The sequence below is a fragment of the Ziziphus jujuba genome, chromosome 4 (assembly GCF_031755915.1).
Source record: "Ziziphus jujuba cultivar Dongzao chromosome 4, ASM3175591v1".
Taxonomy (NCBI): Eukaryota; Viridiplantae; Streptophyta; class Magnoliopsida; order Rosales; family Rhamnaceae; genus Ziziphus; species Ziziphus jujuba.
Genome location: NC_083382.1, coordinates 3,699,336 through 3,771,424, shown reverse-complemented (window position 1 = coordinate 3,771,424; position 72,089 = coordinate 3,699,336). Strand labels below are relative to the sequence as shown.

General features: G+C 32.4%; 5 protein-coding genes, 2 long non-coding RNA genes and 1 pseudogene across 9 annotated transcripts; 1 reads left to right on the top strand and 7 right to left on the bottom strand.

Moving 5' to 3' along the window:
- Positions 1-34,909: 34,909 nt before the first annotated feature.
- On the bottom strand, positions 34,910-37,137 carry LOC107416169 (uncharacterized). 3 transcript variants are annotated; one of them, XR_009638692.1, is made up of 6 exons: positions 36,929-37,137; positions 36,470-36,592; positions 36,236-36,384; positions 35,665-36,086; positions 35,459-35,542; positions 34,910-35,362 (listed from the first exon to the last, which is right to left on the bottom strand). It is a non-coding gene; the product is annotated as an uncharacterized LOC107416169 (long non-coding RNA). The 3 variants fall into 3 exon arrangements; XR_009638693.1 differs by having other exon boundaries at positions 36,268-36,384; XR_009638691.1 differs by having other exon boundaries at positions 35,665-36,384; positions 36,929-37,136.
- A 571-nt stretch (positions 37,138-37,708) lies between these two features.
- Positions 37,709-39,890, bottom strand: LOC107404709 (serine/threonine-protein kinase PCRK1). Its single transcript, XM_048472609.2, has 4 exons — positions 39,519-39,890; positions 38,513-38,773; positions 38,225-38,347; positions 37,709-38,008 (listed from the first exon to the last, which is right to left on the bottom strand). The coding sequence occupies exons 1-4, from the start codon at positions 39,873-39,875 to the stop codon at positions 37,733-37,735; spliced, it is 1,017 nt and encodes a 338-aa protein (XP_048328566.2). The 5' UTR covers positions 39,876-39,890; the 3' UTR covers positions 37,709-37,732.
- A 1,816-nt stretch (positions 39,891-41,706) lies between these two features.
- LOC107416172 (uncharacterized) lies at positions 41,707-44,038 on the top strand. The gene is made up of 4 exons (XR_001581276.4): positions 41,707-41,866; positions 42,287-42,363; positions 42,614-42,720; positions 43,667-44,038. It is a non-coding gene; the product is annotated as an uncharacterized LOC107416172 (long non-coding RNA).
- A 3,383-nt stretch (positions 44,039-47,421) lies between these two features.
- Positions 47,422-51,219, bottom strand: LOC112491348 (FBD-associated F-box protein At1g66320). The gene is made up of 5 exons (XM_025072889.2): positions 49,999-51,219; positions 49,803-49,874; positions 48,275-48,386; positions 47,693-47,925; positions 47,422-47,592 (listed from the first exon to the last, which is right to left on the bottom strand). Exons 1-5 carry the CDS (start codon positions 51,217-51,219, stop codon positions 47,422-47,424), a joined length of 1,809 nt encoding a protein of 602 aa, XP_024928657.1.
- Positions 51,220-55,397: 4,178 nt separating this feature from the next.
- Positions 55,398-56,799, bottom strand: LOC107416165 (putative F-box/FBD/LRR-repeat protein At5g62970). Its single transcript, XM_016024620.2, has 2 exons — positions 55,882-56,799; positions 55,398-55,604 (listed from the first exon to the last, which is right to left on the bottom strand). Exons 1-2 carry the CDS (start codon positions 56,797-56,799, stop codon positions 55,398-55,400), a joined length of 1,125 nt encoding a protein of 374 aa, XP_015880106.2.
- Positions 56,800-58,431: 1,632 nt separating this feature from the next.
- On the bottom strand, positions 58,432-59,545 carry LOC112491189 (probable methyltransferase At1g29790; annotated as a pseudogene).
- Positions 59,546-61,135: 1,590 nt separating this feature from the next.
- LOC107416174 (U-box domain-containing protein 21) lies at positions 61,136-62,720 on the bottom strand. Its single transcript, XM_016024632.4, has one exon. The coding sequence runs from the start codon at positions 62,601-62,603 to the stop codon at positions 61,266-61,268; it is 1,338 nt and encodes a 445-aa protein (XP_015880118.2). The 5' UTR covers positions 62,604-62,720; the 3' UTR covers positions 61,136-61,265.
- A 2,203-nt stretch (positions 62,721-64,923) lies between these two features.
- Positions 64,924-69,109, bottom strand: LOC107416173 (receptor protein kinase TMK1). The gene is made up of 2 exons (XM_016024631.4): positions 66,344-69,109; positions 64,924-65,755 (listed from the first exon to the last, which is right to left on the bottom strand). The coding sequence occupies exons 1-2, from the start codon at positions 68,682-68,684 to the stop codon at positions 65,226-65,228; spliced, it is 2,871 nt and encodes a 956-aa protein (XP_015880117.2). The 5' UTR covers positions 68,685-69,109; the 3' UTR covers positions 64,924-65,225.
- Positions 69,110-72,089: the final 2,980 nt, after the last annotated feature.

Here is a 72,089-nt window from a genome sequence, read left to right as displayed (position 1 = left end):
TTGCACTCTATAATGTATTACTACAATTTCTTTGGTGTCATGTAGAATATAAAAATAATTGTAATAAATTATAAAGTGTTATAAAAAAATTGACATGAAAAATTACTGAAGGGCTTATCGGTAATACCGATGGGTGCCGTCGGTAATTTTTCTAGCAAGCATGTTATTCTCTGGAAAAATTAGCAAGCATATGTTTTTTTGTTCTAAAGTTCATGTTAGTTCCTGAGACTTTATAATGGATTCTGTAAATTAGGGCTAAGGGTTGGCGACCTTCGTCAAACCTATAACTTGAGGTTTTTATATTTAAAGTTAAAACTTTTAATATGCATGGATCTATTAAACTGACAGGGAAATCTAGATAACAGTCAAAATGAACAGGACCATTACATAAACTGGTTTCTCTGACTCCAATGACACCTTCATTAAAGTTTTTAAAACTAGCATCTCTAACACATAGTAGTATAGATGAATTGGTTCCTAATTTTGTAAGAGGTTTGATTCCAATTTGAACTAATCCTATGTGTAGGAAATGGTGACCATCTTGTATATGTTTTTTAATATTATCTTTACTGAGTAGTTGGCAGGTTTCGTGATCTTTGTTGATTGTGTAAACTTGTTCAATTGTTTTAATATGTGATTCACTTTTAAATGAAGATAAAGACCAAGTTTTATGATGATAAATTTCACTAGGTGAAACTGGAGGAATATTCCAGTCGGGATTGATTAATTCATTAGAAGGAAAACTATAATGTTCTTCCTTGATTAGGTCTGGTATTTGATTTCCATTAAGTGATGATCTAGAACTAGTACTTAATCTGGAACTCGTAGAAGAATTAGATCTAAATAATCTATCCATTTTCAAAATTTAATTTTTAAAGCTTTATAAACTTAAATCTACTATTGCACATATCATTTCTTCTTCTTCCTAAACCTCTCAGACCTCTCATGGGATTTATAGTTCAGACTCGGATTTATAGTTCAGCAAGGAATATGAGCGGAAGTAAGAGCAAAGTGTATATGAGCGGAAGTAAATGAAAGTAAATAGAAGAGGGGACAAAGCCAGCCAAGAACAATTAATTAAATGGCTATAAAAGATATTTAAGGCAATAATATAAATGATTATAAAATATATTGAAGGCTGTAGAACCAGTCAAGCAATAATAATGAAATGCAAATGCTTACTTGATTATAGAGGAGTACCACAAATTGGTAGCTCAGTTAATTACATAGCACTCAAAACTAAGCACTCAAATATTTGATTACAAGTTGAATATGGAGAACGGAGAAGAGAAAGAAGGAAATCGAAATCTGCCAAGAAAGAAATTCTTCTAAGCTCTTACTAGCTCTTTGCTAACCCCTTACTTACTCCCCCTTCAATGTGGTGGTGAGGCTCCTTTATATAGACAAAGGAAGGCGTGGTCGAATGATTGCGGTTCCTATTAATGTTGTGATTATGTCAGTAAACAGTGTTGAACAGTGTCTGTGAACAGTATCTGTTTTCGGTGCTTTTTACTGTTCAGGAACAGTTATTGTGAACAGTGATTCTCATGATCTACTTTTATCAGTGGACCACCAAAAGTAATTCTACACTATCAGAGATTCCGAACTCGATTGTGACTCAACCTTCCATCATGTTGGTGAGATTGAGTGCTTCTTCATCTCCAAACTGGTAGGCATCATCTTCGTCGTGATCAAAATCAAAATCTTCTTCTGATTCTTGATTGTCTTCATGACTAACAGTCTTGTGTCGTGCAAGCATCTTTTGGTATGCATCTACAAGGGCTAGATATAATGTTTTATAGTGAAATGAGGTATAAATATTATTCCAGACATGAGAGAAACTGCTGTGGATGTAAATCTTAGTATATTGATTTTCTTTAGCCAAGAAGTATTTTTTAGAAATTCCTTCAAGACCAAGGTTATCTCCATAAATAGTTGATCTCCAATGTTGTAATTGTTTAATGAAGGAGGCAGAACATCTGTGGACTTCATCATCCATTCAGAGGTGATTGTTGGCATGTTTTGATTTTTCAAAGGTAATGACATGCCATGCTGGTTCCCAACCGTGAATCCATTTAGGGGGAGTGGAGGTGATGTGCACAGTAATAGTCCCTTGCTTGAAAGGGTTGTAATGATGGGGTATGAAAAGGCAAGTGACACCCATTTTTAATGTTTCAGGGTAAGCTTGGGCTTGATCTATGTGGGTAAAGATGATGGTACTAATTAGGCCCCAGTCAAATAGCTTTTCCCATGTGATTAGTTGATCTTGAAAGACAAAAGTTTGAAAGGACTCAGAACATAATCCAACTCTATGGACTGCAAAGCCAATCTCATGTGGACATCCCACGTGATAAAGTGAAAGTGTGGCAGGGTCACATTTGCCACATTTTTGTGAGAAGGTACGAGAGCGGCCTCAGCATGTACATACACTCCTCGAGGACAAGTGTCTAGTTTTTCTATAAAGGAGATGAGCATTCTTTGGAGAAAACTATACTCCTCATAAAACTAGATCTTTTTTATTTGCCAAATTTTTGAAATTATTTCACTGGGCAAGCCAACTTGTTGTAACCATTAATTAGGATAGAAAAATATATGGGCATGACACCAGGGTAAGGTGTGAGATTTGGTTTGGACTATTGCATGACAAAGGGCACTACTGTTTTGGGAACTACTAGATCCTTTGTTAGGGTTCGGCCTAGATATAGTGTAGGTTTTTGTTGTTTTCTGGCTAGACGAGTCCAATAATCAAATTCCTTTTAGAGGTGATTAGATTGGACACCTAAGACATCATTCCTTTGCATTGGGATTTGGACTTGGTGTTTTAGACATCGTTTTTCATGCTGAAGTTGATTGACTTGGGCCTTTAAGGGGTGGTCTAAATATGGATTGTGAAGAAGGTCAAATGGGCTCTGTTGTGGGGCAACATGAGCATATTGATTATGTGGATCAACAAGAATAGTGATTGGAGGAATGTTAGGTTGTTGCATCCTATGAGTTGATCTAGAAGTGGAAGGTTGATTAGGATAATTTCTCTGGACAAAACGAAGTGTTTTTGAGAAATCTGGATCCATTCGTACCCAGGGGTGAATAAAAGCTTGTGGGCCTAATTCACGGAAGGTGAATTCTAAGGCTTCGCTTAGACTGTAACAACCTTTATATGGACATGGATTTGACTAGCAATTTCATGGGCCACTTCGAACCAAGTTTTATAAAGGCCAGGGTTTTGACCATTGAATAAGATATAATGGGAAAAATACTTACTATCAGGTTTTTGGGGAATTGATTGTAAATAAAAACAAAGGTTATCTAAGCCAGTTGAAAATTCAAACTGTTCTTCAATACTGTTGAAATGTGTGTTGATTAAAGCTCTTTGTGGAGTATCTAACTCAAATTGAGTTGGGAAATTTCTTTCCTCAACTTTGCCACTCCAAATTGGAATGGAACTATTGTTGATTATCATGTAACCAAGTGGTCGAGATATTCTGTAATGAAAATGATTAGAGAAAAGATATTTTGAAAACGTGAAAAAACATACATATAAGAAATAAAATTTTAATTGTTTGAAAATAGGAAATAATGAGGAATGGAGAGAAAAGAATAGTGGAAGGGAATCAGAGGTAGATGGAAAGAGACAAAAAATAGAATTGGCTCGGATTTGATTAATTATTTTTGAAATTGATTGGTCTTGGAAGAGGTGAATATTATTTGATTGTTGTAAGAAATTGAATGTAACCTTTTCTCCTAAGGGATAACTGATTATGCCATCATTTTCTATGGTGAATGGGTATAACAAAGAGAGAAACGGAATACCTAAGATTACTTGATCTGTCATGTTTCTGACAAGGACAAACGATGTTTTGAAACATATTTTATTATGACAAATATGTGCGTGATTGATTTTGTATTGTAAATCCATTTTAGTTCCATTAGCAGAATTTAATCTTTCTTTAGTTTTAAAGTGCGATCGTTGTGAATTGAAAATCTTTAATGATTATTGTGATCTTTATATGCCATTTTCTAAGTTTGATTTTTTGAATTGAAGCTAAACAATTGTCATGGGAAGATCCTTCTTCCTGTTCGTCAATTTGATTAGGAATAAGTTTTTGAGGTTGTTCTTGAATAAATTGTAATTGGTGTTTGATTAAGTGATTTTCTAATTTTAATTCTTTAATCTCAGACTTGATTGTTATAATTTCCAATTGTAAATCTTGGACAGTTATTTGTTTAGTTTTTTATTTATTAAACGTTTGTAAGGCTTCTGTTAAACAGATTTTTTGAGTATTTTTATTAAGTTGATTTGTTTCCTTGTTATTATCAATTATGATCTTTTTGTATTTTTTCATGTATTCTATCTGTTTATCAGGATTATCTAGTTTGCTAAGTAATTCTAGTATTATATCTTCATCTTCAGTAGAATCAGTTAAGGCATTAATTGATTTATTACAACAAGTATCTAGACAACAGGCATCTAAACATCCTAAAGTAATATTAGTGTTATCTGTGTCGCTAGATAATTCAAAATAATTAGTTGATTCATCAGAACTTAATTTAGTATAAATATTGTTTTCACTGTGTTCACTATCTGTACTGTGAATGCCTGGGACATTGATTAAGTTTTGTTTTTGATCTTCTAAAATTTCTAATCGTTTGATTGTTTGCTTAACTTTACATTCATTAGCAAAGTGACCAAATTTATTACATTTAAAACATTTGATTTTTGTTTTATCTTTTGACTCTTTTTTATGTTTATTTGATTTATAGAATTTTTTAGAATTTGGTTTATTGAATTTATTGGTTTCATAATAAGTTTTATGATTGGAGTATTTATTGTTTCAGAAAGTTTTCCTATTTGATTTTCTTTGATTATATTTCTCCTAGAGGGTACTATCGTGGATAGACCGTATTGTTGACAAAAGTTTCCTAATTCGTATTTAATTTTTCTTTTTTCATTATTTAGTTGATTTGCTATTTTCATATCAGTACACATTTTTAATCCTTCTTTTTTTATTATTGAAACTATATCTCCATATGTTAATGAATCGTAATTTATGTAACACTATTATTTAATCTGTGATAGCTGTGGGGATTCCTATAACATTCGAAATCACTAAGGGTTGGACAATGTAAATTTGTTAATTGACTATGGATTCTTTCTGTGACAGTTGTAGGGATTCCTATAAAATGTCTTATTATTGTGGCTAACAAGGTATTGACACCATATGGGAAACCTTGACCTATTGATTCATTAAATATTGGGAATCCTTCTTCATCTAATTTATTAGCATAAATGATTTCTGATTTAGATTGTTCGGTTAAATGTTTTTCCTACCAGTAGCGTAACGTACCAGTAAAACCTATGACTAATAATTTAACAATTTCAGGTTGAGGACGGTTTTGATTAGTAAAATAACTATTAGAAACCATTGACATGTGATGTAATTTGTTTAATATTTCTTGTTCTTTTAAGCCATCTATATTCCATTCGTATAATTTGTCGGAACTGACAGAGAATTGATTTCTTTGATTAGATTCTTGGAATTCTGGGGGTAAGGGTTTATTATTCCATTGTTTAAAGGTGTTAAATCTTGGTTTTTGATTTTTAAGCCTATAAAGATGATTATCTAATGAAGATTGATTTTATTCTGTATCAGATGAATTTTGATTTTTAATGGTAGCAAGATTGGAAGAGGAGGCTTCATTTTTGGTTGTGGAAGTTTTTAGTTGTAATTCTTTTAAGAGTTGACTGAGTTGATTTGTTTTATTGGGAAGAGTTGGTAGTTTTGTAATATCTGGAAATTTTATAAGGGATTGTGGTATAGTTTCTTCTTTAGATGAATTATCAATTTTGGTTTCTATTTTATCTAGTTATTTACCTACTGTAATAATACTTTGATTTGTATAATTATTTTGTTCAATAACTTTTCTAATTTCATTAATTAAATCTTTACTTTCGTGAGTTAAAACTTTAAATGGTGAGGCTATTACTTGATTATTTAAGTGGGGAATGATTATTTTTTCAACTGGAGGGCGACTAGACAGAACTGTTGATTGATCGGATTTAATCCATTTTTCTTTTGTTAGAGTTTTTAAATCTTTTAATTGATAACAATATTTTTCAAGATAATCAAAAAATCGTTTATCAAATTTAAGTTGTAACATTAATTGTTTCCAACTTTGCCAAATATGTTCTTTCTGTTCTCTAGTGTGTGATTGTCTGTATGTTATTAATTTTTCATGATTTTTATCGGACATCATTTCTTGATTTAATTGTTTCCAATTTGGTTTAAAGGGTTTACTAAGTGTATTTAATTGGTGATCTATGAAATCTAAGGCTGTGGGTGATTGGATTGATTGAATTTCTTCATCACTGTAACGGGGTTGACTAACCTGTCCAGTGTTATGAATCGATTTTAATTTGAGATTTTTTATTTCATTTTCTAACCTTAATTTGTGTAATTGTTGTTCTAATTCTTGTATTTTAATTCTTTGTAAATCTTTTTCAATTTCTTGATCTCTTTTAGACACATTATCAGAAGATATTGTGATACGAACCTAGGATGACCTGCTCCTAAACCAGTATTATATTAGCCCGGATCTTTAATTAAGTTCAAGTTCTAATGGAATGGACCTCAACCCCTAACCAACCTGTGGTTAGAAACCTTGGTATAATGTAGACGCCACAATAGGGGATGGAAAACCTATTGATAAGTCAAGCTAAAACAGCCAATTCTCTAATGGTGTTTTAAGTGTTCTCAAAGAACAAAGAGATAATTAATCTCACATGTATTTTCTTAATCAAATCAAAGTTGTATTATTATTGAAAAATAAGCCTTTAAATAGGCTTTTGAAAGAAACAAAATAAACCCTAAAAACCCTAGGAAAAAGTCGGCCACACAATGAAGAAGTCTACCTTGGCCGAAACTTTCCTTTTCCTAAACTAAATTGGATTAATTAATTCCTTTATTTTGGAATTAGGAATTAATTAATTTACAATGAAAATAATAAAATAATAACTTTCCTAAACTTATTTGTCCAGAAAATAAATAAATAAAAACTAAAAAATAATGGTAGTTTCCTAAAACAAAAAGTAGAATAAAATTAGGAAACTATAATACTAGCTTTTTGACTAAATTGACTTTGACCAATCTTTGACCAAATTGAGCTCCAAATCAGCTTCAATATGCTTTGTAGGATGCCAAATAAGCTTATTGTGAAGTTCCTCACGTTGCCCTTGCTTGGAAGTATGAGAAAAGGCTAATACAGTAAAATACAGTAAAGCCAGCAAGGAATACAGCAAATCCGGCCTTTCCTTCTCCTTGTGCGCAAACCACCTTGTTGGTCAGCTTTGAAGCTGCTTTGGCTGGTTTCTATAACTCATCCTCCATATGAATTGAACCCATAAGGATGGGGTTCCAATTCATACAACCCGGCCTCCTTATTATCACCAAAAACGTCACCCGACCCTGTTTTGGCTTCTATTGCTTGTATGAGTAAAACAGGCCTTGGTTCTTTAGATGTGGCCAACCCCTCTTGACTATGACTTATTCCCTGTATGAAGACAGCAAGATTGTCCTTGAACTTCTTGGCTTGGGCCCTAGTGATCGGTCCCACCTTCATTTGTATTGGGTCAGCACCCCAGCGGGTTGTCGGTCGAGCAGTCTCGGGTGGATTCGCATCATATTGATTCTATGATTAGTTTATTAAAAGATCGTCTTAAGGAGGTTTCTCCTAAGAGTTGATTAGATCTAGGTTGTCTATCAAAGGTGATTCTTACTGACCCATCTTCAAACTGTGAGATAAATTCAGTGTTGGTTAAAATATTTTGAATAGGGCTTAGACTTCGGACATCAGTTAATACCTAATCAGAGGGTAAATGGACATCGGACTATTTGATCATTTTAGAGATTTTGATATTTAAATCTTGGTATTGACTCTGGATTAACATGGTATGACCTTTAGCATTATGTTTTTTTGCTTTAAAGTTCATGTTAGTTCCTGAGACTTTATAATGGATTCTATAAATTAGGGCTAAGGGTTGGCGACCTTCATCAAACCTATAACCTGAGGTTTTTATATTTAAAGTTAATACTTTTAATATGCATGGATCTGTTAAACTGACTGGGAAATCTGGGTAACAGTCAAAATGAATAGGACCAATACATAAACTGGTTTCTATGACTTCAATGACACCTTCATTAAAGTTTTTAAAATTAGCATCTCTAAGACATAGTAGTATAGATGAATTTGTTCCTAATTTTGTAAGAGATTTGATTCCAATTTGAACTAATCCTATGTGTAGAAAATGGTGACCATCTTGTATATGTTTTTTAATATTATTTTTATTGAGTAGTTGGCAGGTTTCGTGATCTTTGTTGATTGTGTAAACTTGTTCAACTGTTTTAATATGTGATTCACTTTTAAATGAAGATAAAGACCAAGTTTTATGATGATAAATTTCACTAGGTGAAACTGGAGGAATTTTCCATTCGGGATTGATTGATTCATTAGAAGGAAAACTATAATGTTCTTCATTGATTATGTCTGGTATTTGATTTCCATTAAGTGATGATCTAGAACTAGTACTTAATCTAGAACTAGTAGAAGAATTAGATCTAAATAATCTATCCATTTTCAAAAATTTAATTTTTAAAGCTTTATACACTTAAATCTACTATTGCACATATCATTTCTTCTTTTTCCTAAACCTCTCAGACCAACATCCTCTCAGACCTCTCCTGGGATTTATAGTTCAAACTCAAATTTACAGTTCAGCAAGGAATAAAAGAAACAATAAGGCAAGAGTAAATTGAAGAAATAAAGATTTGGAAATTAAAGTAGGGAAATGAATAAATTAAGCAGATATAACACTCTATGGGTGCTAAAAGAAGTAGCAGGATACAGATCGAAACACTTATGGCTCTGATACCAACAGGGGGAGAGTGTTAAGAAGAAATGAAGAAGTATAAAGAAGTAAGAGCAGAGTGTATAAAATGAAAGTAAATAGAAGAGGCAGCAAAGCCAACCAAGAACAATTAATTAAATGATATAAAATATATTGAAGGCAGTAGAACCAGCCAAGCAATAATAATGAAATGCAAATGCTTACTTGATTATAGAGGAGTACCACAAATTGGTATCTCGGTTGATTACAAAGCACTCAAAACTAAGCACTCAAATATTTGATTACAAGTTGAATATGGAGAAGGGAGAAGAGAAAGAAGAAAATCGAAATTTGCCAAGAAATTTCTTATAAAAAAATTAATAAATATTACTGATGTTTAGTAAAATTTTTATCAAATTAACTTTAGTGATATTTTTTTTTACCTTTTAATTGTCTTTTAAATATTTAGTGATATAAGTGAAACAGGATAAATTGAATAACGTTGATAGATTCTTTTCATTGATAATATATATTTATATATACTTTGCTATACATTTTGTATGGAATGTATTCATTAGAATATCATATTTACAAGTTAGTAGTTGACTATATAAGAATAAAAAATAATAACATCAAATAATACTAAAGAGTGGTGTTGATAGATAACATTAACCAAATGAAAAAAAATGATGGAATATATTAATACTAAATATCATAAACAACCACATTTAATACAAAATCCTTATAAATATCATATTAACAATTATATGAAAAATTATCAAGAAAATATACCTTTCAATAATTACTTTTTACATTCATATCTCAAAATAGAAATGAGAAAGAAACCAACAATTTTCAACAATCTAATGCGACGTTTGGTATATGGAATAACCATTCTTCTAAAAATAGTAATAGCTACTAATGAGAATAGAAAATGAAAAAAAGAAAGATAATTCCTATTTACATATTTTTTAAAATTATTGACTTAAAATTATTTTGTAAAAAAAGAAGGATAGTTGCCTATTCCTAACGGTGATCGAAGTTGCACGAACGAAACTACCCATGCATGATTTAGAGCTTGCAGCAGTAGTCTTTGCTCTGTAAACCTAGAGGCCCTACTTGTACAGGGCCACGTGCCAGGTCTATACTGACTATAGAAGCCTCAAGCACATCTTCACTCAAAGAGAGTTAAACATAAAGTAGAGGAGGTGGATGGAGCTACTAAAGGACTATGATGGTGTGATTGGCTATTACCCTAGCAAGGCTAATGCAGTAGCTGATGCTTTGAGTATAAAAGCTACTAGGTCCTTTACCCATATATAATCGGTCCAACTTCCTCTCATGGTTGAGTTGAAGAAGATGGGAGTGGTGATGCACATACATCCTTCTGGAATCCTCCTGGCCAACTTTCAGATTCAATTGGTGCTAGTGGATTGCATATTGAAAACCAAAATGAAAGATATTAAGCTGAGGACCATTAAAAAATGAGGTACAAAAGGGTCTTGATCCAGGGTTCTCTATCAAGAAGGATGAAGCCTTTGTGTACAGAGGTAGGTACTGTGTTCATAAAATTCTCGAGCTAAAGTGAGAGATCCTGAAGAAGGCATACAGTTTCATGTATGTGATGCATCCAAGGAGCATCAAGATGTACCAAACACTGATAAAGTACTACTGGTGGATTGGCATGAAAAGGAAAGTCGCAGAGTTTATGTCAAAGTATTTAATTTGCCAACAAGTAAAGGCAAAAGGGCAGAGACCTTTAGGATAACTCCAACGTGGCCTATCTCTATGTGGAAGTGGGAGCACCTCAATATGGACTTTGTGTTTGAACTTTCTCCCATAACGAGAGGTACATTGGTATTTGGGTGATCATCGATCGAGTCATCAAGTCAATGCACTACTTTACTGTGCAAGAGTGCTTCTCCCCAGAGAAGTTAGTCAAGTTATTCATGAAATGTGAAGTGAGTCTATATGGAGTCTATATTACCATCACATCTGATTGAGATCCATGCTTTACTTCAAAACCGTGGTAGAAGTTACCAGATGCCCTTGAAGCGAGGCTCAATTTCAATACCACTTTCCTCCTACAGACTGGCTAACAAGCAGAGTAGACCATACAAACCTTGGAGGATATGCTGAGATCATGCATCATGTAATTCCGAGGAAGTTAGAACGAGCAATTACCACCGGTAGAGTTTAGGTATAATAATAGTTATTAAGTGAGTATCTAGATATCCCCGTATAAGGCTCTATATGGGAAACAATGTCAGAAGCCATTGTGCTAGAGTGAAATGGGTGAGAAGAAGCTCCCTACAACAGACAATGTAGTTGGGTCTGATTACCTGTGGATGATCATGGACAAGGTGAGAGTAATCTAAGAAAGATTAAAGGCTGCTTAAGATCGACAAAAGAGTTACGCCAATGTGTGTAGAAATGATATTGAATTCAAAGTCGATGATTGGGTTTTCTTGAAGCAATCCCTATATAAAGGAGTTGTGCACTTTAGCCTACGAAGAAAGCTAGGTCCTCGATACATCGATCCCTATGAGATAATTGAAAATTTTGGCCTAGTGGGGCTATTAAAGGAGTTAATGCTAGTGCACATTGTGTTTCATGTTTCAATGCTATGAAAGTACACTGTAGATCCATCATACATGCTTGAATTCAAACTAGGAGAAGACTTTTCATATGTGGAGTAGCCAATCTCGATCTAGATCACAAGGTGCGAGTGTTGCTCAATAAGATCATCCCACTAGTTAAAGTTTTTCAGCAGAACCACTTGGTTAAGGAAGCTATATGGGAGCCTAAGGCATAGACACGAGATCAATACCCCTACTTGTTCCAATTATCCATGAAATTTGTTGGATGAAATTTTTGTAAGGGCTATATTATAACACTTCGTCCCAAAGTACACAAAAACTTTTCGTGCGTTGACCAAGTTTAACTGAGGTTGACCAACTTGGATCCACGATTGACTTTTTACTGGGATAGATTTTCACATTGACTGAGGCAACGTAGCGAAGTACGCATCGTTCCGAGTTCGTGGACTAGTAGCACTCTAATTGGGATATTTAGTTATAAAGTTATGGAACTTTAAAGTTAGATAAATTTTTTGAGACTGCATTTATCAGGTACCAATCTTTGTCTGTGTGAGAAACATGTGCACAGTGCCTATTGATACTATGCCACATGTCAAGTCCTTAACCAATCTTGTGAATGCAAAGTGTCACTCATAGGTGGTTTTCTTGGTGCAGAGGAAAGAGAGGAGAGAGAAATCAACCTTACTCCATTCGCTGTGCTCCAACCATCGTCGATGTGTATGCACCGGGTCGTCTTGTCAGCCACCTTGAGATCGATTGGGTGGCCAAGTTTCACGACCAGCAAGTCAACAACGCATCGAGATCGATGAGTTTTCTGATGGTATTGCCCCTTGCTTTGCCAACCATTTTCTCTCAAACCAACCACCCCCTTATCTCACCTCCCACACCACCATGTAACCTACCCTCCAACCTGACCTCCCCACCAATTTTGATGGCTAATGGCCACCTGATGCGCTAGCGCCAGTAGCATTTTCCAATGACAGTGGCTCACTCGATTCCTTGATTTCAACGAGTTTTCGAGCTTTCCAATCAGATTCTAGCCATCACCGGTCCAATCTACGAGGGCTAAAATTTGATCTGTAATCTTCGTGTTATAAGCTTCATTTTGGTATATACTTTGTGTATTTTGGACAAATTTTATGTCTCCCTCTGGCAAATCATGTATGTTATATTTTATTAAAATATTATTTTAATCAGTATTATATTTTGATAATCTTTTAGGCACCCATGTGAACTGTGGGAACAATCTTGTAGAAGATCTCAAGTGATCCATGCATTTCAAGTAAGTGGTCCTTTTTCAAAAATTATTTTTGGACTGTTAAAAATATATACTATATTATTTAAATTTCTGAAAAATATTGTGTTTAAAATTTAAGAAAAATTATTATTTAATATTATTGTGCCAATTTATGTAGATTTAAATATAATTGATGTATAAAATTGGTTTATTGGTTTTATGGTTTTAAAGAAATTATTTGTGTTAAAATTGTTGTTGAATTTATTGCTAAATCTATTATGCATACTAAAATATATTTATGTGTATTTAATTATATGTGAATATTATGTGATTTAAATTAATTTGTCCATAAGCCAATTTTATAATGATTTAAGAAAAAAATAGTCATGTTAATTTATTGTGCATAAAATATATTTGTGTATTTGAATAATTATGAGATTGGATTTATTGTGATAAAAATTGAATTTATAAAATTGATGGATTTATTATGGTTGTTTAAAAGGAAGTATGGAATTTTATGGGTTTAGAAAAGTGTACTAAACCCGATGGTATTTTATCAAATTTTTATATTTATAATATTGTAAATTTTTATAATTTTAGATGCACTATACAGTATTGGTGTTCTATACATTATTAGCATGCATATATGTATAGCCATCTTGTGGGAGTTATAGACAAGAAGGTTGGTAAGTATTTTACACAATAAGCATCAGTCACCCCATGATTGCAGAATGACTGGTTGTTAGCATAGATGCCTTAGGATGCTAAGGTGATCATTTGCAGATTTCTCCCTTTAACCTCCCTGTCAGAATGGTACTTAGGATGCCGAATACTGTCTGAACTACTGGGTAGATTCGTGCTTCTGGTTATTTTCCTGATACATTTTCCAAAACAAAATATTTTAAAATGTATTTTATTTTATTTTTATTATTTATTTCAAATTGGTGTTTTAAGTTAATTAAAATATTACTTTTATTATCTAAGTAATTTATTTAGTCAAAATTCTATATATTAATGTTAATTTTGTTTTTATACTCAATTTTTCTAATACAAAATTTATTTGTTGTTTTATTTTTCCTTAGATAAATTATTCTAGATTTAATAAATGGTTACCAAATTATTTTCAATGTTAATTTTAATTTTAAATTATTTATATTTTATTAAGTTATTTTTTCTTGATTTTTGTTGATATAAAAATGATGGGTTTTGTGAAAATAGTTTTAGAAAGAGAAACTTTTCAAACTGAGTGAAATAGTACGGGTTTTGAGAGAAAATAATAAGTATTTAATTTAGTTATTTATTTACTTATTAATTTATTCAATTATTTATTTAATTATATTTTTATTTATCATTATTTATTTTTATTTTGTAATATTATATTTTATGTAGTAGTTGGATGTCACTCATTGGGGTAATTAGTATTTCATTATTTTTTGTTTTTAAATCTATTCCCCTAGGCCCAGATATTAGTAAGCGTTGACTATCGGGGCGAACTCAACATTTTCTTTCCGTTGCCATGTTCCAAGAAATGCATTCCTTTTCCTTTCTTTCCTATAATTTTTCTTCTATATTTCTCTTTGTATTTGTATTAAATTCTCTACTTGTTATAAACTCTAATATGCTCTAAATATTGTGTTAGATGATTATTATTTATTTAATATTGTGACTGTTCCCTATATTTTTTTGAAGTTCTGCCGTTATGGAAATGTTTGCAGTAAGTAGGAGAAATAAGGTAGTACTATATTAGAGTGTTTTTCTTGTGCAAGTAATTTTGTAGCATGTCCCCTTTAGGGGTGATACTGTCAAACTTTCTGTAGAAATATCCGATAAGAAATTTTGACTGAGTTCTAACATCTTATTCATCCCCTCTATCTACTCCAACACCTCGAAAACTTGCTTTCTCTTGTTTTACTGCTCCTTTTTTATTGATGGGCATTTACACCTTGGTCACCTTTCATCTAAGATTCTTCCATTTTATTTATTCCTTAATTTACTATTGTTTAGGAACAATAACCATGTTAAAACTTCTTGTAATGCATTCCAATGTCATAAATCAAATGAAATTCATTTTTCCTCTTCTACTTAGCAAAGCGATGCTCCTATTTTGTTATTATGCATTGATATGAAGTTGTCTATCATGATGATTTCAAATACTATGCTAGTCCTAGTTTATCATTTTACTAATATGTACGGCTTTTCCCTATTAACTTCAAGTCTAAAGTATGCACAATTTTAAATTTAAGCTTCTTATTGGAAAATCTTTTCAATGCCCAATTATCTCCATTTACTCTAATTGTGGTGGAAAATACATTGGTTTAAAATCTTTTGTTGAATCAACTAATACCAAAACACAACGATGTCACTAAAAGACATCACCAACAACATTGTTAAGATCAACTTATCCTTTATGTCTCATGCCTCCATCCCTTCCAAGTTCTGGACCTATGCATTTCACACTACTGTATACTTAATAAATCGCATGCCCACTTCCATACTTAGCTTTGACTCTCCCTTTCAAAAGTTATTTGGCAAATCACCCAACTATAACGAGCTACATGTTTTTGGCTGGCTTTGTTATCCATAACTCAAACCTTATTCGCACAACAACTTTGAACATAAATCAAAGTCATGTCTTCCTTGGCTACTCATCAAGTTAAAGTGCATATCTCTGCTTTCTCATCTCTAGTAATTGGCTCTATGTCTCTCATCATGTTAAATGTGGAATACTCCGTTCCATTCTCTATCTCTTCACCCCACTCACCCACACCTCCAACCAATGATACTCATCAATGGTTTCTTAGTCACACTTTACCACCACCTCCTGAAATTTCTCTACCCGTATCTACCTATCATATTCCAACTCTCCTATTCTACCTTTTCTGCATTTGAGCCTCACCTGTACAAGCACCATAAGTCTCATTGTCATCCTCCCTACAATCTGCATCTTCCACACCCAACGGTGTCCTAACTCAGCAAAAATTCGTTCCTCTATGCCTACTTCAGTCTTTAGTAGGGACTCTCATTCATTTACTTATTCTTCTCTTGTCTTGCACGAACTAAGCTCTATGCATGATACCTCACCATCTCTTACCACTTTTTTAGTTAATAAACCTTGCTTTCCCCAGCACGCCCCATTCATTCTATGATCACTCTCTATAAAATAACATCACAAAACAAACAAAAACAGAAAAATGTTCTTAGCCACAAATTATTCCTCTATTGACTCAATTGAGCCCTTTACTTTCACACAAGCTCTCAAAGTACCTACTTGGCATACTACTATGTCTGAAGAATTTGATGCCCTGATGCAAATTGGAACTTGGGATTTTGTGCAGCTAAATGCTAATCAAACCTGATCGATTGCAAGTAGATTTACCTAACTAAATGAAGTTTAGATGGCTCTATTACTCACTACAAAGCATAATTGGTTATGTAAGGATTTCATCAACAACTCGATGTCAATAATTCAATCTTGTAATCAAGCATGCTATTATTTGGTGGTTTTATGCCTTGTTATCTTAAATAAGTGGTTCATACATCAACTCGATGTCAATAATGCATTCTTACATGGCACCTTGTGTAATGATTTGTTCATGGCTCAACCTATCGATTTTATTAATCCATCTCTTCAACAGCATATTTCCAAACTTCTAAAAGCACTCTATATCTTGAAACAATCCCCTCGTGCTTGGTATACAAAGCTTAAAATATTTTTGCTTGCCCTTGGATTTCACAACTCTTAAGCCGATCCATCCTTGTTCATTTACTTTCATTGTGGACTAACCATGTATTAATCTATGTTAATAATCTAATTCTTATGGGAAACCTCAATGCACTGATGTTCAAATTTGTTGACAAACTCTTTGACCAAGTTTTTATCAAGGATCTCAGCACTCTTTAACTTTTTCTTGGGTGTTGATGTGCTTCCCATGTATGGTTAACATTTAACAGTTTGTCACTAAAATACAACTTTTTGAAATGTAATGGGTATAAAATGCAAAAATAAAATAAAGAATAAAAGAATAAAAACAAAACAAAAAGTAGAAGCCCCAAAATTAAACTTTGCCCAAACTAAAGGGTAGCCAAGGAAAAAAAAAAAAATAATTATCACACTGTTACTGTCGATCCAATGTAAAGTGTTGTTGGTTTGAACATTAAATTTTCATGATTTATATACTCGGATACCACATGCATGGTACCGAATAATATTTAACCTTCAAGCAAAATAATAATAATAATAATAATAATTCACCTTTCTTTTAAATAGATGAAGATCATAATTTGGTTGGGAGGAGACTGCATCACAACCTTTTGGTTTTGCTACATCCTCTGATTCCATACCACATTCTTTTTCCACCCTACACATGGAAAAACAATATCCTTTGTCTCGAAAAAAGAAAAACGAAAAATAAATTGATGAGCAGTAGAATATAAGTATATATATATATATATATTGATTGTTATGTATCTTATGTTGCCCGTCTAACCTCTAATTATACATAGTTAATGAGCTATTCATCTTGGATTATATATTATTAGATACCAATTAGACAACATAAATCGACTAACATTGCTTCTATATATATATATATATACAAATTAGTTATGGAATTCCTTAAAACAACATATGTTGGGCATTTAATATTCAGTTGCATGTAATAAATAGTAGTTTATTACTGATATAAACCACTACAGTTTCTGTATACATGTAATAGAACAATTACCTATAGAAGGGTTAAGACCTCTAAGTCAAAGCTCCCTATGTCCTTGAGTGAGCGAACAGCACTCAAAAAAGAAGTGAGTCAAGCAGTCTGGCTCTGGGTATTCAGGCAGCTCAAACATTCTTTTGAGCTTTGTCCGATATATGAATGATATTAAGCACAGAAACCAGAAGAACCACGTGATTAACATGTACAACAGTGCGTTGGTCACATATCCTTTTTAGAATTAATTATTCCAAGAAATTGTTATGAAAAGTTTATTCCGTGCTAATATAATCTTAGTTGGAAAGCAACGAAAAAATTAAAGGGTTAACTATATTTTAGTATTCTCTAAATTGGAAAAGTTGCATTTTGGCTTAAAATGTTCTAATTCAACTTTCGTGTTTCAATTTATAGCATTTTCGTCCTATTAGATTTTTTTTTTATTAAATGTGATTAAAATATTTATCTTATTTAGTCAATATTAAATACATTTGTTGTACTTTAGACCATCTAATTTTAATTTATTGCAATTTAAACCCTTTATTTTAAAAAATATTACCTTTTAATATTCATAAAAAAAATTAAAAATTAAAAATCCAATTGGACCAAAATGAAACTAATTGAAAATTAAAGGCTTAACTTTGAATGTTTTAAATTTAAATGTTGAAAATGCAACTTCTCTAAATTATAGGAAACTATAGAGCATTTGACCTAGAATTATAGCATAGGCTGGTTCCATGTATAGTATTTGACAAAATTTTTTGATAAAATCATTTTGTTTTGGCCATTAAACAGATAACATTATATAAATTATGGATTTACCTATTTATAACTTCTTATTTATGCTCCATTGAATTCAGGTGTGACTATTTAAGGAGCAAAATAATTTGACAAATATTTTAGTATATAAAACTAACTTACTTTTTTTTTTTTTTTTTTGGCTAAAAAAAACTAACTTATTTAGTTTTATGTTACATCAATATCTAACATCATAAAACCAACTTACTTTATAATATTAGATATTGATGTAACATAAAACTAAATAAGGATACATATTTTGATACAGTTATTTGGTATCTCTAGTATTATTCAAATAAATAAATACATTACATTTTCAATTTTTTTAAAGAAAAATCTAGTCATATGTATATATCATGTGAGAATTTAATTGGCTTTAATTAAAGGTTTTACTTTTCCTTATAAGATTTTTAGAATTAAAAAACAAAAATAAAAAATGACTGCTAATAAAGGTGAACTCGGCAGTCCACTAAATCATTACTATATATATATATATATATATATGTATATATAGAGGGCTGTCCGGCTCACCTTATAGTGATATTATTGAGGCACAAAACTAAAAAGGGGTTAAAAAAAAATGTATAAATTTTCTAAAAGACATTAATAGGAAATAAACAATCCAAAGTAAAAAAAAAATAATATTAATAACTTTTTTTTTTTAAAAGATTTTAATACTATCTTGGTTAAATAGGAATGGGGACAGATGAGCCATTTGTTGCATTTGTTTTGGTCCAATTAATCAAGATTTTTAAGCCAATGATGGTTAATGTTAATGACTTCGTCCCACATGGATCTAATTTTGCATTTTGGATTGTTTAATTTTAATTTATTGCAATTTTGCTTCAACGATTCAAATTTTAAAACCTTCTAATTTGTTTATTTGCCCTTTAATGCCAATCACGGGCAATGGATGAAATCGTTAATCACCAATTGTGTAAAAGAAAAATTTATGGGACCAAAATGCAATGAATTAAAACTCAAAGAAATCTAAACTGAAGCGTTTTAAAATTATTTCTCTAGCATCACTGTGATATTTATTCTTGATCAAGACAGTTTTTTTTTGTTTCCCCTCTTTTATTGAGAGTAAACAATTAATGAAAAAGTTAACAACTTGAAATTCTTGCAGCAAGTCCATTACATATACATTCAAAAGAAAAATAGGGATGCTTGACATTATATATATAGGTCAAGATAATTCGTTTCTTTTCAAATGAAGACTGGAAGCATTAGGATGTGAGAGATTCAAACTCTTGACATTTTTCGGAGAAAGTAATGAATAATTTGATGGTAATTTTCAATGAGCATTTGTCCTAAAACGATTTTTGATTGTTTAATGTGAAAAGACAAAGCCACCAATTAATAATTTTGTGTTTGAATCTCTTATATTTGAAATTAAAAGGAAAACAATTATAAAAAATATATTTATAAAATTCAAAATAATGCTCGAGACCAATAAAAGGGTCAAGGCTTCTGTGTTTAGCAGATAAAATGGATGACCAATTAGGTGCAGGGCTCTCTACCAGCCCATACCTACTCCTTAGCTTTTTGCGCTATTATGCGAGGCACCCCAATCGGGAACGCAATCAAGTAGTACAACGGTCCATTGTTCCCACAGGCTGCCTCACAAGTACACCAAAACAATTTTTTTTTTTTTTTTTTTTTGTGGTTGAAATAAAATTTTACATATTACATCACAAAAAAAAAAGGAATATTTGTTAATTTACTTACAAGTGTTTTGGTTGTGTACAGTCTCTACAATTTGGCCAAACGTTAAGCAGAGGAAGCAAGTAGTTATTACACCGGTTAGGTGGCAAATACAAATAAAATCAGTAATTAAAATAAATTAAAAAAAAATCTCTATGCTAACTTGTGAACTTCTTTAAAGTTTGAAAAAAAAAAATATTGACGAAATTTTTAGAAAAAATGTTAATCCAATAGAAAATGACCCTTTAATACCTAATTAACACCCTTGATTACAACTATATTTCGTTTTATTAGTCTTAGCAAACAATAAAAGTTTATTTCATCCATATATATATATACACAGCTTAGATATATAAATACCTCTAATTGAAGCAAACACCGTGTGGGGGAGGTCAAAATTCAAACTTGAAATTATTGCATGAAAAAACAACAAATTTGTCATTAAATTGTCCTAACACATGCATTAATATATATATATATATATATGTATATATGTATAAATCAATATATATAACTCATGTAATACCTATTATATATTTCGTTTAAAAAAATAAATAATCTGCCAAGCATCTTACGCATAGATTCTCAAAAAAATAAAAAATAAAAAAATGAAAAACGAAACAAAAAAACTATTTTCCATATGGTTAAGGAGATGATTCATTCATATCCTAAAAAAGATGCCACTATATAAACAATATCATAATTTTAAATTACTATATTGTAAGGAAACACAAAAAAAAAAAAAAAAAAGGTTATCAAGCAGAGAAAATAGTTTAAGAAAATATGTAACATATAATTAATTTATTGGGAATAAATAGAGAATAATATAAATCACCATTTATAGTATTTCAAAAAAATAAAAAAAAATAAATAAATCACCATTCATAGGATTATCCATGCAATCAAATAGCTCAGAACCCCACCTCTCGGTTGGAACTTGATCTGCAATAGAACAGGAATACCTGTGCTGCATAACCTGCTTGATCACCATTTTTATGTGGATAAAACTGTGGATTGTGAACGTGAGCATTTTGGTCATAAGCAGGAGGAGGCCGAGTATGGGAAGGGTAAGCTGGTGAAAAGTGATACATTTTGAGCACCATAATTATGATATTGTAGTGGTGGTGGTGGAATAGGGTAATGGGCCCTCTGTGTTGGATAGGCCTGGTTACGCTGGGGTGATAGTGGTAGTGGTGGGCTTTATGTCGAGAATGGTGCCGTTAGAGGGATCCCATTTGGGTACATGAAATTGGTATGTGGTAGTGGCGGTGGCCCTTGTCGTTGTGAAAGTTTTTGATTTGAGATTTTTTTTTTTTTTTTTTAAATTTACAGTTGAAGTATGAGATTTACAAAAAAACCTAAAAAGTATATATAGTATATGATAAACATAAATTATTAAGAAAAAGATGAAGAAATAACATAACATTTTAGTTATATGATATGGGATGATATGGGAGTTCTATGTATATTGAAAACTTCTTGCAAAGTACAATGAGAGACATAAGATCATAATTATGCTACAGGTTGTCAAATTCCAGTTAGATTTTTAATAATTATAATTTAAGTGACAATTATTAGAGACAATTTTATTGACATAATTTTGTTGTAACTTACCTACGTATGCATGTAGTGTGGAAAATTTTACCCAATTATATTCGGATATAACTAGATTATCCCTATTTATAATATATGCACATAAAATCATTTTATGTGCAATTTAAGTAATGATATAAAAAATAAAAAATAAAAACAAATTAAACTGTTAACAAACAACAAAAATATATACTTGTACTTTCAAAATTACCAAAGGCCCATCGGTAATACCGATGGCACCTATCGGTAATTTTTCCAGAGAACAACATGATAATACCGATGGCACCTATTGGTAATTTTTCTAGAGAACAACATGCTTGCTAGAAAAATTACTAACGGCACCCATCGGTGTTACCGATAACCCCTTGGGTAATTTTGCATGTCAATTTTTTTATAACACTTTATAATTTACTACAATTATTTTTATATTCTACATGATACCAAATAAATTGTATTAATACATTATAGAGTGCAACTTAAGTAATCATAAAAAAAAAAAAAAAAAAAATCCATTAACAAACAAAAAAGAATATTTGTATTTTCAAAACTATCAATGGCCCATCGATAATACCAATGGCACCTGTCGGTAATTTTTCCAGAGATTAACATGGTTGCTGGAAAAATTACTGACAGCATTCATCGATATTACCGATATGCCCTTCGATAATTTTTCATGCCAATTCTTTTTTTTTTTTTTTTTTATGTAACACTCCATATTTTATTACAATTATTTTTATATTTTGCATGACACCAAAGAAATTGTGCTAATACATTATTAAGTGCAACTTAGGTAATCATAAAAAACATAAGAAAAAAAGGAAATAAATTAATCTGTTAACAAACAAGAAAGAATATTTTTATTTTCAAAATTACCAACGGTTCATTGGTAATACCGATGGCACCTATCAGTAATTTTTCCAAAAATTAACATACTTGTTGGAAAAACTACTGACGAAGCCCATCGGTTTTGCCAACAGTCCATTCGGTAATTTTTTATGTTAATTTTTTACACCAACAATCCATATGCTTCCAAAATTTGAACTCTTTGATATTGACAAGTTGCCATGAAATGCTATATTTACTATCTTCCCAAATAGCCAAAAACATGCCACAACTTAGTTCATTAACAATAAGAAAATGCAAAAGAATGGAAGAGATAATACGGGTTGTGGCGTATTCAATTATACCAAGGTTTCTAGTCATAAGTTGATTAGGGGTTGAGGTTTCACCATTAAAATCTGAACTTAATCGTGATCTCGACTAATATAATACGGGTTTAAGAGCAGGTTATCCTAGATTCGTATCAATCAATGCCCTTCTCAGATGACCCATCTCAAACTCACCATTCTTTTCTTTTTTTGGAATGTGAGAGAGGGAGAGAGAAAATGTGAAAGCTCTTCAACCTTTAAACTATCGACCGTGTTCTTCTTCAAACCAAAAATGACAATGGGGTGTATATATGGCCTCTGTTAGGCTTTATGTTGGAGGGGAACTTGTAGGTTAAAGGGTATTGATGGAATAATCAAAAAATGATGGGTAGACAAAAAAAAATTAAAAGGAGAAGAGTAGTTTTTATTACAACCTTTAAATCAGGGGTACTGGGCCGCCAAATTCCCCCCCTTTTTTTTTTCTTCTAAAGAAGACATTAATAGATTCATAACCAAAGAAAAGAAAATACATCCATCGGCTTGAAAAATAGGACTAAGCCACACAAGGCTATCCTCAAGCCAAGTCTCCAAAGAAATTAAATTCACAGCACATTATTTCTATAAATACAAAAATCTGTTATATGTTTCGCATTGGTCTTTCATTGGAAAGAATTGCATTCATCTAACACATACACATAGAGAGGAAAAATATTGGTTTTGAGAGGGTTATAAAGTATATGCTAAATTTCTAACCATAGATAATTTTATCTTGGTTAATAGGTTTTCACAGAACTTCAAGCACAAGAGAATTTCTATTTTTAGAATACTGCAATCTGTAAAGTCTCAAACAACTTACCATTTCTTATCATCTCCATTAAGCCATCAGATTCTAACAGTTGACCAAATGGTAGTCAAAAGTTGCACCATTCAAGAAATGATTCTTTCTTTCCCTATTGATGACAAACCACCTTTTGTACCAATAAAAACTTGGTAACAAAACCCTTATTCTCAATGGGCCTTAGATATTTGCCACTATTATATAAATCTTCTTGTATTCGTCTTTTTCTCTGGTCACCATAACAAAAGGCTTAAACTTGTTCAACTTGATGTCATCCTTCTTATTTTAAAGAATAGTAGTTAACTCCTTCAAAATACATATAAACTTCTTCATGTAATGAGGTTTGATCCAATATTGTCAAAAAGGACATAAAGCTCCTCACAATGGTAATAGATACTCCTTATCAAAATCCTTATCACGGTCCAAGAGATCAATATCATAAGTGGAAAGTTTCACAATCAGCTCATTTACATCACTAACTTCATCATATATAATAGAGTTGAACAAATCCAAATAGTGGTGTTTTTCAATTTATCAAAATTAATCAATTTTCTACTAATCTCAAAGAGCTTACGAACAATATTTATAGAACATAATATATAAAATATAGAATCATGCATATGATTATCCATGGCCATTACATAGCACTTATATAAGTGCTTGAGGCCCTTATGCAACATTTAATCTCGGTATTATTATAAATATATGGTATCTCCGGTGCTCCAATTTCTCAAGTCATATCTAGCTTTATGAGAATCAAATATTATTAGAATCTTTTGCCATTTATGATAATTAGTCTGCTTAATTCTATCATGGCATTCATAGACAGAGTATTAGGGATGCTTCCAACAATGAAATAGCAAATAACAAAAAATGCAATACATCACAAGGACTATGCAAATGCTATCTTTGTAATCCCCTTTAATCATATCAAAATATATAATACCGCTAGGGTCCTCGTAGCACAATGTATACCCATACACGGGCCAGGGACAGTCAATTAAATTACCACAATCAAATGTATTGAACTAAATCGCCGACAGAGTAACTTAGAGACTATGAGTTATGGTATTTTATCAACTTTCACTGCTAATTCCAAGCATCTACCAAGTAATTAAACCACAAGGTAGCCTGATCACCTGTATGAGCTTTAATTCAAAAGTGGGAGAGAATATGAATTACATTAGAAATTTCATGAAATAGGCAAGAGAAGATTTACGACAGGTATATACTTAGTATCCTATCTACTATGCCAACAACAAGTTGACACCCATAAATTAAACAAAATTAAACCTCACTATAGGTGAGTACATAAAATTAAATTTACTATGTCAACTTCTATTACATTGGCAATTTTATGTTATGGACAAATTAAATATCACGATAGATGAATACTTAAAATTTCATACCACTATACCAACTAGGCACTAAACCTTATGACCATTCATGGTGTAGATATACAAAATCTTGCAACAGACAAGCATTTAGTCAATCCTCACCACTATGTCAAACATAGCACAAACTTTTTCACTGGGCAATTTAACTGAAAATTATTTAATTTTGGACCTTGGGCTTTTAACTAAATTAAATAGAAAAATTGAGACTGAAGGAAACTTTCCATAAACAAATAAATAACATAAAGTTTAAGATTGAATTAAATAAATAAATAAATTTTTTAAGATAAATTTCCACAAAATAAAAAAAAATAAAGAAGTACATAAAACCATATATAAGATAAATAAGAAAAATAAATAAGGTTTTTTTTTTAATTCGGCTTTTGATATCAGCACACGACACATCGTTGTTGATGCTGACATTAGTAGATAGCATCAAACGACCTATCATTCGGGTCTTTCCCTTTCTTCAATCAGGTCGGTTTTGACTCATTTTCCAGGCATGCATGTCGTGGACCCATATGGTTGACCAGCCAAATACTCCACATTCTAGCCACCGTTTTCAGTGATTCTTATGTCTTCCAATTTGTATAGACATCAATGACGTAACTCCGATGTCAAACCGACCTGTAACTGCCAATAAGCCAATGCCCAAACAGATTAATTCGTCAACCAAGAATTTAGTTGTGTTGCCTTTTTTTTTTTTTTTTAAAGGTTTTAAGGCAAATTAAAGTCTCTCAAACACTACATTCAAGTCAAAATACAATTTCCAACTTAGTGTAGGTTATAAATTAAAGTCAAATTGTGCACAAAAAACTTTTTCCAAAATTTTGCAATAATACGATATAAACTATATTACACTGGAGCCCGATATTGCATAAGTGTTGCAAAAATTTCACAATTTTTGCGCAAATAAATAATATGTATATATTTCTTTTAATTAAAGGACTCCAGAAAGATTGAAAGAAATCAATCAATAAAATTCAAAATTTAATTTCGATCAAACCATTATCGATTACTATGCAGAAATAGAATCTCAATACTTCCACAATACAAAACACAAAAATACACATAAAGATACAGTTAATGAATTTGTATATCAAAATTCTGATATCAATTGTTAGTGCTACCCAATATAAACAATTAAACATATATTAGTTGCAGTATTATAAACCCAGGATAGATACATAATTACAAAACTATAATTAATTTAATTACTAACATTTTATACGTAGCAATTGAATCATGAATAAAATAAATTCTTTAATCTACAAAACAAAAAACAAGGTGACAGAAGCGGTGCCTAATGGACGAACTGCTCTCTAATCTTTCTCCTTTAGATTTTCACCTAACAAGCATCGTAGACGCTTCAAAATTCTAATCTCAATTGTATAAATCGTATCATTCTCACCGATAATTTATTCCCAATATATATATGTCAGGACCCGTCCAGAATTCCTTCCCCGAAATCCTAGACAAGCCCTGATCCCAGGGAAACCCTACCGAACCCTCCAACGGAAAATCCGGCAGAGCCTCCCCTAAGGGATTTACTTACCACAAATTACCTGCACTGAGAACACACTTCTAAAAACATCCCCTTATTCCTCCCACGATACTACAAATTGATTTCACAAATTGCAGTACTTCAAAAACAACAACAGCAGCAACCCAGTGCATAAACAACAACTACACGTCCAATACAGTATACAGAGCATTATACAATTAACTGTGGAATTTATAAAATGACAGATAAGGAAACAATACAAGATGGAGAGGAAAAAGGGAAGAAAAACTTCTTGAACCTTCGGCAACGAACTGAGACGTTGGGCTCACCCCGAACAATCAACGTCTCCAACCTGGACCTAGGGGAACGGAATTTAAGAGTGTGAGATGCTAATCATCTCAGTGAGTGACCCTATCTACTATACAATATAATACCACGGTAATACAGTAGATAGATAATAATTAACTGGAAAATAATAATTTCTCTCAAAACTCTTACAAGTCTCTCAGTTGGAAAAGTTCCCCTTTTAAAACATTTTCACAAAACCCGATGTACGTACTCCCCGAAAACCAAGACATCAAATAATTTAATAACAACAAACAAATAAATAAATACCCCAAATATAAATAAAATGTAATAAATTATAATAAATAATTTTTGAACACCTTTGGGTTTTTAAACTTTATTTGCAATTTACACCGACGCACCACACCATATACCGGTGATGCCCTCCGATACCCAGCGTCCTGAGCACCGACTGGCGGGGGGTTAAAGAGAGAAACCTGCAACGGTCACTTCGGCGTCCCGACAGTACCGCTGCTAAAACCATCAACCCGGCCAAGGAGGGGGGCGGCTGTGCACAACAATAACCTTGCCTGCCCACGGTCCAATGGCAACTCACGGGTGAAGTAATAACCGTGCGCTAAACCACATAATAACCGCGCACTACCACGTGTCCATACACCATAAACCAGAACACCAATACTGTATGAGTGCGTCTAAAAATAAACATTAATAACCAACCGTACCGTTTTCCAAAATTACCGTGGGAAGTATACCAAATTTTCACAAAACACCATCCCACATATTTTTATTTAATAACCCGGTACGAAACATTGATAACCAACAAACCACAATTTTCTCGAAGTACGAGATGCAACCATAAAAATACCATGGGCATAATTTATAAAATTTAAACCAATATTTTCGCAAAATATTTAACCCAATTATGCCTGAAAAATCAATACTGAAAACCACGTACAAATACTACCGAAATACACTTTGCTCATGCATAAATAATAAATTAAACCACAATAAAATAATAATCGGGAATTTCTAATGACCCCAAAATTTCATTTAGCACCATTGGATAAATATATATATAAAATAATATTTTTCCCGATTATATTTAAAATACGCCACATGAGCACAATTTCAGATACCAAATTAATACCACATAAATACAATTAATTACCCCAAAAATATTTTTAAAGGTGAGTCACTCACCTGGAGCACGCAATTAACCCATGATCCACCACGGGATCAATTCTACGACTCACCGGTGCTCCTAGAACAAAATTCACAGACAGTCAAATAAATTAATATTTTATTCGGGTAAATAATACCCGGTACCCGGGGGGTCAAACACAAACTTTAACCAAAATAGGCGAATGATATACCGAATCGAAGCTCGTGGGACGAGGATCACCAATCCGGTCTCCATCTACCCCAATTCCGCCGGAGGTGGCCGGAATTTGGTCGGGAAGCTTCGGCCGGTTTTGATCTTGAGGGATCTTTTAAACGGTGGGGATTTTGGGCAAACTAACCCCGGAAATGGACGCAGAGGGGTCGAAAATAGTGGCATAGAGGTATGGGACGGGCTGGGTTGGTCAGAAACGGCGAGAATCGCCGGAAAAATTTCACCTCACCGCCGCGACTTCGCCGGCCCGATCTGGGCGCGTCCGGCGGCGGCTGGCCGGGAAATTTGGTGGCCGAGGTCGCGAGGTGGCGGGCTTCCTTGGTGGCTGGCGCGTGTAGCATTCTGGGGATTGAAATCCGGCGAAACACCGGTCAAACAGGGAGAGGGAGAGAGTCAAAGGAGAGAGAAAGGGAGAAAAAATTTTCTGCATTTTTGTTTTGACGGGCTCGGGGAAGAAGAAGGGAAAAAAGAAAAGAAAAGGAAAAGAAAAAAAAGAAAAAAAAAACAGGTGTTTTCCCACGTGGGGAAAAGAAGAAAAAGAAAAGAAAAAGAAAAGAAAATAAAATAAAATATATAAAAATAATTAAATAATAATATTATTATTTAAAATAATAATAAAAATAATTTGATTTTAAACATGGTTGACATGTGGCTTCTCAACATGGTGACACATGGTCACGTTCAGTAAGTCACACGTGGCACATCGTTATGCGTGTAAAAATAATATTAAAATAATACGGTATTTGAAAAACTTTACAAGTCCATAACTTTTAAACCACATGTCCAAATAGGTCGTGCCGCTAGTCTACGGACTCGTACCGACGAGCACTTCACAACCATGCATGAGTCAAAGCTCAACCTTGCATGAATAAAAAGTTAACTCCGGCACCCCTTGGACAGTTTGGACCTCAACTTGTTTTGCTCATAACTTTCAAACCGTAGTTCCGTTTTCAACGTGCTACCAGTCTATGAACTCGTGCCAATGTGTACTTCGTAACGGTACCTCAGTCAACCTAGAATTCCAACCGGGTCAAAAAGTCAACTTTTGACCCCTTCGGTCAACCTCGGTCAACGTGCAAAAATTTCCGACATAGTTCGGGACGGGGTGTTATATATATATATATATATATACACACAAAATAATTAATTAAATAATAATAGTAATAATAATAATATCATATAATACAATAATAAAATAAGGAATTAGTCTATTGAGCTTTTAGAGAGAATAGGTCCTTCAATCCAATTGGTCAATTGAATTATTACAGAGAGTGTATGCCTAAAGACTCTATTGAAAAAGTTAATAAATAAGTCAGTCCCATTACTAATACAAATAAGCTCTATCAATGAGTTATATGATTATGGTTAGTTCACACAAAATATTTAACATAAGCCAAATTGTAAAACTAACCGACCAAAATCCAATGGCGATCCATGAACAAACTCCAGATCAGAGTAATTCCATCACAAATGATAACAAAATTAAAGAAAAAATTAAAAATGAAAAAGCTTTTCGTATTGTCAATTTTCAAGATGAAGTTCTTCATTGTCACAATCAAAAAGAAAATAAACAATGAGTGGTAAAAGGGTGCAAATGACAGCCAAAACACAAAGATAGATTAAATGCCCAACTTATAAAAGCTTTTTCTTGCTCAGCTTTTAGACAATGCAAGCAGACAAATCTTCGAGATTATCACTTCCACTTTCTTTCTCTATAACTTTTAACAGTTTCTCTCTCACAATATTTATAATTATAGTTATAGCTGTGGGTATATATATATATATCTATATATATATATATATATATATTTATTGATAACCATGTCCTTCCGACCAGGAGGCAGTTTTCTCTTTCAAAGCATTAGAAAGAAAAATGGTAAAGGATGAGAGGAGGAGGTGAGGACACGTACGCGAAGCTGGTATTTTAATGGACGTGTGTGGAATGCATGAAAAATGGAGTTGGGGTGACCGGGTAACGTTGTCAATGGATGGAAAGTTACCGATTAGTACCAATTACGTTATGCATTACATGCAAGATCTACTGAAATAACTAAACTGCCATCATTTTCTTTACAGAATTACTGAACTTTCAATGCCATCACTGTCCCACCCCAGCTTCACTGTTTAAAATCCCAGACTAATGTATCCCATTTACAAAAAGCATCAACAAACACCATATTAGGACTGAGTCCTATCCTAACCTGGCAAATATTATATAACAAACACAGCCTTGGGTCTCATGTGGGACCCACCTTGATTTGATCTCTAATATGCAATCAATTCACGAGCTTTCTTTGTGGGGGACCTATAGTACTTGTACTATCCAATGTTCGCAATGATCTTTCATCTTCTATGGATTAGGCATTTGTTTATACATTTAACAGAAAAACATAATTTTGTTACACAAAAAAATAGATAAACATAATTTGGGTGCTATCAAAAACATAATCGTTGATTACAAAATCAACAACTAGCGAGGCTGTTACACATATTGCAAAATCCAATTTCAATATTTTGTGAAAACATTGTCGAATTGTTGGTAAATTTGAGAAAAATAATAAAAAAAGAGGTGTTATCAAACACTTGACACACAAATAAAAAAAACTAGAAAACCATGGGAACCAAAAAAAGAATGGTCAGATCACTGTTATTATTTTTCCTTTATTGGTGGCATGGACCAGTGTTTTTTTTATAATTTTTGGTAGCAAAAACAATAGTTAGCTGTCATTGTATACGGCATTTTTCTTATGTGACTAATGGCTCTATTTGCAAAAGGCGATACCCCTTCAGTAGCAAAATTAATTTCCAATCCAAATGTGGAAATCTTCACATCTATCCTAATCTCACTATGAAGATTTTAAGGTTATATCTAAATAATTTGGTGCGTGTGTAAGGTCTTTTAGTTATGACATACTCACAAGTAGCAAAAATTTTATATGTATCTTTGAGTAATTGGTCTTTCTACCATTAATGATCGTAATGCATCTTTTCTCTAAAATAATTTGATGGACAAGGATTAGCGAAGGCAATTCATGTTGGTAGGTTATATCCGCTTATTAATCATATCAAAAGTATTCAACCCAAGTATGACTCGTTTAATAAACAAATAATCTGACACGATTCATGAAATCCATTTATTAAATGAGTCAACATTCATTTATACAAAATTAATCCGTTTACACAAAATTTACCCAATTAAATAAATTAATTTGTTTAAATTAATTAATTCATATGAAATAAAAATAAATTTAGTAATTAATTAACCTTAAATTAAAATATATATGTAAATTCATATAATTATAGTTTCAAATTTATACTAATATGACAAATGATATGATAATATAGCAATCTTATATAACAGTTAGGAGATATATATATATATATATATATGTATATACATAATAAACCTAACAATATTTTTCTAAAATTAATATAGAAAAAACTTTATTTATATTCATATTTTTAACTTTCTACATCTTCAAAACTCTTAGCCATATTAATGTTTATTTTTTTGGTATCTATAAATTAATACATGTATTAAACATATTATATCTAAGTAAATAAATATTATTTTAATAATTTTTATTCTTTATTTTTTAATTAATAAAGGAAAATTAATAATACGACTTTAAATAAATTTGTAATTTAATAATAAAAAAGTAGTAATTGAAATGTTAATAATGGTAAATTTAATATATTAATGTTATAATTTAAACAGATTATAATCGTATTTCATTGTATTGACACATTAATTGATACGTTTAGTTAAATGATTCAATTCAGATCAATTTTATATTAAACGGGTTAACCCAAAATTGACACGTTTAATAATCGTGTTAAACAGGTTGATACGAACTTGACTTGAACTCATTTAGAGTAAATCCAAATCCACTAATTCGATATCATTTTCAAATCGTGTTATCGTATTATCACCTAAATTGTCATCGCTAAAAGGATATGCAAAATTGTTTTTTATTTATACATAATTTTTAAAAATAAAACAGATAAAACTGAAACTGCAAAGGAAAAAGACAAAGATGGCAAAAAAATTTATATCATCAAGTAAAATTTTTAGGATTGTAGTCTGCTACCAACTCAACCAATACTTTTTTATTAGAAAAATTTTGTTTTTAAGGAAACTTTACAATGTGTTATAGAGCTTCTAGACGTAAAGGATCATTTTCATAGTGCTTCTTTCTTTTTGTACCAAATTAGCTTGATAGAGTGTTTAGACAAAGCCATTGGAGAGGTTTTGCTTGAATGTCTGTTGTTTTTGTCATGTGCTAAAAAAAAGAAATGTGATAATAGAAAAAATCATTGAAGATTCTCTAATTATTTAATAGGTTTGGATACCAAAAAAGAGTCGGGAAAAAATTTAACCATTTTACACTTAGAAAACATTTCTATGCCGTGCATTTTTATGATATCCTACCAAGATTTATGATGACCCTAAAAATAATTGACACATTAATTTTATGATTCACATAATTAATTCATCATACTTTTAAATGATGAAAATTAACATTTTCTACCACCCCGGCCGTGAATTTCATGAGAGGATGGGAATTAATTTATTGTTTGTTTGTATTCAATCATGGTTAAAATAAAACTAGTAACAGATATATATATATATATATATATATATAAGTAAATTCTGATACTATTTTTGTTTGGGTAACTTGGAAAGACAATTACTATTTAGTCAAAATCCAATAAGCAATTTTAACCCAAAAAAAAGGCAGAAAACAACAAACTAAACCAGTAAAAAAAAACAAAAACAATAAGCAAAGTTGAAGTAAAGGTCTCAGTTAAAATAGACAATTGGTAGATGAGATAGTGTACAAGAGAGAAAGGCTACTCGTGTACAAAATAGGATCCTACATTAAGCAATGGACTACATAGTTTTCTAATCTCTACAATTTAGAATGATCATTTATTTGTCGGACTTTAACATATTTCAACCGCTCTCTTATTATACGTACACATAGAAAACAAACAAACAAACATATATATATATATATATATATATGGATTTAGAGTGGGGATATATGTTACTTTCTAATTTGCAAATGAATACAAAAAAAGCTTTTTTTTTCATAAATTGTCATCTATAAATGAAATATTGATGATAGTTTTTAAAAAATCGTTGTTTTTATATACATTTCTAAGTTAAAAATTTATAGATGTCCGCATAAAAAAAAAAAAAAAAACATACATATATATATATATACATACACACACACACACATAAGATCAGGCTCAAATTAATTTTTTAATATTAAAATTCACATCAGGACTTCCATTTACCCTTAAATCGCATCAAGATTTGAAATTTAAAATTATATTTATTAATCATCAGATTCCAGCATAATTTATTTTCCTCAAATAAGATTCTAATATATCATTAAATCCATATTTGATCTATTTTTAAATTTTAAACCTCTGCCATGATTGAACGGCTAATAAAAGTATAAGTAAAATTTTATATATATTAATCAGGTTCAAATTAGGACGACTTGATAGTTTTAATATCAAATATTTCTCTATTAGCTGTTCAATTACATCAAGGACTACAATTTAAAATTTAATAAGTGATAAAATATGAATTTAATCATATACTATAATTTTATTTGAGAAAACTAAATCCTATTAAAATCTAATAATTAATAAATATAATTTTAAATCTCAATTTTTAATACAATCTAAGAATTAAATAAATATAATTTTAAATTTCATCCCTGGATACGATCCAAATGCTGAATAAAGAAGTTCTCATATTAGTTCTGACGTTAAAGATTTGATTTGAATTTAATTATATATATATATATATATATAGATAAATATATGGAAATTCTATGGTGAGGACGGTCCGTATGAGGACCGTAATATTAATGACGGTTTTTCATAGTATTAACGACGGTTTCTTAGAAAATCGTCACCAATACTATGAAAAATTATCACCAATACTATGGTCGACATGAGGACCGTCTGCACCATAGACGGACTGGATAAATATATATATATATATATATATAAAGCTGAATACAAAGTAAATGTCATGTAATATTTTTAAATACCAGGCATGTTGGATCATTTTTTGGGGGAAAAAATAAATAAATAAATAATTCTCAAATTGAAGAAGCCATCTAATCAAATACAACACATGCAAATAATGACTATGAGGTTGTGGAATAAAACAGGCTTGTAAGAAATACATAAACAGGCTTTTCTGGAATAATGCTTTATTTCTCAAATGCATAGATTCTCCTCTTTTCTTTAAAGTACAATGCAAGGTATTTCATTCCCAAAAGAAAAAGGGGGGGAAAAAAAAATGTAAGGTCGTGGAAGGACCAAAACCTGCCTGTGAGATGATGCCCTGCCACTATAGAACATATAAATGAAAAGGCCTTGCATTTTTTATACTTCAATATCGTCATCAGTCAAAATTACAAATCCAATCATATTCACTGCAATGGCACTTAGAGGTAACTGCTACTCTCTCTCTCTCTCTCTCTCAAGGTAGTAAAAAAGATATAATCAAAATAAATCAAATGAGCAGTAAACAATCCAAAACTGAAAAATCCTATTCACCAAAATAAATTTAAAGAAAAAAAAAATCCAAAATCCTTTTCCGAGAAGTCCCTTAGTATTCAAAAATAATCTCAAAGAACAATTACCTAATACGCATATATTGCCGAGAATGATCGAACCAAATTTTTAAATGAATGATTCTCAATCAGCAAGAATCATATTCACTTAGAAACCTTGGCAAACGAAACATCATACTGAATTTCAAAAGACAAACAATAATAATACGCAAATTCCTATAGAGATGCAATAGAGAGAGGTCCATGATAGTTGCAGTACGTTCATATCGTTAACAGTTATAATCCGAATGTTTGGAAATACCTATAGAAGGCCCTTTGTGATCAACTACAGCTACCTAAATATTTCAAAATATAAAAACATAAAAACATATATGAGGTTCGATGATCAACGACATCTTTTGCTATCAGGTCACATGGGTGTCACCTCCAAGTACGCTGTTCCAGGGATCGATCTCAGGATTACTAATCTGGGGGTCAATTTCAGGTTTCGCAAAATAGGGTTCAAATTCGTGTTTGCTGATGCGGCTCTAACAAAATCCTCTGACTTCCTCTCTTTTTGGCTCTTAGTGGTGGCTTCTAATTCCTTCAGCCTCCTACAATTATCCTGGAAGCGACTCAATAGTGCAGCTACTGAATTCACACAACTCTCACCCTTGTAAAACGAACAGAAAACACAATCAGAAAATAAAGAAAGATTTTATATAATAAGAAATAGCATATATATATATATATATATATATATACTCACCAACACAGATGACTTCGGTTCTACAGCAAATTGTAACTCTTGACAAAGCTCTTCATCGGACACCCCCTCTTTGAGAAGATTCATCTTCACAAAAACAATAAAAACAAAGACACCAAGAATGAAGAAAAAAAGTTAGATAATGCGAAATACATAAATAAATAAGTAAATGTAAGAGCATATAATCATACAAAAGAAAGAGAACATACATCAATTTTGCTAAACTCCAAAGCCCACCAAGATAATTGATTTATGGGTTATTTGAGAGAAGGAAGAAAAAAAAAAAGAAAAAAAAAGAGGCTTAAAGTCAGAAAGTCGGAAGAAAATTAATGAGTAAAAGAAGTTACAATATCAAAAACAGATGCAACAACAGTGAAATGTAAAAGCTTCTTTCTAAGCCAATGGATTCTCCACAATATTCAAAGGAAAAGGAAGGAACAAAAAAAAAAAAAAAAAAAAAACAGCTTAACAATGGGAATAATAAGATGCCGCATGAGCATGATAAACATGAAAAGTAGGGCCACTGCACAAAGCATGAGAGACTAGGCAAATGATAAGAAAGATCCAACAAAAGAAAAAGAACATACCGGCATGCTGCTGGAATTGAAATTGAAGGAACAATGGATGATCTCTGGTTATTACAGAGGGAAAAACAGAAAATCATGACCACAATAGCGAGTAATATAACACATAAAGAGAATACAAAATACACAAGCACTCAAAGTGTGTTAAATATCATCAGAGAAGGAAAAAAGCACAAATAACCAAAGTGTGAAATACATAGCTAGCAATGCCAGAGGGCAGCTGCTCACCAGGGGACTATCCAGAGGAATATTGTCATCCATAATTCTCTTCCTTAGTATTAAGTGCTCAGTCTTGAACCATTTCAACCTCATCCTATATATGATTGAATTAAGAAGAGATTTGACCTTGCAGCCAAAAAAAATAAAGTTTAATAAAATTAAATAGTATGAAAATCAAATATAAAGAGACAAAAAATAATATTATACTAACATGATCATCATCTGAAGCCTTGGACACTAGTTGGCGAGTCGATGTAGCCAACGCATTGTCAGAAGTAATTGAATCTTGGTGGTCAATATATTCCTGATAATAAAGCTTCTCCAAAGAAGAAAGCTGCAAAATACAATATATATGTGTGTGTGTGTGTGTGTGTGTGTGTATATATATATATATATATTAGAGATGCAATTGAAAACATTCAGCAATGGCAAACTGTTGCAAACAAACCCATCAACAAGTAGATTAGACAATATACATTAACTGGAATTGTTTCTTTCAATAAAAATTAAAAAAAAAAAAGGGGTTTTTTTTTTTCTTTTTTTTGGGATTATCAAAATTACAAACGTTAAAAGAGCAGTTTAAACAAAGAACAAGAATGTAAATAGTACGCAATATTATAGAAACATGATCTTGATTCTTTTTTTTTTTTTTTTTGGGTGGATCCTCTACCGTAGAAAATTTTGGTAGCTTTGTTTTTTCGCCTTTTGGCCGTTCCCCCGATTCCGGTATGTCACCACCACCACCGTCGTCTCCGAGTGGGCGTTTTCCCTTTGCCAAGTTGTCTTCGAGTGCGTTCGCCTTCTCACTCTCCATTATTTGCGACAGCCAGGTGCTAGAGTGGGGAGTTGAAATGAACGCCAACAAAATCGTATAACGGAAGGGACATCAGTAAATAGGGGTGGGACAAGAGTGCGTGAATGTCGGGTTGGCAAAAGTTGGTATGGTTCATGGGCTAGACCGCAACTGTCCGTATAGATAGTGGATTGTGGATCAAACAGTGCGCTCATATTTCCAAACTTGGGCTCAACTCCGAGGCCCACAATTGACCTCTCTCTATATGATCTCCGCTTTTACCTTTCTGTTTTTTTTTTTTTTTTTTTTTTTTTTCTAAAGAAGACATTAAGGGGGCGTTTGGTACGCAGGATAGGTTCGGATCGGATGGGATGGGATAGGATAGGTTCGGATCGGACAGGATCGAATAGTGCAGTACTGTGTTTGGTATAGTTCTGGACTGAATGTTAGACTAGTTGTCCCATGTTTGGTGCAGGATCGGACTGGATTGGACTATTTTATAATTATAGTTTTATTTCAGAAATCCTACGCTCTATAATTATGACATCGCCATATATTTCTGGCTTCAAAGCATCCTCCCCTTCATTTTTAATTTCTACATGAACATTTGCATAACTGCAACAAAAAATAAAATAAATAAATAAACAAACCAAATTGAACTAAGAAGTAAGTTTTAAAACACTATTTTGCAAGCATAGGAAGCTTTTGGACTGACTTGAGAGGGTATTTCCCTTCGAGCCTAGGGTCTATTATTAGTCTGAACTTCTTTGAGTCTGATAAGTGTGGCCTCACCCAATCTAAAAGCTTCTGCTCACTCTTAGGCCGGCTTTTATCTATAGGACGCCTACCTGTTATAAGTTCATAGAGAAAGACTCCATAGCTCCACACATCATTCTTGTAAGTAAGACGTCCGGTTTGGAGATATTCAGGTGCTGCATATCCCATTGTCCCAACAACCTGATGAGAATCACAAGTCATGTAAGTGCTGGTATACTATAAAATTACCAAACGCTTATGTATTGCTCTTTTATGCACGCAAACAGGGGCACAGTGTATTGGGGTGGTGTTAAAACAGCATTGAAGAAGAAGTTACAAGAATATTCTTTATTCAGCTTCTCACAATATATAGTTGGTGAATGGTGACCATTTTATGATTGAAATGTATGAGCATACCGCAGTGGAGACGTGAGTTAATCCTTCTGTTGGGCCCAACCTAGCCATTCCAAAGTCTGATAGCTTCACATTCCACTGGTCATCTAGAAGGATATTTGAAGATTTGAAATCCCGGAAGATGATCTACATCATATGTTATGAAATATGTTAAGAGCTGTATAGAACCGAACTCCCACAGGGCCACAAATATGTAAAACACTTTCATTACAAACTTTTTGCTTGAGACGAAATATGAAATACATCGAATAAAAATAAAACATACTGGCATGGAAAATAAAACTAAAATACCTGGAAGTCCATCCCTTCATGTAGATATGCTAAGCCACGAGCAGCATCTTGAGCTATTTTCAATCTCATGTTCCATGGAAGAGGTATCTCACATTGAGAGGATATATGGTCCTCTACACTTCCATTAGGCATATATTCATATATAAGAAGCCTTTGGATTCCCCTTTCATCATCTTCAGCACAGTAGCCCACCAATTTAACAAGGTTAGGATGCTCAACCACCCCAAGGACATTTACTTCGGTAACCCATTCCTTGTGCCCCTGTCATAGAAAAGAAGTGTATCCTCGGTAAATCATGCAATTGAATATTCTTATCTAGTGACCTGGAAATGTAAAGAAACATCTTAAGTGACAAGATTAACCAGAGCAACTATCTCCTCATGAGACTACATTACTTTTAACCATCAAGCACAAAGTTATCCTAACAATCAACCAGGGAAAACAGCAAAATTTATAAAAGATTGAAGAAAAAAACTATATGCAAATGGTCATGGACTCATAGTACAAAAGAAAGAATTACAGTGGCCTGGCATGAGTTCAGTTTAACCATATCATATCTTTGTTGAGTTTTTTAATAAAATAAAAGAAACGTATAGCTTGGAAATGATCATCTTATTTTAAGAGAAATTTTAAAGGAATTTTCCAGCAATTCAATTTTGTTTCCAGCCAAAGAAACAACATTTAGAGTCCTTATAAGATATTTAGACAGCCTCAAAGATCACTTATATGCTAATAAATTGCCAAGAATGAAGGAAACCTGTAATGACAGACTGCAAAACAGTGATACATAAGATTGGAAGAGAAAGATCTCTTTCCTTCTTCTAAAGTAGAAGAAGAGAAATTTGAATTATAATAATGCCTAGAAATATGTGTTAATTGAAATATTAGGGGTTAACAGGGTATTTGCACAGCATTAATTAGTAATCAGTAAAACAAATTGGCTTGTATAATTTTATCTGTGACAATACAATATTTCAAAATTTTTATTAAGAGGTAGAAATCTTGCCTGCAATCCTCTTTTACTGAGCTTCTTCACTACAACTTCAAGTTTTCCTGAAGGATCTTCTGAGCTCTTTATCAATCCCTTATAGACACACCCAAAACCACCCTCTCCTAACATCGCAGAGCGGCTAAAGTTCTTTGTGGCTGACTTCAGCTCAGGAACTGTAAATATTTTCAGATTGCTGGGTCTTTGAGAGAAACTAGGGTATGAGTTCCGCCTCAAAGACTCAGTGCTGGCATCAGAAATATTTTGGGAATTTAATTCGGAACCAGATCTCTTCATTTCACCATCTGTAAGTGTTGATTGATTCGTCTTCTGTTCATCCTTTTTGTCTCCAATGGAGAATGAAAAGCACTTCATAGCTCCGAAAACGTAAAACACTATAATCCTCACTATAGATCCAGAAGCAGAAGAGAGCCTCACAATCACTGAATCATCAATTAACAACAATGAAATATAGTAAAAAATTAGGGGGAAAAACTCATAATTTGGTAAAACAGCTCAAAATTGCATTTTCCAAACTTCCACTCTTGTCTTTCTGACATAATTTTCCACAGAGAAAGAAAAAAAAAAAAAGAAAAAAAACTTGACAGGCAGGATACACATCTTTCATTGACTATATTAGTTAGATTGCTCAAAACCAAACGTCTGGATTTCTTTAACCAGACAAACAAAAATAGCAACTTTTTCAACAAAAAAGACAAACTCCAGTAACCGAATAAGTATCTCTTTCCCATATCGTTGTTGTTTTCATTTCTTAGCACAAATAACCAACATAAAACTGAAACCTTTATTTTCTCGTTAAATACCCAACATATATATTCTTCACTACTTTAAAGTTCAAAGAATCATAGTTTATACCCAACATATGTATAAACTCAATGTGTGTATTATGTGTATGGTTGCGTGTGTGTGTGTGTGTGTGCGTGTGTATATACATATATATGTATGAAGAAAGAAAAAGAAGAAGAAGAAGAGGCGGTGATGACAAAAGGCTCCTGAGGAACAAAACCACGCTAAGCCCCTCATTACATTGAGTTTATACATCATTGGGCAATACACAAAATCATTAAATATTTAACAAATAAACTAAACGACAATGGGCCATAGATTATATTTTGTGTTGCATTGTCGTTTAGGAGAAAAATGGGTAATTTATATAGATTGATCCGAAGGTTAAAAAACCAGAGAGAACAAAGGTAACCGTGCGTATGGTTGAAACAGAGAAATACACTCAAAAAATAAAAAACAAAAACCTGAGAAAATTGAAACCATAGGCAAAATCAACAAATTCTGGATGTCATAAACCCTAGGCATAGAGAAGATAGAAAGAGGAGCCTTACTTCCATTTTGACCGGTGATGAAATTGACGGAGTCGCCGAGCTCGATTTCCAGGTGACTGTGGCACATGAAGTTCTCTAGCCGGATTCTTTTAACGACGCCTGCCATGGGACGGTGAAACACGCCGGAGATATGATCGTTCATGGCTGAGGCCGAGTTCTGCTTCTTCTCCTCCTAGGGTTCCGAATCAAACAGAAAGTGGTTTAGACTCAACCGCCAAGAACCAGACAAAGATTCCTATCAGTGGCGGGAAATAAAAGGACTTGATGCGGTAGAAGAGAGCTCAGTCGGACAAAAGTGACCCAGCCTCCAGATGGGTCAGATTTATCCTCTTCATTTGGGATAAAATGATCAACGGGACAAATATATCCCCCTCTCATTTTTGCTTTCCAAACACCGGATTGGGATTGGGTCCTGTCCTGACCTACCCAGTCCTGCGTAACAAACACGCCCAATAGATTCTTAACCAAACAAAAAAAAAAATAAAAATAAAAAATAACCAAAAAAAAAAAAAAACATCCATCCGGCTTGAAAACGAGGATAAAACTATGTGCGACGACTAATTAAATTCACAGCATATTATTTTTATAAATCTAGAAATTCATTCTGTGTTTTTCATTTTATAATTTATGTTTTAAAAGTCTAGGATTTTAGTGAATTATATCAAGATTGGCCTTATAGTTGATTAATTAGCTAGTCGATTAAGAAACTTATTGTAAAAAGTAAAGACCAAGATTGGCCTTATACTTTATTTATCTATTTATTTTTTAAGTATTGGAAAAAAAACTTATTGTAAAAAGTAATTTTTGAAAAATAGCTGCTCTTCTTATGAGACGACGTCGTTCTTATTTTCGAAAAAAAGTAACCGTTGCGAATTATAAAGCTGCAATAAACACTCTCTCCCCTCCTTTTCTGTCTGTCCAACTCCCACTCTTTCTCTTCTTCTCTTCCGGTTTCTCTTCGTTTCGTCTTCGTCTTCAACCTTTCTCAAATCAAAATTATCAGATCCGGTAAGATGCCGAAACACCTATTTAGATTGGTTTTGTATTTTTTATTTTATTTTATTTTGTTATGGATGAAATCAAATCGGATTTTTTTTTTTTTTTTTTTTTTTTGGGGAGAAATCAAATTGGGGTTTTTATGGATGAAGTCAAATCAGGGTTTTTGGGGTTTTTTTATGGAAGAAATCAAATTGGGGTTTTTATGGATGAAGTCAAATCGGAGTTTTTAGGGTTTTTTTTTATAGAACAAATAAAATTGAGATTTGTAAGGCTTTTTTTATGGATGAAATCAAATCGGTTGGAAATGTAAAAAAACAGGAGTTTTATCGTGAAAATCTTGTCTTGAAATTTGAAAACCTATCTTTTCTAAAGTATTCGTCTGAAACTTTTTACATTTTTTTGTTTCTTTTTCTTTTTTATTATTAACAGTTCGGGTTGGAAAAAGAGCAAAGATATGATTGATAGTATTGAAGTTTGCATCTTATGGAGGTGGACCAATATTGTTGGTATGGCATTCTTATTATTTTTTTTCCTCTTTCTTTTTTTCTTTTATTTATTTATTTATTTATTTGCACTATTTTTGATAGAGAAACAACAGGAATTGTGAACAAATAACTGGAAATGGGTTAACAATGTTCTATTCCTGTTCTGCTTTTGGTCTTGTTATTCTTCTATTGTATGTCTTAATTGGTGCACTGGATTACTGTAGGGTTTGTAGGGATTTTTACAAATATAATTTTAACCATTAATTTCCAGGGTAGCTTCTAAGCGTGCTAAGAATCTTCTTCACAATTTTTGGGCATCATCTTTAAACTATGGTTAACAATCTTTGGGTGTGCGTGTGTGGCAAGTCTGAAGGAAAGGTATTGCTTTATCCTACGGCACTGTACATGGTGTTTTTCCAATAGTCTACATTTCCATTTTCCATTTATATATGCACAATTCCTACTTTCTTTCTAGTTTCTTCAAATGGAATGCTCTTTAATTTTCAATTTACTCACCAAAAGGATGGGTTTCTTCCCCTGATTCCTTCTTGTCTTCTTTATCTTCTCTTTCAATGCTTGTCTCTCACACAATCTTAAGTCTCTTACTGTTTTGTTATAATAGAGTGTTACTTTTAAGTGAAAATGTGTTAGTTGAGTTATACTGATCTTCATTAGCGAGTTTTGACCTGTTTGCAAGTAGAATTGAATGTCGTATGCTCTAAATATAATATGATTCTGAATGTTGATTTGTTATGATCTGCTTCGTGTTCATTTCAACTATGAAGTTCTTGTGTTCATTTCAACTCTTACTCTTTTCTATGGTAGTTTAGTTTCCTATAATGATGAATGCCCAAAAACATTCAGTGAAGAAAATTTAAATGAGTATTGCTTTATTGTGTGCGTTTGTGTGTGTAATGTGTGTGTGTGTGTGTGTGTGTGTGTGTGTGTGTGTGGAATAGAATGATGCCTGGTAATTAATTGATATGCATTCACACATACATAAATACCTAAAATATGCCAACAACAATGCATCTACATTTATAGACATATGATATTGCCAAGCCCCAACACCCATATGATCTTTATTCCTCAGTTGATGACTATTGGTGACTTCTTGAAAGAGTATAGATATAGTATGAAGTAATATTAGAAAACAAAAATAAATATAACAAAATCAGTATGAGTAAATTCAGCAGATGCTATTAGGTTTTTAACCTTTTGAAATATCATATGCATTTTCAGTAGATATTATATGGAAATTATGAAATGAGAAGCTGTTGAGCATGGAAATTAAACATTAACTCTCATTTCTCTGATCATGTAGAGTAGAGTCGGTCCTTTGCTTTGGTTATGAATGTTAATAGAAAAAGCTTCTTCAGTTACTTGTACAAGGAGGGGAGGGATTTGTGATTTGCTGTGCAAATTAACGTAAATTCTTTGACTGTAATGTTTTTGGATCTGGTTGTATAGCATGTATAAGGATGAAGTGAATGTAAAAATGGATACTATTTTTGTTTAAGAGAAGAGACCACTGGGGGTTTGCCACAGGGCTCTTTCTCCTGTGTGTGTTGTGTGTGTGTGGTGGGTTGCTTTCTTTCTCTCATTTCTTTTCCTCTCAACACTGCCTCTTCAATCTTTCTTTTACTTTCCCATCTCCACAATTCCTATCTATTTTTTCTTTCTGCTTTACTTTCTCCATTTTTTTCTCTCTATTCTCTTTCTCTGTTTCTCTATTTCACTTATCTATCTTCTTTGTCTTTCTAATTTCTCTCTTTGATTTATCTCTCTACTTTCTTTTTGTTTTATCTCTTTACTTCCTGTCCTTACTTTCTCACTCTTTTTTTTTTCTTCACTTTTTCACGACATTCTTTTTCTTTTTCTCTCTAATTTCATACTTTATTTTCTCAGTTTATCTTTTGATTTCTCTATACTTTCTCTTTGATTTCTCTTTACTCTCTTGTTTCTTTCTTATTATTGCCTATGGGTAAATTGTTTGTTTCACATGTTATAGTGCCTAATTTTATTATATTCCATTTATGTCCTTGGTAGGTTAAAAATAAATAAAATTATAAATAAAAAAAATACTATTGGAATCTACTAATTTTGTTAAAATAATTTAAAAAAAAAAAAAAAAAAAAAGAAGGAGGAGAAAAAAGCTGATGTATTTTAAACAGACAAAATTGATACTATGAATATAAAAGGTAATTGAAAAAATAAAAGAACACTATGAATATAAAAGTAAACTATTTTTATATTATTCAAGCTATATATACCTTTATCAAAATCGATTATATTTTTGTAAAAATTGCCCCAAAAAACTATTTTTTTAAGAATTCCAAATTAATGTAAAATTTAACTATGAAAAAAACTAAAATGCGTATAACTAAAAAATTCTAAAAAAGCTAAAATTAAAATTATAAAATTTAATAAGAATTTATTTTATTAGAGAAAAAAATACTAAAAAATTTTGAACAAGTAAATATTAAGAATCCAAAATTTTGTATTAGCAAGTACTATAGATGTAACAAAATACTAATATGAAAATACTTATAAGCTTATTGTAATTAATGTAGTAAAGGACATAAATGGAATTTTCTAAAATTTGGCATTTCTAGCCTGTGAAACAAATGAATTTTCCTGTGGCCGTGACCATAGAAATAAGCTAGGAAGAAATGCTAGAGAAATTAGAGAGAATGGAGGGTGACTATAGATAGAGAAGGAAGTTGGTAGAGAAATAGAGAAAAATGTTGTGGTTCTCTGACCACTTTAGAGAAGAAATATGAGAAGAAAAATAAAAAGGATTCTATTACTCTCTTGGAAATATAATACAAAAATAAAAACTTCTCTCGTGGAGGATTCTCACGTGGAACCTCTCTCTACACTGTCAAATTCTCTCTGGAATTACTCACTCTTCTTTCAAGCTCTCTCTGGAACTTAAACACTCTCTCTCTCGGAGTTTACTCTCACTACTCCTCACTTGGGAGCTTGGCTTGCATGCAACGGGATGGAGCCTATTGATAGGCTTACAAATTTGGTGCATGTCCTCCATTTTCAACTTCTTCTGACAGGTGCCCACAATTGTTGGGCAAACCATTTTCGGTGTTAATTGCAGCATCCATTGTCAACAATGGTGGCTGAGCAGTCTTCACACTGTCGGTGCAGTGGTGGTGAGGCTAGACTTCACAAAAAAGTCTTTTGATAAACCGAAGAAAGTGGGGAGAAAGTAGGGAGGGTGGAAAAGAATGTAGTGGAAGTGTAGAAAGAAAGTAGTGAAAAGGTGTGGGAAGGAGTATACAGAGAGAAGAACTAAAAAGGAATAAGAGAGAGAGAAAGTGAAGAGAGAATGAAGGAGATGAGGTGGAGAGAAAAATGTAAATATAGAAACTAAGAGAGAAACTTTTTTACAATGAGAGAAAAAGAAGGGGAGAGTTTGTGCAAGAAGGAGAAACGTAGAGAAGGAAGAGAGTGAAGGAAAAGAAAGAGAGAAGAGAGGAGAGGAATTAGAAAGGTTTGAAATGGGGAGAGAAAAGCTGACATAGATAATAGATAAACCAAGGGGGTTTTTTTTTTTTGTGTTTTTTGTTTTTTGGTAGAGTGTATTTATTTTGATCAATGAATTACTTTTAGCTTGATGAATGACATCAAATCTTGCAATTTTGGTAACTTTCCTATTATATGATTGCATATAAACACTATTATTTCCTTCAACAAAAAAAAAGATGGTTGTTATGATAAATATACTTTTGAAACTAAGTTAGAAAGCTAACATAAAGGTTTCTTGGAATACAAGTTAACATAGTGCATATAAAAACAGATAAAACATTTGGAGCACTTATTGAGATTATCTATACTTAATAATCAATCTTTCTCTGTTGAATTCGTTCTATTTCATTACTCTCAAGATTTGGTGCACACCAAAAAATTCCAATGGATAAAACAAGGAAGGAAGACATTCTTGGTTTAGAAATCCTTCAATAAATAATGCTAGAAATCACAAAATGGTTTACCTATGAGATTTTTCTAGGGCCTAGCAAACAGATAACAGAGTGAGAAAAAGATGGGAAAAAAATTCATGAAAAGGGAAGTTTTTGTTTTATTTTTATTTTTTACTGTTTAAAGACTTAATGCAAACAAACTTCCCAAAAAATTAATGCAAATATGGAAATATATAATTTAATAATTAACAAATATTAAAAAAAAAAAAAGCAATTATATAGATATAAATATTGAACTGAAGTTGATACATAATTCTATAAAAGTCAAAAATTTTATGTTTCCCAAACAAAAATTATACCTATTTTATTATTTGATGATTTTTTTTTTTTTTGAGGAATATTAGATGAAAAGTTTTAAAAATATATAAATTAATTTTAATATGGAATTTTTATTTGGGGGCCCTTACTGTTGAATTTAGAAGTACAAAAAAATCATATTAGATTTTTTTTTTTTTTTTTTGGTAAACAAAAGCCAAATTATACTTCTTTTTTTTGGTGGAGATTGTTCACATCTATTTTCTGTTCGGGCAAATTTTAAAAATTTATATACAATAAGAATAGAGTTATCTACTTCATTTAATAAACAATTTTACATCTATTGATAAATAAAAAAATTTGCCACGTGTAACAGCAATGACACATTGCTTATTAATTTGCCATATTTTTTTCCCCTGTTCTTCGTTACTTTCCAAACTTTAAATTCAAATTTTATGCTACCATTTACTCTGTTGAGTTTCATATTCTATAGGAAAAGAAAGCATAGATTTTATTTACATTGTTTACACTATCTATTTGTTCTTCTTTGAAATAGGTTTTTTTACATTTAATAGTGTAGTTTTGGGAATTACTATGTAATTTTTTTCTGTCTTCTAAGGCAGGAGGCCTGTTGTCCTTCAAATCCAAAGAAAATGTTTTGCCATAAAAATGAAACCATATGTTATATTATATATATATATATATAATACAAACTGTTTTGATAATTCACAGAGTAATTGGATTAAATGTGTGAGAATTCTAAATTGCTCTGATTGCAAAATCCAATTGAATTCAAACTTTGCAACTTTGTAGAAATTATAATCTGCTGTTACTTTATTAATGCAAAGGTCTCCAGAGTAGGTGCACACCAAAACACAGTTTCAATCAATTCTGAATAATTGCTTCCCATTGAATCATTTATATCTACCTCCAGATGCTTCAAACCAGGCAAAGTCGAACTTCGGATCCAATTCCTCACATTTTTTGGTATAATGAAAGCCTACATAGAGTTAAACACAAAATCAAGGGGGAAAAAAAAAAAATGGTTACTTTAGCCAATTCAACATTGACTTAACTAATTGAGATAGATGTATTATTACCTCTTCCAAGAAGACAATCAGGCTCAATTTCTTCAAGAAATACAGGTGAAAAAGAAACAGTACTGGATCAGAATACCAATATGCATCACAGATAAACATGTGGTTCCAAAGATTCATCTTTGCTTCCGAAATATTGGGAGAGTTCAACGAACACTTCGAACGTTCATCAACTTCATATCTAAAATAAGCTAAATTTGGTGTACTACATGGGGCCTCAATGCTATTATTGAGATCTAAAATAAAGATTTTCAGTCTATAACTATAGATCCTGATGTGTTTCAAACCATAACAGAGCCACGCAAAAACAAAATATTGAGTTGAGGAAGTCGAAAAACAAGATTATCCAACCATGTATGGGTTAATTCAACATAAGATAATGAGACATTCTTCTTTGTTACACAAGCTGTAGCAATATCAATTTGGCTTAGAGCGGCATGAAAAATATTTAAATGCAAATTCTCAATAATAGGGTGTGCAGAAATTATATTTTCAAGTGTACACATCATCAACAAGAATTTTATTCAAAGAGTGCTCTTAAAGAGGGAAACTCGATGTGGAATCTCGTTGCATGCAACTTCAAACTTTCCAACTTAAGGTGAGTTAAGGATATTGCTTTATAGACAGACTGAGGTAAGCAATAGTATTCGTCGCAATTTGGTTTGAAAGAGATATCCAACTCCTTCAGATCAATTCTCTGAAGTGCAAAATTTAACCATCTATTTATGCAATCATCATCTTCGTGTCTGAAATTATAATCCATTTCAAGCTTAAATCTAGCTACATAACAGACTCACCTTGAGAAAGATCAAACAATTGTGTACAAAGTTTAAGAACCTGTTTCGTTGGCCCTTCACAAAATATAAGACCTCAATATGAGCTGAAATTCTTCTGCAATGTTTGGAAAGGAGTCTCGTCGAAATGACATCAAAAGTGGATGATAGGATCTGGAAATTCTGATATCCTGTACATGGCCATGGTGTTGATGTGAAGTTGATGAAGTTTTATATGTATACATATACATACTATCTTTTTATATACATGTTCTATATAGTAGCTAGGACCAGGAAAGGGTCTTTGGGAATACCTGTACATTAATGATATACATGCACAAGAATATGAATATTGGATTTCAGACCCAAGTTCATTAAAGTTTTTGCAAAGCAGAGTTTTCAAAACAGAGTATATCAACTGTACAGAGTTTTCTATCACATATATATACACATTAATTAATTAATTACACGTTTAACTACCTTTTTTATGGATCAAGATTACAAAAACTTATTATCGAAAAATTAAATAGTTGAACCACCGGACTAGATTTTAGGACTAATGTTTGACACTGATATTCGTCATGTGTAACAATGAACTAATGTTTGTAACTTTTCAGCTTCTGGTTTTCACTTTTCAAAATTTCTCGTAATAAATTTTCCACTTTTTCTTGTATAGAACTAGCTTATGATAGTTAGACACTCTCACACAGTTATAGGCTTAAAGAAGAAATAAATAAAACAAAGATTTGAAAATTATATAACCAAAAATTCTCTTAACTAAAACCTCACCATTATTCTTTATTAATATTTACAATTTAACATACTTGGAGGACTGTAGATGCCATATGATTTTCATACCTAACCAAGTTTACATACTGAAGCTATAAATTTCTTTCTCTCTCCACCTCACTCAAATGGTCATTAATAAATACCAAACCGAAAACAAAAATAAAGAAAATCTTGACTAAAAATCTAGATGCTGAAAACTGAAAACCTTTTGCATTTGTCATATTGATATATAAATAGTATACATAGTTGCTATTCATACATTTAAATAATATTCCCATTAAATCAAATTTATATATACATAGGAATATAATCTGTACTGTACATTGATTATTCTTTATGCTAGAATTCTGAACAAATTTTTGTTGAGAGTAACCACTGTATATAACACTAAGATGAATCCAAGACAAAAATTTGTCCAATATTTTGGATAAGAGAAACAATTATATATAACACTATGGTTGTATCGATAGAGTCTCTAGAGATGGTGACAACCAATGCAATGCATCTTTCAACACTGGACTTCTCTTGGTCAATTTAGGGGGTGCCTTTACCTTTAGAAGCTTCAGAGTAGGCAGGGGTTGATGACAAACTTCTTTCAATATCTCTGGAATTAATAGAGCCTCCTATATTATGCAAAACCAATTATAATCTTCAATTCAATATATGAAATAAAAAACATTTTGAGTGAAATTTATAAGAAATCGAAAATCAGTTTAACAAATTGAGCCTATATATGTGCATACATACCTCTGCCATAACTTCCAGGCTTAGTCGACTGTTGGATCCATCAAAATATTGAAGAAACTTGATCAGATTTACATACCAATCTGTATCATAGAATGTAGAATTCCTAACAAGTTTGATTCTTGGTTCAATCAGATTCGGAGCCTTCATTGAAAAGTTGGAAATAGTACGATAACCTTCAAACATGAAGGAAACTAAATTTGGTGCATTTATAGTTGTGGACTCAACCTTGTTAGTTTCTTTTCCATAACCACACAAAATAAACACTTTCAGCTTCTCACTTTTGATATTTATATGTTTCAAACCAGAGCAGTTGTCCAACTTCAATCTCTCAAGCTCAACATGTTTCGAGAACAAGCTTATCAACCATTGATCATCGAGCACTGTGTTCGATACACACAAATTTCTTAGTCTTCCACAAGCAGAGATATCAATACCTTGGTCTCTATACTTATGAGCTTCGGAATATATAGACATTAAACTTCCCTTATATACAAAAGACTCGAGATTCACAGCTTCAACTTGAATTCTTCCTGCACGTAAACCATTACATTGATAGATTTCCAAGGACTTTATATTCGAATTCGAAAACACAATTCCCTTTGTGAAACGACAATGAGAAAGAAGCAATTTCTCAATGGAAGAGCAACCCAAAAGTAGATTAGCTAGTGTCTTATCATCTAATATTGAGACATTGTTAAAAAAGGCAGCTTTCAATGAAGGAAGTTCCACAGGGAATAGGGCTACCAATATCATATTTTCGAGCTTCAAAACTGTTAATGATCTCGAATTGAGAATGTTTTCTGTTAAGCAGTAGTCTTTGTTTCTATAACCCGATGTGAGACAGACATCGATCTCTTTGATGGACTTGTTCTGTTTTATAATTTTTTCAAGCCAAGAATCTATCCGTTGATCTGATCCATAGTAATGCATGACAAGCTTAAATCTTTGTAGCATGTGATTGTTGTGGTGCTTCAGATACTTGTCTACGAAGTTCAGTAATTTGTGTCTCCGTCGAAATCGAATACACAGAGGTACAGAGTCGTCGACATATAATGTGGAATCTGAAAGCCAGAGGTGTCTCCAGCGCTTGGAAAGAACACTCATTCGGACAAGAATGTATGTGGGAAGTAACGAGAATATTTGATAGATTATAGAATCTGGTAATTCTGATAATCGGTCTTCTTCTTCTTGGTGGTAGTATTTGATTCTTTTGGTAGCCATGGAGATCAATGGGATTTCTTGAGCTAGAAGGATGATATATATATATATAGGTTCTTTTTCTCTACGGAAAGTTTTCTGATCTATCTTTATTTCTGCTAGAATCCAACGACATCAGTAATTGATCGACAATGTAATTGTGTTTAGGGTCTTTTTCCTAGGTTTATTGTGATTAATATTTGTTATATATATAAAGGTAATCAATTTGTTTAAATAAGGAAATTGGGTTTTAATATTTTGTAAAACAAAACAAAACAAATTTGCATTTGCTTACTTCTCCGAGTCCTCTATCTTGTACCGTGGACTATCCTTTTTCAATATCTTTTTAAAATATAATATATGTGTGTGTATATATATATATAATATAAAATATCAGTGTTCATTATCAGACAAATTTCAACTTTAAATAAAATTATAATTTTATTTTGGATCAAGAATTAATCGGAATTCGAATAGCGATTAGCACTGATCAATGAGTTTTACATTGATTTTTTTATATATGTGTTTTATAATTTTATTATTACTAAAATGGGTTTTTATGTACAATGGCCTTAATGACCTCATAAGTTTCAAGGGAAAAAGAAAAATTTTAAAAGTGGAGAAAAAAATTAAATGACTTTTAAAATGGGTATGTATATAATATGCAGGTAGAGCCATTAACCGTCTTAATTAACTAGGTTATTATGATTATTATTATTTTTTGTGAAAACGAGAAAAAATAATAACTCAGTGATTAAGGGCCTTTTTTATTGTATTTAAAGCTCTAATTTTTTTAAATCAGTTCAGTTCCTTTATTTTTTTCCGTCTAAATAGATTTCAGAAAAAATTTGCACATGGACATCCTGATTTCTAATTACGTGGCTGCTTTTACTTTTGGTTTTTGTTTTTTTTTTTTTTTTCTTATTGTGTTGTTGAGAAAATTTAGTATTATACAATTATTTATATAATAATAATAATTTATGAACTAGCTAAGTCAATGCAAAATCCGAATATGGAACTAAGTTTCCATCAGTGATAAGGTCCCTAAAGATATGATGATGACAACAAAAGCAAGACTTCGATCCTCACTGGGTTCCTTGTCCAACAAGGCCCTCCTACGCTTAGATGCTTTAGATTTGGCAAAGGACAGTAAGTATTTATGCTTCTCAGTTCTTTCGGAATTAATAGAGCCTCCTATATTTGCATACAATAACAAAAACCAATTAATAACATCACAAAATCAATAATACACATCACAAAATCAATAATACAATTAACTTAAAAATCATTCATCTAAATATAAAGAGTATTGGTATACTCTGGTTCCAAATTTGTGTTTTGGGAATTAGTTCCCCACAAATTCCTTTTCACCAAACATTATTAAGAATCAGATTTCTCACAGATCCACATTCTACAAGTCAGACCAATTGTGACAGTGAGGATTTTTTCACAAGCACAAAAACACATCAGAAAAATTAACAAATTGAACTAATTGAGCCGGTATAGATGTAATATACTTACCTGTTCTTGAGCCTCCAGGTTTAATCGACCCTTAAAGTCCTTGAAATGTTGAAGAAAAATATATCAGCCCCATAAACCAGTTGGTATTAGAGTAAGTGGATTTAACAAATTTGATACTGATTTCATACAGATTGGGAGCTTTTATCATACACTTGGTGAGCAAATATTTCCAACCTTCAGTAATAAAGGAAACCAAACTTGGTGTATCAATGTTAATTTCCTCAATCTCATCTTCCTTTTTACGACAACACAATGTTAGATAAATATTTGTGGACTTAGTATAATCGATTATTCACTTACAGGGTCCATTTATGTCATTAATAGGATTGATTTGTTTATTATTTCGTAGTAGGACCCTTGGTCATGCACTCTCTGTAATATTCTGGTTAGCCTATTGAACTGGAGGATCAACTCTCTTTAAAGTCCATTTTTAACTTACTCATATTTTTATTATTATTATATTGTTAAATTATTATTAATTTTGTGTATATTAAAATTAATGGGTAAGTCTGACTTGCATAAGCTATAAAAGGTCTAGAGCTACTAAGCAGATACATACCATATTTTGTTATGTGATTAGGGTTTTCAGAAATCAGTTTGAGAGTGGTTTGAGAGTAGTGTGTCCATAGACACTATTATTAGGTTATTTTCTATTTTACAGAATTAAAAATCTAATTTATTAATGGCAACATTTGAAGGTTAGCATTTTATATTTTAATTGAATTTATTATATATATATATATATTTTCGATATGCATAATAAAGATAAATTCTTTCACATAAAACCAAAACCTTTAGCAGCTGACTCTTAATATTCGAACATTTGAATCCATAATAATCCAATCTCAAATTCTCAATCTGGGAATTCCTCAAAAGCAAGCTTTCCTACCAATCCTTACCAATCATTGCGTTGCTTATCCACATCTGTCTCACTCTTTCACAAGCATACATTATTTCCAATTGTGCTGCAGAATCAATTACAAAAGACTCCAAATTCACAGCTTCAGTAGATTCTAATAATGCTAATTAAGCGACGAATACAAATAGGACTACAGATTTCAAAGGATTTGAGAGTCGAATTGGAAACCATAACAACATTATTGGAGACAAAACAAGAATCAAGAATCAAATCCTCAAATCCTCAATTGAAGGGCAACCCATAAATAGATTTGGAAGTGTTTTTTTTTTTACCAGTCATAGCGACTTTCTTGAAATAGGCAGTTTTCAAGGCAAAGCGGTTCCAACTTCAATCTCTCAAGCTTCAAAATAGTATAAGATGTTGATTTGAGCAACCTATAGTTCAGGCACTAATTATTATTAGATTTTATACAGTATCCATCTCTACGATAAACTTACTCTAGTTAAGACTACTACTTAACCAACGGATTATCCTATCACTATCACCTTTAGCTTCATGGTAATCCATTTCAAAGCTTAAATCTCTGAAGAATCTCCAAGTTGTTGAATTTCAAATGGTTGTCTAGGAAATTGGAGGATCTGGGTCGACTTGAGATGTTCAATACGGGATTGTTCGAAACCAAGACGTCTCTCAAACGCTTGCAAAGAATACTCATGCTTGTGAGCAGGAATGAAGGTTGGAAAAATGAGAAAAATGTGATGGATTATGGAATCTGTGAATTGGTCTTGCTCTTCTTCTTCTTCCTTTTCTCCATTATGTTTATTTCTTTTTGTGTTTCTTTGGGTAGCCATGGCGATCGATGGTCGATGGGATTGCTGAGCGACTTCTTCTTCTTCTTCTTCTTCTTCTTCTTTGTTTTGTTCTTTGTTTTGATTCTTTTGGTAGCCATGGAGATTGATGAGCGATGGCCGATCTATTTGGGTGAAGGTTTCTTTACTAAACCTAATTTAACTTCCAATCAACTCATGACATGTGGCACTTTTTTCTAAGTGTGTGGTTGAGATTTACTCTTTCATCCAAAAAAATATTATTTCTTTACAAATTAATTAATAATTGTAGGGCTAAATGCATTTTGTTACTCTTAGTTTGGTTTCATTTAAGTGTAGTAAAGTTTTTTTTGATCATTTGAGGGTAGTAAAGTAGATCTAGCAAAATATTATATATATATATATATATATTTAGTCTTTTCTATGATATCGCAACATCAATCCATGATATTATCATTGTTTGTTGCAAACAATAAAAGCATAAACATAATATTATCATTGTTCCTTGTTAACAGTAACAGTTTTGCTTTCTTCTCATTAACCACTTTAATCTTTTTAGGGTCTATTGACATGATAAGAAGATTTTTTTTTTTTTTTTTAACAAGTGTCTGTATAGAACTATTATTAATTTTTTTGGGTCAAAATTAGAAATTAGATTAATTTGTAATAAATTTAAAAAACTTAATAATCTAAATAGCTACTTTAAAAATGGAGAGCCTAAATTGCAAAATCTACAAGTTAATTGTATCAAAATGCAATTAATCCACAGATCTAAAGTGTATATATAAAAGAAAACAAACCACAATATACATAAAACCAAAAACAAAACAATAAAAATTTAGTGTTATATTAAACAAATCCGAATATACATAGAACCAAAAACAAAACAATAAAATTAGTATTATATTAAAAAAGAAACAAAACAATAGAATTTTAGAGTTATATATATATATATATATAAATATATATATAAAATAATAATAATAATTTCTGAACTAGCTAGTCATTGCAAAATCCAAGTATGAAACTAAGTTTCCATCTACTGATAAAGTCTCTAGAGATGGTGACGACAAGAAAAGCAGTACTTCCCTCCACTCTGGATTACTTGTCCAACAAGGCGCTCGTATGTTTAGATGCTTTAGATTTGGCAAAGGACAGACATCAATTATACTTCTCAACTGTCTTGGGATTAATAGAGCCTCCTATAATTTGCATACAAAAATAAAAATCAAACAAACCAGATTAATAACATCACATAAAATTAACTTGCAATTACTTAATAATCTTTCATCTAACTTTAAAAAGGGGTATTTATACTTAATTTAAAACTAGTGAATTCGTCTCCGAAAAACACCACTAAGAATAATTTCTCATATACCCACATTCCACAAATCAGAGTACTTGATTATCAAATTGAATTAAATGAACCTCTGTAAATAAATATATATATATATATAATTAAAAAAGAAAAACATGTACCCGTTCTTGAGCTTCCAGGTTTAATCTACCCTTAAAGTCCTTGAAATTTCGAAGAAAATATAACAGACCTACAAACCAGTTGATGTCATAGTTATTGGATTCAACAAGTTTGATACTGGCTTCAGACAGATTGGGAGCTGTTATCGAAAAGTTGGAGGGCAAAGTTTTCCAACCTTCAATAGTGAAGGAAACCAAATTTGGAGTGTCAATGTTAATGGCCTCATCCTTGTATTCATCCCCGCAACCACACAAAACCAAGACTTTTAGCATCTGACACTGAATGTTCAAACTTTGTAATAATCTACAAGAGTCCAATCTCAAATTCTCAATATGGGAATTTCTCAAAAGAAACCCCTCCTTCAAATCCTTAAAAAGCAAGAATTGGTTACGGATTTCAAAGGACTTGAGATTGGAATCCGAAACCATATCAATATTATTGGGAACCAAACAACGATCAAGAATCAAATCTTCGATTAAACGACAACCCAGAAGTAGATTTTGAAGCGTATGATTATCATACATATGGACATTCGTGAAAAAGGCAGCTTTTAAGGATGGAAGAGAAACAGGGCAAAGAGCTTTCAATTTCACATATTCAAGCTTCAAAACAGTTAAGGATTTCGAATTAAGCAAATCACGGCCGTTCAAGCAGTAATTATGTTTGATGCAGATATCCATCTCCTTGATAAACTTGCACCGATTGAGAATAGTTCTTAGCCAGCCGTTTATCCTATCCGTCTCACCAACAGCTCCATAGTATTTGATGTGAAGCTTAAATCTTTGAATAATCTCTAAGTTGTTGTAGTGGAATTTCAAATAGTTGTCTAGGAACTTTGAGAATCTGGGTCGACTTGTTATGTATAATACTGAATTATTGGAAATCGCTAGGTCTCTCAAACGCTTGCAAAGAACACTCATACGAGCAGTAATGAAGGTTGGAAGAAAAGAAAATATGTGATTGATTATGGAATCTGGTAAACCTGTGAATCTGTCCTCTCCTTCTTCTTCTCGTTTTTGCTTCTGTTTCTTTCCTTTTTTTGATTTTTTTGTTTGTTTTGATAGCCATGGCAATTGATGGAAAACGGGACTCTTGTGCTTCTTCTTTTTGATTCTTTCGGTGTTAGCCATGGAGATCGATAATCGATGGTCGATCTATTGGCCGTCAAAGGTTATTTTCTAAACTACCTTACTTTTTGATCTTTTAACCTAAGTAAACTCTTTGTTCAGAAAAGAAAAAAACAAAAAACAAAAAACAAAAAAAAAACAGAAAAACAAAAAAACAAGGGAAAAAAAAAAAAAAAAAAAAAAAAAAAAAAAAAAAACATAAGCAAACTCTTGTCTCGAAAAAAAAAAAAAACCGAACTAAACTCGCATAGTCATCTCATGACATGTGGCACTTTTTTCTAATTGTGTGATTAAGATTAATTATTCTTTGTGTAATACTATATGTACCAAACGTTTTATATTCATAATGTACAGATTATTAATTATCGATAAATTAATAATATCATAAAATAGTGGAATTAAATGTAAATCCAATAAAATAATATCGTCATTCTTTGTTACCATACCAAAATTTTGATTGATAAATTTGATAAGTTTAAAATTACTTCTATTCTTACTCACTAGTACAATTATTAAGAATATTTTTTGAGACAAGAGTTTGCTTAGGGTTAAATTTGTTGAATTTTCAATATAAAATGACATAATAATGTTTCAGATTTTTTTTTTTTTAAGGAAATAATATTTCAGCTCTTGATAAATAAATGGTCTACACTAGATTAAAATATTTTTTTTATTCTTACATACAGACAATTATTTCTGGTTTTGGATGGAATTTTTTTTTCATTTTTTTTTCCTTTTTTTTTTTTTTAACATATATAGGTAGGGAGGCAAGTAAAGTGGCTCATAGGTTGGCTACATATGCTTAATTTGTCTTTGGCTTTGTTTGAATCTTGGATAGAGGGGGGCCGAAGTAGCTTCTTCATTCTATTCAATCTAATTTATGTAATTTTGTTGTCTCTTAATGAAGTTTTGATTATTTTTGAAAAAAAAAACTAAGTGAAATTAATTAAAGCTTCACATAAATAAAATTTAAAAATTAATTGCACTTTGATACCTTTGATATTTTTACTTTTTAGTATATTGATTCAGTTTTCAATTTAGACAAATTGATAACAATATGGTTTACACTATTTTCATCTCTTTTTCTTACATGCTCTACTGCTTTCAATTTCATTGTAGAAACAGGTTTCTAAATAGAAAGATTACTAATTTGTTTGGCCAAATTGAATATACTGAGCTAATCTACAATAAATTAAAAAAAATCAAAGATTTAAATTGCTACTTTTAAAAAGTTAAAAATTTAAATTAAAAACCCTGTAAATTAGAAAAGTATCAAATTACAATTAATTTTTAAAAAAATAAAAATAAAACAGAAAGAAAAAAAAGAGTAAAATGCAGAAAAATGAGTTTATCTAAAATTTATTAATAAATTGGTGAGCACAAGGGGGAAAAAATTATCAAGAAAAATAATAATAATAAAAATGATCACCAAGAGTTGTTCAATGGCTTCTCCATCAAAGCCGAAAGGTACATCTGCCTTAGTTGTGGTCCCCGATCAAGTTTCCTTCCAACAACCCATTTCAACTTATTGAATCCAATGCTCTCAATCATCAGCCAATAAACATCCTCGAACTGATCAGCCACACAGAAAAAATGATCAAGCCAGAATAGCCCTCCAGGCCTTAAAACTCGATATATATCAAACATCAAGAAGTGCAAAAGCGTACTGGGAATCCAATTACTCAGCATGTGCATGAAGTGAACTATATCCAAAGTGTTATCGAAGCTATGAAGCTGTTGAAGGGACCATTAAAGTTCATGGAAGTTGTGACAATGGTTATATTCCTCTCCATCATTCTCACCGCGAAGCTCGCGACTCCGCCGCCAATATCTAGCCCGATACGAATCGTTCCGGGCTTCTTCGTCGCTAAAACTCCGTCGATACTGAAATCCAAACTGTTATTGCTTCTCCATCGAATCCAGCGGGTTTACTCAATTCCTTGAAGATCGAAACAGTCTATGCAGTCGTCGAAACCCTTCTGGTTTCGCTTCCGGTTGACGAGGCAATCATAGTTCTTGCATTTGTAAGCCGTCCATACCACAGATGAATCAGAAGGTATAGACCATAAGCTGGTTGGAAGTGGCTTGGGCTCCAAGTAATTGGGTGAAGCAGCCGGACGGCATCGCCGGCTTGGTAGCGGCTCGCAGCCTTGAGGAGGAGCTTCTGTGCTAGGAGCTCGTCGTCCGGGCACGAGCCGTTAACTTTGTAAGACATGTAGCGGCGAAGTTCGTCGGGAAAATGGGTGCATGGACCGCCTACCGGAGGGTAGATGGTGTCGGAACCAATGTCGGCTTTGTATCCGAGTGGTGGTTTTTGTCCGGATGTGAAGGTATTGAATTCCGGTGGGAGGTTCAATGTGATTTTGGAGACGTCGTCCGACGATGATTCCGCGGCGGTGGTGGTGGCAAAGAAAGGTTGAAAAGAACAAGAGGAATAGCAGGTGGAGGAGAGAAACAGAGTGAATAGATTTGTGGAAAAGAGGATGAAAACAAAGAAGAGATAGGTATAGAAAGACTTGGGTTTATGTGTGGAGTCCATAGTGGGGGCCTGTATATGTTTGATGAAGATCGCTTAGAGATCAAGACTTTTTGAGTACATAAACTACGAAATGTGTACTGAATCTTGTTAGGCTTCAAACTAATTATTCATATACCCATTTAATTTGTATTGAAAGTTAACCAATTGCTCAATGTTGGACTCCATTTGCCTAAGGCCATTTGCAACTTAATTATTATTAAACAACTGAGGAGCACACTTGATTTTAATTATCGGCCCTCAAAATGTGAACAACTAGGCAGGTAAAATCTAAGATAGTAGCATATGGAGGTACATATACAGTCTAATGTACAAATCTTGAGTTTGCTCGGACGAGCAGCTTAATTAAATGGATATGCATGTCCAGATCCTTAATTTATGCGTCAAGTCAACATTCCATTTTTATTGATTTCATGATAGCTATACCACGAAATTTGAACCATTTTTATTGATTTCATGATAGCTATACCACCCAGTTTGAACCAAAAAAAGCTTTCTTTTAAGTCTTTTAACTATTAGTCAACTCTGCATTTATTAGTCTACTCCACTTGATTGATGAACACACAGACATTATGTTTGTCTGATGACTCATGTGGTGCTATACATGACCAAGGAAATAATTAGATGTTTTCAAAATGTAACATGTCAGATTAAAAAATCCAAGTTCTCCACACTTCCATCTTAATAATTCAAAGCTTTGCGTTATTAATCAACTCCAACATCATAACCCTAATGAAGATAACAAAAAAAGAAAAGAAAAAAAAAAAAAAAGAACAATTGTAATTTACTTGGTGGGTCTAAGAAGAAAATAATATCACAAGCTAAATAAGCAATAAAGTACAGAATTACCTGGATGGGGAATGCTATTTGGGCCATCATTTGGACTTCATACACACCTCATGAAGAATAACCCAGAATTAGCTTGGTGGGCTGATGCCCTAAACGGTCCAAACCCATCCCAGTTCTATAGTTGCCTCTTTTAGGTCAGTTGCCCAAGTAGTTTTTTCGGTGAACAATACATGAGTCTCCTGGTGTGGGTATTTTCGATCCAGGAGATAAGGAGACTATGGACCATTAATATCTATGACTGTTCACAATTTTTATGGAAACCATGTAACAATTAGTCTATGGACGACGTCCATTCCAAAATACAAAGTGGCACTATTAAAACTCGAACATATAACTCCTACAAATAGATGCGATAGGAAAGTCAGCTCCTACCACCTACCACTTACCACTTGCTCCACTCCCTTGGTATAGTTGCCCAAATTATGTGGTTGGTTCAACGAAAAGTTGAGAGCAATTACACCTGCTTTCTAATTTCTATGCGTATTAAAGCATGCCATCAGTCTCCCATTTTTTTCGTTTTTTTCCGAGTCACTGTCTCAGTCTTCATTGCTTCCCCAGATTCTTTTTTTTTTTTTTTTTTAAATCTTAAGGAAATTTACTAATTTTTGCAATTTAATTATCTTATGAATTAAGGTTCTTTAACTGAAATATATTAATCTTCTCAGAAATTTTAATATGGTAAACTCTTGGACTGATCAAACTATGATGGTCCATGAGAACGAATTCTGAAGACTGTACTACAAATTACTGAAAAATTGAATGGTATATGTATAAAGATTTCTGTGTGTATACATTTTTGTACATTTTTTTCTTCTCTAACACAAAGAAAACAAAAATATCCTAATGTATTGTTTTTTTTTTTTTGGTACAAAAATCAAAAAGGCCTTTTGAGGTACTTGAAATCCATGGAGGAATCACTGCAATCCAATCGACCTCTATGAAGATTGAACAATTTCAACAACTCAGTGACTTTCTCTTTAATTCTCTCATCGCAACCAACTTGCAAGAGAACCAAAAGCTTCTGAAAAGCCCCCAACTGAAGAGCCTCAACCAAAACGCTTCCTTCATCATTTCTCTTCTCGTTCTTGCATAGTTTCCAAAGTACAGAGACCAAGAACTCTGAGGACGTCTGTGAGATCCTCAGAATCTTCTTGACCAAAAGAGGCATCGTTAAAGCATTCTCATAAGCTTTCTCTCTTCCTTCTTTGCAATTGCAAATCTCATCGAAAACCCCCAAAGCCCTTTCACAAACACCTTTTTCTCCATCAACAATATTGTCCAACAGCAAAGAAACCAAACCCATTTCCACCAATCTCAACCTAGTTTTCTCACAGGTTTTGGATTGAGAAATCATGTAGAAAATCGATGTTAGAGCAGCTTTTGTAGCTGAAGGGCAAATGGGTTCCTTGATTATTCCAACCAATGCTTCAAGACCTCCTTCAATCTCTGCCAAGCTATTTACGAATCTTTGATCCAGAGAAAGAAGCTCTTTGAGCACCAAAACAGAGTTTTGTCTCGCTGAAAGATCTTTTCCCCTCAAAAGCCCTACAATGCAATTCAAAGAAGATGAAGAACCCAAAAGGGCTTGTCCCTCAACACCTAGTGGGAACATCCATGGCAATACGGAAACAATCTGCTCCAACAAGCTAACATGTTTCTCCGTTGATGATGAGCTTGAAAAAGCTTCAAACGTGGCACACAAGGAATACCCTGTTCCATTCTCTGCCATGCAACGTTTGTTTCTCTCGCTATCTTTCCCCCAAGCTTTAATCTTTCCCACCAATTCTTGACATTTGACGCCATCACCCCGCCTCGTCGCCATTCCTATTCTCTCGCACACCTCCAAGACCTGTCTCGGAGCTACTGGGATTCTCGGCGTTGGAATTCGTTCCACGCCTCGAGACCCATTCTCGACGCACCAGTCCTGAATCATCCTCCGAATTGTGTGGTTTGGAATCTCATCGAAGCTGCTCAAAACCTGGTTCGTCACTGGACATGTCTGGTTCCCGGACTCGATCCACTTCTCGATGCTATCCCTGTCATACGTAATTCCAGTAGACAAGGTGACCGGGTCTTTCATCAAATCGAGGGAAATCGGACACCGGAAATGAGTGGGAATGGTAATCTCCATTTCGGTGCCGTCGATGTCGTCGTTAACGCTGTTCTTGTTGGCTCTCCGGCCGGCTCTTCTTCTCCTCCAAGAAAGAATCATTGTTTTTTGTTTTGTATTAGAAAGTGAATTTTTCAGAGAAAAGACAGAGTTGAAAGCAGAAAGAAGGAATATTTTTTTCTGATTGTTTCTATGGAATGTTAGAGGAGAATCTGAGAGGCATATGTATATATATGTGAATGCCGGTGAGCTATGAATTTAATATGATACACGGGTGGTCAAAGCTGGTAAAGTTAGAAGAAGATTTAGGAAACGTTCAAAATCAAAGGTGGAAGGTTTAGAACGCTGTAGGATTTGAATGTTGACCGTTGAACATTTGAATCCACAAAAAAATAAAATAAAAAATAAAAAATTCCAGCTCAGATTATTAGTAGTAATTTGATTCACATCAAAACCTTCGCCGATTGATTGAAGTCGGCAGGGGTTTGACCAGCTGACTTGGTCTTTTTTGTGTGTGTGTGTGAGAGCGTGGTCAGAGTGTCTGACCGACCGACTGCTAATCATGGTCTCCGTGTTTTCCGTCACACGTATTAAAGTGCCGTGTTCCTCGCCGTTTGATTTTATTTCATTTTTACAGGGTTTACTTGCTTTCTGAATAGGAGATTTGGATTGAATTTTTAATATTTGGTAATTTAATTTAATAAAATGGGTAGATATGCTTTGGTGAATTTTGGTTTGAGGTTTGAAGTTGGTGAACTTTGTTTGTTTGAAAAATTTTATTTCCAAAAGTTAAAAAAAGAGGATTCTTTTTCTTTTTTTTTTATAAGTAGGAAAGATTTAAATTTTTAGATAAGATCAACATAATTCTTTATTTGGTAACATAATTCTTAAATGATTATGAATAAAAACTGTATTTATTGTAACAGCATCAAAAAGCTGGTGATTTTGATTCTTTACATTCAAAGAGTCAAATTTGCTATTTTAATGAAGAATAAATTATTTTAAAAAAAAAATTAAATAAAGAATAGGACCACATCAAAATTTAAAAAAAAAAAAATTGAGGATGTCAGTTGAATGAAAATTAATAATATATAAAGCTACATAGAAGCCAAAGTTAAAATTGAGAGTTTTTATTGTAAGCATAAAGTCCACTTTTATTTAAAAACAAAATAAAGGACATGAATTAAAAAAAAAAAAAGTGGAAATTAAATATAAAAGAATAGAATTCAAAGTAAAATTTATGTACAAATACGAAAATACAAAGTAAACCATTAATTGAATATGTTTAAACTATTGAATAAGTTGGTGAAATTATCCTTATTCTTTTTTCTTTCTTTGGTTATTATGTGTTTTTTTATATTTTTTCTTTGCATTGAACCTAGAAGATATCCAATTTAATACTACCCATAATAAAACCATACCACTCAACCACGTAGATTCTACTTCTAAAAACCATTAAAATCATAGCAAATACGGACCTTAAATTATATATAGATTTTTTTTTAGCCACGTAAACCATTTCCTCATATCCATATATATATATATATATATATATATATATATTTTAAACCATTTCCTCATATCCATATATAGATATATATATATATTTTTTGTTCCTTATGATAAAAACTGGACCACGACGGTTTTTTCTCTATTGTTATTATTATGATTGTATTATTTTGTAAATTGGGTAAATGGAACTAATCGATTTTGATGCGACCACAAAAACTTAAAATGGATTTTTGCCTTGAAAGGGTAGCGAGCAATACAAACAAAAGGCATTGAGCTGCCTAAAATCGTGTAAAAGAGCTGCTAAACAAGGCTACGTGTGGGCCCGCGGTTGGCCACATGAAATGCTTCAAGTTTGAGAGAAACAGTTCATGGACAGCTCTCTGTGAGAGAGAGAGAGAGAGAGAGAGAGAGAGAGAGTGAAACCATAATCTTGGGAAAAAGAATTGCCATGTGTCAGTCAACAGCTACAGCTCATAACACCATCACTCTGATCTCTCCTTTCCCTATCTGCCCCTCTGCCTCTGGGCCACGGGCCCCACACACATGATCTATACTGTACATACATTAAAAAAAAAAAACATTTCTCTGCTAATGACACATCACTATTCACTGGAAAGTCTAAAAAGGTAACTGCAGGCCTAGCAGAAAGTATAAAGACCACCCTACCTTAAAGGATATCGGTAATGGACAAAATATTATGATATATGAGTCTCAAAAAGTATCCAAACCAACCACACAATCATGATAATTGAGATTACCGCGTATTGGATTTGTTTAAATAATAATAATAATAAAAATGCTGATTTAAGTTGATCAGTCTTAAGTCCTTGCCATTATCTTTTGCAGTTATTCTGGCACCATTCTCTTTTGTATGCATAAATTGAGAGGAATTTCTGAAAGCCAAAAGACAAAAGGGCTTAATTTCTTGAGAATCCTGTTCTCAATTCATTTGAGAAAACCTCATAAACAAGTGAAAAAGTATCCCAACTACATTACAACAAAAGTGCCAACAAGAGTATTGGTTGAGAAGGACAAAACATGGATAAGTTGGAGAAATTGTACACCAAAATAGAAAGTGTTTGAGAAATTGTACACCAAAATAGAAAGAGAGAGAGAAAAAGAAATTAAAAAAAAAAAAAAAAAGAGAAGCAATTAAATAGAATGAACATACCAAACCACCACTAAACATCATTTACAACTACTTCTTCATCATCATCTCCCATCTGCTGAACTGAAAGAGTCTGCGAATCCAAACGGGCGTGTTGGAATGCTGGTTTGAGTATTGTCTAAGCTTGGAAGGAGTGATGACGAAGACGATTCCATATTGCTTCTACCTTCATAAGCTTGCCACTTCTTAAGTGCTTGAGGCAAGGACATTTCCAGATCAATGCCATATATGTCATCTGAATTCTGGTCACTTGGTTTCCAGAGCTCCACTAGAGAAGATAGAACATTGACAGCATGTCCCATGTCGGGTCTTTGATATGGTTCCCTTGCACAGCAATGACCTGCCAACTCGGCGACTGTGCTAATACTTGCGAGTGTTTCCTCGTTGAGGTCGATTGTGGGATCAATGGCCTTTCGGAATGTGTCCTTGTTAATGTACATTCTCTTGAACCATGTTACAAGGTGCATGCTTTCCTCAGGCTGGCTCTCATCAAGAGCCTTTCTTCCCGTGATTAGCTCCATCAAAATGACCCCGAAACTGTATACATCAACTTTGGTAGTCACACGGCCAGTAACTGCATTCACATAAGAAGACGAATAAGTATTTGGATGTTAGAATTGTTTGTTTATATAGGAAGTCAAGCATTGACAACTAAAATATGCAGTGAACAAACAATGGAAATTTTCACTGTTAGGATACATTTACAATATTCCAAATGATGCAAAGGCATTAAGAGGGGGCAACCATACCAATATAAGAATACAACTGAAATATAACAATTGATTTTGTTAGTTTACTCAAGTTAACTTCAAAAGGCCCAGAATGTTCCATTAAGGGAGAAAAGAGAGAACAAAGAAGTATCAACTTGCAACTCTAGGACTTAAACTTGATAGATATATGAGTTCATCAATTTCTAAGACAATTTTGCTTGTAAATTATAACTGTATTTAATAGAAGTTGAATATTCAGGACCAAATTTCCAATCTTATATGGATTTTTTATAAAAATGTTCCATGCTAGTTTATAATGGCCGGTATCCAAATCAACTTTCTACCTCTCTCATATTTTTATAATTGATTTCCCTTGGAAAGTGGACTTCTAATTAAGGAATTTAAATTATCCAAGAGAAAATAAAGTCATGAATAACAATAAAAACAAGTACCTGCATACTCTGGCGCCAAGTATCCAAAAGTTCCAGCAATTCTAGTCTCAATTGAACCTTTACCCTCCGGAGCAAGGCGAACAAGGCCAAAATCTGCAACCTTAGCCCTCATATCATCTCCAAGAAGAATGTTTGAAGGCTTCAAGTCCCTGTGAATAAAACTCTGATGTGCCAAACCATGGAGATATTCCACACCCCTTGCCACATCCAGAGCAAGAGTCAGCCTTTTCTTCCATTCCAATGGCTTTAGTCCTTCCTCTGGCCAGTTAAACAAATGTCTACTCAATGTGCCTTGAGGCATGTATTCATAAACAAGAAGCCTCTCATTTCCATCCAAACAATACCCAAGAAGCGCAACTAAATGCCGGTGACGGACCTTGGTCAAAACTGCAATCTCAGACTTAAATTCTGCTAGCCCCTTCCCAGTTATTACACCTGATTCCATTCTCTTTACAGCAATCTTTGTTCCATCGTGCAGTTCCCCTTTATAAACTGTCCCGAAACCTCCTTGCCCCAATATATTCTCTTCACTGAAATTGTTTGTCACATTCTTCAGCACTTGAATAGAAATCACCATGTTTCCTGCTTCAACCATTTGAATATCATGACCAGCATCACTGCTAGGAAGTGTATTAGTTTCACTAATTGCGCCGACACTCACACTTGAACCTGCAACAGTAATCTTCACACTCTCATTATCAGAACCGGAATGGCGAGGATGAATCACCATTGCATTCGGGCTCTGCACCCTGCTTAAGCGCTTCTGTTTCGTTTTATACACACAGAAGATTAACAACACAATCAACACAATCACAAAGAGACCCCCAATTACAGAAAACACAATCACTCCTATTAAAGCTGAAGATTTCTTTCCAGGATGTCCAGAACTACCATTAGTTTTGGAACCAGTAGTACTTGTAGGAGTCGGGGAATTCTGAGATGGCACTCCATTAGATGGAAAGCTGCTTGTCTCCTTCCCTATGTCAAGGTTACCCTTTGTATTCACAATCACATTACTCCTAAAAGAAGGTACTTTCCCAAAAATATGATTGTTTGATACATCTAGTAGTGCAAGAGCAGGGAGAGTTGAAAGCTCCTTAGGAATGACCCCAGTGAGATTGTTATCGGCAAGAACTAGTCTCTGCAGAGACTTGAGGGAAGCAAACTCCGGCGAAATGGTCCCGGTGAGACCCATCTTCTGAAAATTGACAACAGTAATGTTGCCTTCATTGCAAGTAATCCCAATCCAATCAGCACAAGGATCATTCCCCTTCCAATTCTCTGCAAACCTTTGAGGGTAACCCATCGATTTCACAATCAAAAGCAAAGTATTTACTCTAGGATCACAATGTCCTGGAGTTGGCAAACAAAAGCTATTGGAATCCTTGGACAAGTCTACAGAAACCCCACTCCCAAACGCAGGAACTGGTCCTTGAAGCAGATTATTAGTCAAGTTCACAACTTTCAATGATTTAAGGTTCGTCAATGACACTGGAACTGGACCAGTAAACATATTATCCCTCAAACTCAAGCTTTCCAAATCTACCAAACCAGAAAAATCTGGTAATGGCCCTGAAAACCCATTTGAATGCAACCAAACCTCTTTCAAAAGAGTCATATTCTGAATGACGTCAATGGTTCCCCCAAGCTTGTTATCACCTCCTTGTCCATTTACCCAAAGTGACTGAATCTGAGACCCTGAAAAGCTCTTGGGAAACTCACCCTCAAGGTTGTTGAAAGCCAAATGCAAGATGCTCAGACTTGGAAACACATCAGCACCGAAAAAATCAGGTATTTTCCCAGTAATGTTGGCCGAATTAGCCGAGAAATTCTGAAGCACCGAAGCATTGCTTAGAGTCTCGGGGATTTGCCAAGCCTCAAAAGGGTTATTATCAATCTCTAGAGACTGAAGCGAAGTCATCCCAGCGAAAAAATCACTGGGAATGGAGCTAAACTGGTTGTTACTAAGCATCAAAACTTGCAACGAACTCAACCCACTTAAGCTAGGAAGAGGACCAGAAATCTTATTCCACTGAAGCTCTAAGCGTTGTAGCCCGGTAAGGTTTTGAAGATTCAGAGGAAGCGTACCTTCAAGATCTTGATGGCCGATTTGGATCCGAGTTACCCTTTTGTCCTCCGAGCAACCTACATGTTTCCAATTGCAAGGGTCCGGGTCGGACCATCCGAGAGACTCGGAAGGGTTTAAGCTCTTCTTGAGAGCTAACATCACCGAAGCATCGCCATCACTACCACCTGGGGTTGCTTGGGAGGTAACAGAGACGAAGAGCAAAGCAAGAAAGATGATTAAAAGCTTGAACCAAACATGGGTTTTCTTCCTCATCTTGTTTTCTTTTTCTTCAGCTAATACAGTATAAATACAAATACAGAAAATGTATGTGAGAGAAAAATTTCAAGAACTTGTCTGATATCACATATGGAAGTGGTTGATGATGAACATGGAAAGCTTAATCATTCAAGAAGCTACAAGCGCAAGAGCAGGAACAGAGAAAAAGAGAGAACAAGAAGAATAAAGAAGAAAGAAGAAAGAAGATGAGAAAGGAGCTAAGCTAGGGAGGTTGGAGGTGGCGCAGTAATTGAGGACATGCACATGGGGGAGTGGGAACCACAGAGCTCCTTGAAAGCAAAGGCTGTCATAAAACTCATAAAGCCATTCAAATTTTTTTATAAAGATAAATTATGTTGTAAGAAAGAAAAGGCTGGATGGATCCTGATTCTTGGAGGTGTGTGTGTGTGTGTGTGTTAGAGTGGGCTGGGATTCCTACCACTGCAAATGGGGCCAACTTGGCATTTGTATTTTTGTATAACTTTTATTATAATATTATATATAGGTACATATGTACAGTCAAAATACAGAGTATATATCATGCATTGTGTCTTCTATTGCAGGGAATTGGCACATGGTAAGATGCAGAATGCGGGATTAGTCCACCTCAATTCAAATTTATATATATATATATATATATATATATAAAACAAATTCTAAGGTACCGATTATATGTATGCAGATCAGTTTCAAAGTAGATATTTTTGCATGCATTATCGATTTTCATCATAAAAAACATCAACTTTAATTGCATTTGCACCATAAAAGAATTATATATAATATATATATATATATATGTATATAAATATAATATAATACTTTTCTGAATTCGGTTAGTCAGGTAGTTTATACTGGAGGTCTAAGATTCTATTATCATTAATAAGCATGATGTGCTTAGTATAAGCTCTCCTAGGCACATACAGCGTCAATTAATTTTTTTGTTTTAAATTATTATTTAAAATTTTATTTATAGAAATTTTATAATAAAGTGAGATTGATTTAATTGGTATGAATGGCACATTTAGAAAATATTCTAAGAAGGGGACCATTATAAGAAGGGCACCATTAGGAAATTTTTCTTCAGCCAAAAACGAAAATCATAACCATTAATGAAAGAGTATAAATTTAACTATCCATGCAAATACATAAAAGTAATTTGTTTCTTTTTCTTTTTCCCTTTAAAAAATTGAAATACATAAAAAATCATTAATGATTGTTTTAATTCAATATCTCTAAAAATTTATATATAATAAACGTATTTCTTGAGACAAAATAAATGAAATTTATAATTTTTTTAGCAATTAATTAAATCATGGTATTAAAATTGGAAACAAAGGTAATTGGCAAAAAATATTAAAAAAAATTGAATGATAGACTATTTATTAGATATGTTACTATTAGATACTTAAAATTAATAATTTCAATTAAATAAAATAAAAATGTTAACCTTCATTGGATTGGGTGTTGTTAGCTAAATTTTAATAGAAATTAAAATACAAAATTTAAATAAAATGATGAACTTAATAAAATATATAAAAAAAAAAAAAGAGTAGAAATGGTAATACATAATATATATATATATATATATATATATATATATATATATATTGATGAATGCAACAATAATATTGTTAAAAGGTGGAGATATCACTAAAGGAGTGGGCCCATTGAATTTATTTATTTTTTAAAATAAAAGTATGAATCATTAAATTGGACAAGAAGCCTTTTTTTTTTTTTCAAAAAAAAAAAAAACTAAAACAAAAGGAAAACCCAAAAAAAAAATTAAAAAAAAGGAAAAAAAAAATGAGAAGGCTGAAACAGATTTTTAATAGGAAAAACTACCACCAGCCAAAAAAAAAAATAAAAAATAGGAACAACTACAAATATCATTACAACAAATTATTAACTAAACAATAGAAAAAGGTGTCTCAAAGAGGCACCTTACCTAGGTCTGCCGAGGATTGGTATAACTACTACACCTCTATCTAAATCTATAAAGTCATGATTTAAAACACGTCTCTTTCTTTTCAAATTAGAAGTTGATGTAAGGATTAAAAAATCTATAAAAATCCTATATAACCTACTCGACCTTCATGCTACCATGTAACCCTAGAAATTAATTTGCAAAATAACAGAAAACTAGAAAAGAAGTTTGTTTGTTGAGTACACTAGGACATATTCGTAACAGAATAGTTCATACAGTCCTTTTCTGTTGAGTTATCAAGTTTATGCTTTTTACATTGGACATTTATATCCAATTATATATAGTTCTATAAATATATTATCTCAATGTTTGCAAAATATTACTTCATACATAATCCCTTTTTCTTTTAAGCTATGAGCTATCTAGTTTATATTTTATATTTGATATTTGTATTCAATTATATGTAATTCATAAATATATTATTTTAATTATTTTTAATCAGATATCATAATTTGGATATTATCTAGTTTATATTTTATATTTGATATTTGTATTCAATTATATGTAATTCATAAATATATTATTTTAATTATTTTTAATCAGATATCATAATTTGGATATAATTAGGTGTAAATGTCCATACCCATTAACATATTGCAAGTAGTTTATCTTTAAACTACATGTAATTAGATAGCAATCCCACTTAAATATGGACATTCATACTTTTCATGATAAAATATATACATATATACATATCTATATCTATATATATATATACGAAAATTCTATGGCGAGGACCGTCCGCATGAAGACCGCAGTATTAGTGACGGTTTTTTATAATATTAATGACAGTTTCTTAGAAAATTGTCACCAATACTATAAAAAATCGTTACCAATATTATGGTTCGTATGAGAACCGTTCGCATCATAAACAGACTATATATATATATATATATATATATATATATATTTCTTTATTTATACACTTGCACATGGGCATGTTTCAGCACTGCGCTGTACAAAAATGCGTTTCATCGATACCCTTTTGGGTTTGGCTTTTGATTTGGTCCTTTTCAATTATAAAGCTATACAACTACTGTGTTATCCTAAAACTATTTGATAGGTACCTTTCGTTTTTTATATGAAAAAATAATAATAATAATAGTTAAAAAAAAAAAAAAAAAAAAAAAAAAGAAAGAAGGGAGGTTGGATAAAGTGGAAGGGACATATCCAACTGTCTGCAACTTTGTTCTTGTTTGTTTTCACGAATTGAACTGTCATGAATCATGTAATCTTCAATCCCCTGTATCATAATGATTAATTGAAATCTTGATGATTTCAGGTCATAATATCATTTGGACTTGTCTAGGACTATTTAAGATATTAGGTGTAATATGACTTATTAAAATAGCAAAACTATCATATTAATGCTGATCCTGCCACACCTTTATACTAAAAATTTTAATATTTATGTCCTT

Excerpts from the sequence above, each read along its gene's own strand:
- LOC107404709 (XM_048472609.2), bottom strand. The coding sequence starts at position 39,875 with ATGAAGTGCTTTTCATTCTCCATTGGAGACAAAAAGGATGAACAGAAG. Across the intron at positions 38,774-39,518 it reads TCAGTAAAAGAGGATTGCAG|GGGCACAAGGAATGGGTTAC; the intron begins GCAAGATTTCTA and ends TTTCTATGACAG. Across the intron at positions 38,009-38,224 it reads TAACTCACGTCTCCACTGCG|GTTGTTGGGACAATGGGATA; the intron begins GTATGCTCATAC and ends GATTCTCATCAG.
- LOC112491348 (XM_025072889.2), bottom strand. The coding sequence starts at position 51,219 with ATGGCTACCAAAAGAATCAAATACTACCACCAAGAAGAAGAAGACCGA. Across the intron at positions 49,875-49,998 it reads GCCTGGAAGTTATGGCAGAG|GAGGCTCTATTAATTCCAGA; the intron begins GTATGTATGCAC and ends TGCATAATATAG. Across the intron at positions 48,387-49,802 it reads CTACTCTGAAGCTTCTAAAG|AGAATTGATCTGAAGGAGTT; the intron begins GTAAAGGCACCC and ends TTTGCACTTCAG.
- LOC107416174 (XM_016024632.4), bottom strand. The coding sequence starts at position 62,603 with ATGATTCTTTCTTGGAGGAGAAGAAGAGCCGGCCGGAGAGCCAACAAG.
- LOC107416165 (XM_016024620.2), bottom strand. The coding sequence starts at position 56,799 with ATGAGTGTTCTTTGCAAGCGTTTGAGAGACCTAGCGATTTCCAATAAT. Across the intron at positions 55,605-55,881 it reads ACCTGGAAGCTCAAGAACGG|GAGGCTCTATTAATCCCAAG; the intron begins GTACATGTTTTT and ends TGCAAATTATAG.
- LOC107416173 (XM_016024631.4), bottom strand. The coding sequence starts at position 68,684 with ATGAGGAAGAAAACCCATGTTTGGTTCAAGCTTTTAATCATCTTTCTT. Across the intron at positions 65,756-66,343 it reads CTTGGCGCCAGAGTATGCAG|TTACTGGCCGTGTGACTACC; the intron begins GTACTTGTTTTT and ends ATGTGAATGCAG.